Consider the following 71,140-nt stretch of genomic DNA (forward strand, 5'->3'; position numbering starts at 1 on the left):
ATTTTGGAACCTTTAAGAGGTGAGAAAAAGAATGCACAACACAATGGTGTTTTTTTTTTTTTTTTTGACAATGGTTTTTTTTTTTGGCAAAAATACCAATATGAGGTCATTATCAATTTGGTCTATAAATCTTGGTAGTAGTTAATTTAGTCAATATTATTTTAAATTTGCAGTTAATATGATCCTTGCTGTCAACTTATTAACTGCAAGTTGACTATAAATTAAAAATAACATAAATCAAATGCTAGCAAAATGTAGGATTAAATTGACAATGACCCTCTTTCTCAAAAAAGAAAAAGAAAAAAAAGATAATGACCCTAAAATATTTTTTTTTTTGTTGAAAATACTAAGTATTTTTAACACACACACACGGGGAGAGGGGAGAAAGTTTTTAAAATAAATTTACAGTGGTGTATACCTAAAATTGCCTAATGACCCTAAAATATAGATATCAAAGAATTTTACGTTTTTTTTTTAATCATAAAATATAAAATTTTAAGACCTTATTAATGAGTCCTTAGACCTATGGTTTTCAGACTCGGACCGTTCATTGAACCGTAAAAAGAAGAGGTTCAAGATTTTTGAGGTCGAACCGAGGTTAGACCGAGGTCAAATCGTGATGACATCATAATTAATTTAATAATTATTTTAAATATAAATAAAAACATTAAATTAATAAAAATAGAGAAATTAACTAAAATAGTCTAATTTAATATAGAGATCTATCATTCAAATATTTTTTATATCGTAACTTTCACAAGACAAATAAGAAATGTCAAATCCTAAGCAAATATAAATAGAGTATATCTTTATTTATTTACATGTTAATTAGTAAAACTTGTGATAATAGTAATAATAATGATAATAATAACAATTTAATAATTATTATAATATAGTAATAAGAAGGACACTTACCTCAAATAAAATAAAATATTTAAATCATCTAATAATTTAAAAATTAAAATAATAATTTAATAATTTATAATTATAAGTATAAGTATATCTATTTCAAAAAAAAAACTTTAAATATTATAGCAAGTATTTTAATATTTCACACAACTTTTGCTATAACTTTTGTCACAACTCGTTATATGATAAGTTGTAAGTGGTGAAAAAAATTGTGAGTATATGTGGGTTCATATTTTCACCACTCACAACTCTTCACACGACAAATTATGAGAAAAATGGTTTAAAATGTTGTAATATTAGCATAGTTCTAAATATAAATTTGTTGCAATACAATGGCAATCTGGCAATACATGTACATTAAGGGTCCGTTTGGTTCCCGTAAAATATTTTCCGGAAAATAGGTATTTTCCGGAAATGCTATTTTCCGGAAAACGAAAATATTTTTAAGTGTTTGGTTGTATTATGAAAATTGTTGTGGAAAATATTTTCATGTGTTTGGTTTTATTAGGAAAATGCTATTTTCCTACAATTTTTTCACATTTTCTCAGCATCCAAACAAATTTTATTACAAAAAATTTCAACATCACAGCCAATTCAACAACAAATTCCGGCAATAACAACACAACAACAACAACAACAACAACAACAACAACAACAACAACAAATTGATTCTGGCAATAACAACAGCAAATTCCGGCAACAACAACAACAAATTGATTCCGGCAACAACAACAACAACAACAACAATCAAACTTTAAAAAAACAAAACTGAGATGGGTCTGGGTCTGGGTCTCGGCGATGGGTCGACGACGAGATCTGGGTCGACGACGACATCTGGGTCGAAGGTCTGGGTCGTTGAAGGTCTGGGTCGTCGGTCGAAAGTCGAAGGCGATGGATCGAATGTCTGGGTCGAACGCTTTGGGCTTTGGGTTCGTGGGTCGCCGGCTCTGGTTCGAAGATCGGTGGGTCGTGGCGATCGTGAAGATGGGTTCACCGGCAAACTCGCACCGGCGAGCTGGGCTCTCTCTCTTCGATCTGGGCTCTTCGTTTCTTCCTTCTCTCTCTCTCTCTCTCTCTCTCTCTTCGTGCTCTGTTTCTCTTTTTCGAAAAATTGGATTTGAAGTGAAAATGGAAGGGGAATTGATTTTCAGCCTTGACCATTGGTCAACTGAAATTAATTTCCAGAAAATTGATTTTCCGTGCGCAACCAAACACCCGTAAATACTGAAAAGCATTTTCGGAAATGCTTTTCACCCAAAACAAACGCAGCCTAAGTCACGTCACATTGGGCTCAAAGGCCAAAGCTAAAAAGAAGTAAGGAGTCGGTTCATCTTTTATTCAAAAATTAAAAGTTTTCCATATTTCCAATGCTGTCAGTAATCATGTGGAGAGGTTAGGAAACTTCAAAAAAAAAAAAAAAAACAAACAAACAAAGCAAAGAAAGAGAAAGTGAGAAACCACATACGTTTAGCAAAAAAAGGAGAGGGTATTATGTTAGAAATTGAAAGAATATGGACAGTCACCCAATGTGAGTATGTCCCTTTATTTGTCTCAGATTGTAACATCTAGGAGTAATAGTATTAGACCGTTATACTACCCCACTAAGTCCACTATCCCACTATCCCACTCAATATTAATGGAGTGGTGTGTATATAAACACCAAGAATGGTACCCATTGAATAGTGGATGAATTCTGCATTTCTCATAGTGTTTATTGAGTGTTGTGAAGCTCTTAGGTTGTGGGTTATGTTTGCATCACTCTAGTAATGTGTAATACTGTCGGAGAAACGTTTTTGGTTAGTGGGTTACACAAACTGGAATTCAAAACGTGTTTGGATAGCTAGTCTGTGTGGAGGCTGGCTCTGGACAGCGTAGAACAACCTCAAAGTTCCTGGGTGATCGTTGGTTTAGGCCAAGAGAGGTATGCCGGAAAAAACCGATTATTCAAATTCCGCAGCAAAGTCTACTTCTTACATTGGTATCAGAGCGCAATTATAGGTTGTTCTCAATGTCATAGGCATATATGATTAGTTCTTAACACATTTTATGCTTCTAAGATATGTTTTGAATTTCTATGCACCTCACATGGCCTTCAATGGCAAGTTTTGATTCTGAGCATTTCGTGCCTTGAAATTAATATATGTTGTTTATATTACATATATTAATATCTACCTTAAGTTTCATAGCAAATCTCTAAGTGTGCCATGAGATATAGTTTAACAAAATTTAGAACACCGAAACTTTAAGAACAAAACTGCTCTTATATGATTTCTTTTTACAAAATATAATTTCATATTATGAATCTATATGTTATAAGCTTTAAATCGGTATATGGTACGTTAAAAATGGACTTAAAATGAAGAAGATATAAAATTTTGAGTTTCATGTCTGAAGCTCGATTTTTGGCTGAAAGAAATTGAAAGAACAAAGTTGAAGACAACTTGCAGGTCACGTGGGCTAAGAGTGATAGTAAAAAAAAAAAAAATACAACCTCTTTTAGGCATCACGAGTATGCCACTTGCCAAAAGGGCTAGAACCAAAAGAAAAAATAAAATAAAATAAAAGGGTCCCACGTATCACAAGTGTTGGTTGTGATCAGTACATTTAGGATCCTGTGTGATTCTTTTTTTTGTTTTACGCATATTGAGCCTGTTTTATTTGTTTCAGCATTATTTAAAAGACGTAACTGTGTAAGTACGTGACCAACTCAATATAATGGTCAATGATATATTTACAATAATTTATTTGGATTAAAATTGTATTAAATCTATCCAATTATTTCATTGAAACTTATACTATATAAGTCTAATATTTATTTCTCATGAAACGTATAAGGTATAAATGAAATGGAATTTATTTAATTTTGCAAATTATTTAATTCCATTATTATTTCTTAGTGGAATATGGTATTAAATATATATATATATATATATTAACACAACATTAAATATTATATGTAATGCGACAAAGAAATAATTATTTCTTAGTGAAATAATGAAATGTCTATATGAATTGTTCTCATAAGTTTAAATTGTGATAGCTTGTTTGGCTTAATAGTTAATTGATAATATTGGTGAATTATTTTTAATACATATATTTTGTAAATATGTTTAGAATTGAAATATGGAATAGTGGGAGTATGGTTGAGTTGTGTTATCTCTCATACATAATTTTGCACGAATATATTAAAATTAAGCTTAGTAATAAACACTAGTGGCGCAAGAGATGATTAGGAAGCTTAACAAATTTTCGATCTTGCGATGTGTGTTGATTATCTAAGTTTATTTTAGATCGAACGTCAAAATTTTTGAAATGTGTGTGTAATGTCCCATTTATGAAATTTTGTAGTGAAATGGCTTCTAAAGGTATAGTTGCTGATCTCAATAAAGGAGAGAAATTGGATGGTGAAAATTACAATATTTGGCACCGCAAAATCCAGTATGTGCTGAATGAGCAAGAAGTCCTAGAGACTTTAACTCATTCGTTGAGTAAACTCGATGAGGGAAGCACTGAGCAACACTAACGTGATCTTACTGCCTATGAAAGTTGGCGCAAGAAGGATTTGTGTGTGCACTTTACAATGCTGAGCAGCATGCACAACGACTTGATTGGTGAATTTGAGCAGTATACAACTGCACAAGACATGTGGAAAGCTCTAAAGCTAGATATGGAGGGACGTCAGCCACTAGATTGCGTGGCTTAACAATGAAATTTGATTCATATAAGATGCGCTCTAAACATACGATGAAGCAACATCTTAGGGTGATGTCCTCCATGATTCGAGAGCTCAAATCAGCTGGAAACAATCTTACTGATGAACAACAAGTCCAGGCAGTAATTCGTTCACTACCAAGTTCATGGGAGATGATGTGTCAAAACTTGACACATAATGAGAACATCAAAACATTTGATGATGTGGTTCGTCACTTGGAACTTGAAGCTGAGCGCCTTGAAGCAACCAAGCCGATTAGTTCTGTGCACATGGCTGAGACTAGCTCGCGTAAGGCATCTAGGCCTAAACGCAAGCAACCTGATTACGCTCCTGGACAAGAGAGACCAACTGGGCCACTGCCTGCAAAGGCTAAGTTTGTCAAGCGCAATACTAGAGGAAAGCACGCAAAGAAGGACAAGTCTAAGTTGACTTGTTATAATTGTGAAAAGAAAGGACATTTTGCTCGTGATTGCACTGAGCCAAAAAAGGTAACACCTAATCCTACATCTCACCATGTTTTTGTAACTAGTCATGTCCTTGTTGCTAATTCTGCTTCTATGTGGACTGTAGACTCAGCAGCAACAGAACATGTAGCAAGAAATAGAGTGGGATTTGTGGAGTACCGCCAGATTCCTGTTGGCAGTAGAGACATCAAAGTGGGAAACGGAGCTAGCATGGAGGTACTTGGAATTGGTACCTACAAGCTAGAATTGCGAGGTGGTCGCACTCTGTTACTCCATGACGTACTGTATGCTCCAGAGATCCGGAGGAACTTACTTTCCGTAGTTACTTTGTTAAGACTTGGTCTCCGGTTTATTTTTGAGAATAATTATGTTTTATTGCATTTGGGAACAGTTTATTATGGCTGTGGTTTTATTTCAAATGGTTTTTTAATTTTGGATATTGAATATTATAATAATGATAGTTCAGTTTTTTTGACTTCATCTGATAATGCTTCTGATAGTTCAAGTATATGGCATGCTAGGCTAGGTCATATAGGGCTAGAGAGGATGGCTAGGTTAGCTAGAGAAGGCCTTATGGGCAATCTCGCTAAGGTCACTTTGTCCACATGTGAACATTGTCTTGTGGGAAAGTAAAAAAGAAAACCATTTGGAAAAGCCACAAGGGCATCTTTTCCATTGCAACTAATCCACTCTGACATATGTGGTCGAATGAATGTGAGGGCAAGGCATGGAGGTTTCTACTTCATCACATTTATAGATGACTTTACTACGGTCATGTCTATTTGATTTCTCATAAGTCTGAGGCTTTAGATTGCTTTAGACAATACATGATATTGGTTGAGAATCAATTAGACAAGAGCATTAAGGCTCTCAGAACTGATCGTGGGCGTGAGTATCTAGCTGAGCAATTTAAGGAGATCTGTGATGAAAAGGGAATTGCAAGGCAGTTAACGATGCCTTATACACCTCGACAAAATGGTGTGGCGGAAATGAGAAATCGAACACTGCTAGAAATGGTTAGGTCAATGATGGCGTAAGCTAACCTACCGATTTCGTATTGGGGGGATGCACTTTTGACTGCAGCCTATATACTTAACCTAGTGCCCTCCAAATCAGTATCTTCCACACCTTATGAACTATGGACTGGCAAGAAACCTAACTTGAATAACTTGCGGCCATGGGGTTCAATAGGTTATGTTCACAATACTTCTCATAGATATGGGAAGTTGGGGCCTAGGAAAGAAGTGTATCTTTATAAGGTATTCTGAGCATTCCAAAGGCTATGTGTTGATAGGTGAACAACCTGATGGAAGTATAACTGAATTGGAGTCACGTGATGTTGATTTCATTGAAAGTGAAATCCCTAACATAGGTGAGGTTAAAAAGAACTTGACTCTTTATGAAATGATGGATCAAGAGATAGGCACCCCAAATAGACTAGTAGAGAACAAGGAAGAAATTCTTGAAACTCCTAGAGACAGTGGGAGCAACTCACAACCTAGTGGGAGCACACCACTAGAAGTTGATCCACAACAACCTCAGCCTCGTAGAAGCAACCGTGATAATGTTCCTCGTCGTCGTTTTGAGATTGAGGGGGAAGCTTTCATGATTGCTTCACAGGATGATGATGAGCCAAGAACTGTGCAAGAGGCTCTCTCATCTTCTGTTAGTGATGAGTGGATGAAAGCAATGAATGATGAAATTGAGTCTATGAGGACTAATCAGGTCTGGGATCTGGTAGACCTACCGTCAGGGCGAAAAGCAATTAGGAACAAATGGGTTCTCAAAATCAAACGCAAGGCGGATGGGTCTATAGAAAGGTATAAAGCTCGATTAGTGGCAAAAGGATACACTCAAAAGGAGGGTGTTGACTATGAGGAAACTTTTTCTCCGGTTGTGAGGTTTGCCTCTGTTCGACTCATTCTGGCCATTGTTGCAAACTTAAATTTGGAATTATACCAAATGGACGTTAAGACAGCTTTTGTCAATGGAGAACTAGATAAAGAAATCTATATGGATCAACCTATTGGCTTTGTGACCAAAGGTCAAGAGCACAAAGTGTGCAAACTTAAGCGATCCATATATGGTTTAAAGCAGTCATCTAGACAGTGGTATCTGAGATTTCATCTAGCCGTTCTATCAAATGGGTTTACGATGATCGAAGAAGATCACTGTGTCTACGTAAAATGATCCAAGGGAAGTTTCATTATTTTGTCATTGTATGTCGATGACATATTATTGGCCGGTAATGAAATGGAGATGATTATCGCCACAAAAGGGTGGTTGTGCTCTAACTTTGAGATGAAGGACATGGGTGAGGCAGATTATATTCTAGGGGTTAAAATCCTTAGGGATCGCTCAAAGAAACTTTTAGGTTTATCACAACAAACCTACATTAAGAAAGTTCTTGAGCATTTCCAAATGCATAATTGCAAACCCATAGATACTTCAGTTGCAAAAAATGAGAGCTGAAGCCTTGTTATGTGTCCTAAGACTCAAGATGAAAAAGAAAAGATGGTTCGTGTTCCTTATGCTAATGCAGTTGGAAGCTTGATGTATGCAATGATGTGTACTCAGCCCGATATATGTTATGCTGTTGGATTAGTCAGCATATTTCAGTCTAATCCAGGACTTGCTCATTGGAAAGCTGTCAAGAGGATATTAAGGTATCTAAAAGGGACAGCGGACTACGTCCTTTGTTATCAGGGTTCAGATTTGCGTATGATTGGCTATAGTGATGCTGATTGGGGTAGTGACCTAGATGAACACAAATCTACATCTGGATATACTTTCTTGCTAAATAATGGCGCCATCACTTGGAGTAGCAAGAAACAACCCTGTATAGCATTATCAACTATGGAAGCAGAGTATGTAGCATGTTCAACAGCTGTTCAGGAAGCAGTTTGGTTGATGAGGTTCTTTCAGAATCTTGAGGTTGTTAAGGATGCCTCGGATCCCGTTACAGTACATTGTGATAGCATGGCAGCATTTGCCTATGCTAAAGATTCTAAGTATCATGGTAGAACCAAACACATTGATATACGATATCACTACATTCGAGACATGATTGCTCATAATAAAGTGGTTCTAAAACACATTTCTACAAGCCTCATGATTGTTGATCCTCTTACAAAGCCTATAGGAAGGGATGCCTTTCAAGCTCATGTTAGGAGTTTAGGGCTAGGTAGAATATGATGATATGTTGTTTTTAGTTACCATTTATTGTACTCTTTTGGGATATTTTGTTTTAAATACATATGATGTTATTCAGTTAATAATAATATGTATGTATACACACACATACCATATGATGAGTTTTGTGGTATGAAAGGTATGTCGACAAGCTTAGGTCGTCTCACTCACACGAGTGATCACCTCTGGCACTTGAGTAGTGAGCAGAGATGAGACATTGTGTCATTCAATGCTTATGTAGCATATATAGATAGTTGACACAAACAAATGTCGTCTTAGTTGCGACTAAGATGAGGTCTATAATATATTTATCTTGATTAGACCATACATGGATAGCCCATGATCCATGTAGCCTGTGGTTAGCCAGATGCGAGACCTTATTTGATGCCTGAGATGGCAAGCGAATAAAGGACTCGAGTTAGGCGCTTGAGTAGTGACTAGACTAAGATTTGTACGGTGTATTGAGTTAAGATATACGCTCTTACTTAAGAGAACTCCACCGTAGCATGTATTTCATACTACATGTGCTTGCTTGACCAAAAGCGGAGGTGAGAGAATAAATCCCTGCTTCTTCACCGTGTGAGTCCCATGGATCTTTCATTAAGATCCTACTTATGCCCTTGTTACTTTTGATTATGTCTTGAAGCTGAGGTTTTGATGTCTGCTACTTTGGCATGTTACCTATGGCCATGTTGGATTCGGTCTAAAGGGACATTGCTGGGAAAGCGATTGGACCAAAGTTAAAAGACATAAGTGCAAAGGGAAGACTATTTTTGTAACCCATCCTTATATTTGTGCTCACTGTCGACAGGTTATAGCGCTTATGGTAGCGAAATAATCGTGAATACATTTAGATAGTTATGATGGATCAAGCATAAGTCTGAGTATTGAACTCAAGAGGGGTTAGAGATGCTTGATTCGATGTGTTAATGCATGTCTAGGGCATAATGAGACACTTTAGGGATGTTACTATGCTGGTCTTGGTATAAGATTTAGTATAGTGCTCCCAAATATGTTTTTTAAGTGTGCTCGGCGATCGCACAATCTATTTGCCAGTATGAACGCACTGAGAAACACATTGAGAGATGGATAATAAGGTCATGCCCACAGTGGATGAGTGGGAGATGTTAGAAATTGAAAGAATATGGACAGTCACCCAATGTGAGCATGTCCCTCTATTTGCCTCAGATTGTAACATCTAGGAGTAATGGTATTAGACCGTTACACTACCCCACTAAGTCCACTATCCCACTCAATATTAATGAAGTGGTGTGTATATAAACACTAAGAATGGTACCCATTGAACAGTGGACGAATTCTGCATTTCTCATAGTGTTTATTGAGTGTTGTGAGGCTCGTAAGTTGTGGGTTATGTTTGTGTCACTCTAGTAGTGTGCAACACCGTCGGAGAAACGTTTTTGGTTAGTGGGTTACACAAACTGGAATTCAAAACGTGTTTGGATAGCTGGTCTGCGTGGAGGCTGGCTCTGGACAGCGTAGAACAACCTCAAAGTTCCTGGGTGATTGTCGGTTTAGGCCAAGAGAGGTATGCCGGAAAAAATCGATTATTTAAATTCTGCTGCAAAGTCTATTTCTTACATATTAAGTCATTACAGAGTAGTGGAGACTAGACACGCACAGAGAAGAAGAGTGTTCAGCCAAAAAAAGAGAGATATTAAGTCATTACAGAGTAGCAGAGACGGACAAAGAATAAGCTGCTTCGTGGCGCCACCCCTGCTTTGTCGTCGTCTTCTTCCTTTTTTTCTTCTTCTCTGTTTTCTTTCCTTACAAATGAGTTCCAGATCTAAAAAAAATTAAACTATGTGAATCGCAAAAACCGACCACAGTTCATAGAACCGTACGGTTTAGCCACTTTTCTAATCGGGTTGGACCGTACAGTCCGGTCCGGGTCTGAAAACCTTGCTTAGACCTGGGCCAAGAGTCGGCCTAACACTTGGCAAGAGGCAGAATTGAAACCAACATGTAGATTTTGTGTTATTTTTGTGTTCAAAATCTTTGTTTTGGTCCTTTTTCTACCTATTTTTTCTTTTGTTAGTTATCATCTTTAATTCATGATCTGGATTCCTATTGGATTTATTTATAAATCTTATTGGAAAGCGATGAGATGGAAGCATCACCTCAAATTGAAATTTTGCTTAAAATTATATTTATACATACCATTAGAGTGTAAGAAGACTCAGACGCCACCTTTGGGAATCCCCAAATATTTACAAGGCCACAATTGATTATCCAGAGTCTGTTTGGGATCTACTTATTTTGCTGAAACTGAAAACTTTTTGCTCAAAGTACTGTAGATAAAGTTAAAATTTAGCTGAAATAGTACAGTAAAACTCATAAATAGTACCAAAAAGTACAGTGAAGCCCATAAATAGTAGCAAAAATAAGCTGAATAGTAAAATAAACTGGTTTTTTAATTTGGAGCCAAACGTACACCTAATGTGGTTAAGTATAAGTCATCTTGTTTAACGGGTCAAATGGAAAATGGATATTTGTTCCTAATTTACAAATTATGCAATAAAATGCCAATGTTTTGAAATTATTTAACAAAATGCTCTTAAAAAAAAATTCTATTTTAACAAAGTTGAGTAACAGGTGGAACTCAACATTAGCAATGTCGAGTTCCATGCATATTTTGCCACTAAATTTTTTTTCAAAATTTAAGTGAAACTCGAACTTACTAATGTCGAGTTCCACTTAAAAATACACATATAACTCGATTTTGAGATTATTGAGTTTTTCACATAACTCGATTTTGAGATTATCAAGTTTTATAAATAACTTGATTTTGTTAAAATCAAGTTTAAAAAACAGGGGCTTTTTGCTAAATAGTTTCAAAACAAGGTATTTTACCGCATAACTTGTAAATCAGGGATAGATGCCCATTTTCCCTTAGGTCAACTCTACTAAGTAAATCATGTAAGGCAAAAAAATGGAAATGATTGACAAAAGAATCTAGCACTTGCATGTCAAACATAATCACGAAAATTTTCTCTACCTTTTACCAATCTTTAGATAGTGTTGAAACGTCATTGAAATTTTATTTTTCTAGAGTCCATATATCAATGAATCTCACTTCATCTTCCACTATATATGTGTATATTACCTCTGTAATCATAAAAAAGAATGACAGACATAAATGATTGGGGAGAAGAAGGCATGGTTATTGAGGAATCCCCGATTGAACAATATCCTCACAGGTTAGGTCAAAAGTGTTTTGTACTGTCAAATTATTTATTTATTTATTTATTATGAGAAGACTGTAACTTTTATTCATGAAAAAGATAAATACAATACATCTTGAGTTAAATCTGACTCGATCATATTTGGCATTTTATTGATGTATAATTATTCTTTTTAGGGTTTATGTTTAATTTTACAAAAGCAAAGCAAGGAGAAGAGGGAAAAAAAAGAGTAAGTCCTAGGTTAGGAAAAATAAAATCTTTTTTCACATGTGTTTTTTTTAAATTATTTTTGGATAAATTGTTACAAGTGGAGAAGAGGGGATTCAAAATTTGGTTCTCTTTACAAAGGAGAACAATAAATACCACTATGCTATAAGACTTATGGCCTTTTACATATATGTTTTATTTATTTATCGAATTTCACATATGTATTTTTTTTTTAAAGAAAAACATATGTATTTAGGTGTAAAGGGGAAGAGAATAGAAAAGAAATTAAAAGAAATTATTTTACTCTTTTATCCTTGAAAATTATAAATTAATAATTAATATGAGTGTATAAAACTCCAAATATCCAATATGATTTGAATTCCATTCGAACACATTTTCTAATATGCTAATCTGATCCCTCTTTCTCTTCTCTAATTAAATTCAATCTTTTTTTGGTCTTTCTCGATTATACAAGGTTGTTTATATTATTATGAGGTGTGCATACATGGATTATGAAGCAATGTTATGAGGTGATGTAAATGATTATAACGCATTGAGGTGATGTAAACGATTATAACACATTGAATGAATTCTGTTACAACTACCATCTATAGCAAATTTTTTTAATAATTGTTAATTTCTCTTAATTTGTTAATAATTGTTAAATTTGAATTTTTTTACTTTAATGCGGTGACTTTAATATTTCGAGTAGGCAATGACCACCAAAATTATCAAAAAATTAGATGTATAATCTCTTTGATACCTTATGTTGTAAAAGTTCACGTTATTATTTTTTGAATTTTACGTTTAATAGTTTTTTCGTGCGTCGCAGTGGTTAGCAACTATAAGGGAAGTAAAACAACACAATCAAACTTGATAAGGAGGCAAAAAATTAAGGGCATGTTTGGTAACTGTTTTCATGTTCTATTTTCATTTTCTAGTTTTCAAGGGAAAAAGAAAAAAACAATTTTTTTCTGTTTCCAAAATGAAAAACACATTTGGTTAGTTGTTTTGAAAAACACATTTTTCAAAAACAAAATTCAGAAAATTTGTTTGGTAGTTGTTTTCTTTGGTTAATGGGGTTTTATTTAAACTAAAGGTCCAAACAATAATACTATCAATCGGCATCTATTGACAATGAAAGTATGAACATAAGGCACACTCAATTGCTTTTCCTTATAATAATTGAGCTATTTCATGATTGTTAATTGCTTTGATTTCTGCACAAGGGCCACAGTGTAAACTCGGTTAGGTGTAATCTTTATGTGTAACCTGTTTGTACTCTTCATGTAACACTTTTTCAATCAATAATATATATTCTATCTTCGGTCTCAAAGAAAAAAAAAAAAGCATTCTCAACAACAACCAACAACAACAGCAATTACAGACACAAAACAGCAACAACCTTCCGCCACAACTAGACCAACCCTCCAATACTCCAGAAACAGAACCCAAAAGTTTATTCCTTTTCAGCTATCAACAGAGCACCGTATAAGTGTATACCCTGTTCAGCCACTACCAGAACAGGGGGAGAGACTACCATCCATTAATAGACAATAACACAGTCCAGTCAAGCCGAGGTTTGTTGCAGGGGGAGACTACCGTACCTTTGAGTGATTGGGTCCTTAAAATTATGAAATACTTCCCCAAAATTATGAAGCTCTTCAAAAACTTTGAAAGTTGCACAGAACTGCTCAATCACACACAAAATATATATATATATATATATATAGAATTAGAAAAGGAGACTAAGAAAAAAACGAGATAAAGAATGGTATAATCCAATGAAGAACAAAAGGAAATCATGAAGGAGAATCTGGTGAAGACCAATCACTTACCTTACAAGTGGTTCTCTCAATCAAAGTTTTCAATTGTGCCTTTGTGAGGAAGTGGAGGCGCAGAGGTAGACAGAGGAAGTACTGAAGTAGATATAAGGGTTTCTACTTTCTAATACGTGGGATGGAGAGGAAGGCGCTAAAAATTGAGAGACGAAATTGCAAGCGCGGGAAAGAGTGAAAAATATATTAGAAAGAAAAATGTTCTGTTATTCACGTGGTTCGAACCATTGTGCTGGCTCATTAAAGCGTGTAATGCGGAGGACCAGGTTCCGTGTTTTCTAAAGCTTCTGAAAACTTAAAAACTCAAGACCAGTTTTCAATTTCCTTCGCAATATGAAAATTGAAAATAGTTTTTGATTTTTGCCTAAAATAGGTTATCAAACAAGTTTTTTGTCTTAAGAAATAAAAAACTATTTTTGAAAACAAAAAACTGAGGAAAAAACAGTTACCAAACATACTCTAAACTTTTTTAATTAATTAGGAAGTAAATTAATAGATACATCACAATTAACTAGAAAATTAAAAAAAAGAAAAGAAAATATCATCTTACACTTATTTGATTCTGCTATTTTACATAAATATTCAAAATTAATTTAAAATTGTCCACATTTTAAAAAGCAAAAAAAAAAAAAAAAACTCTAACATTTAAAGCATGAAAGTTGATGTAAAAAAACGATTTGTGCGAGTATCATTGTCAGAAAAGGAAAGCTGTTTATTTATTTATAAAAGAGCTATCCCTAGTGTGGCACAACTTAGCTATGCAGTGAGTTATGACTAGTAAATGGATGTCTTCGTATGGGCCCCTTTACATGGCACAACCACAACTCTTTATAGAAAAGAAAAAGAAAAAGAAGAAGAAGAAAGGGATAATTGATCCTTCTAGTCAATCCCCTGCGCCTTCACAGAACCTTCGTAAAAAAGCAGAAGCCGCGTTTTACTGTCTCTCTCTCACTTTAAAACTCCAAATTTTCAATACGATCTGAATTCCATTCGAACACATTTTCTGATGTGCTGATCTGATCCCTTTTTCTCTTCTCTGATTAAATTCAATCTTTTTTTGTTATTTTCCCAATCAAACGCACTGATCATTTTATTTCATTTCAATTAATTCTGAGCTCTCACCGAACCGAGGCTTCTACTTCTACTGCAATAGACTCACTTCTCGAATCCGTGGAGCTACTGTCAAAAAGGTAAACTTCGGTTTTTCCATGCGTTGACTCTCTCTCTCTCTCTCTCTCAAAATTTTTTTTCGTTAATTTTTATTTCTTAATCTTATGCCTTATAGATCTTAATGGCTGAACTGGCCGATGGAGGAGGCTCCTCTTCTTCTTCTTCCACTCACCGATGGAGCTATGACGTCTTTTTGAACTTTAGAGGCGAAGATACCGGCAACGGTTTTATAAGCCATTTATATAAGGCTTTGTGTGATAATGGCATTTACACCTTCATCGACAATGATCTTCCGAAGGGAGAAGAAATTGTCAAAACCATTGAAAGGTCAATGATTTCAGTCGTTGTGTTCTCTGAAAACTATGCGGAGTCCTCCTGGTGCTTGGATGAACTTGTCAAGATTATGCAGTGTAGGACAAATGGCCAATTGGTTCTACCGCTTTTTTATAAAGTTTATCCATTAGAAGTACGTATTCAAAGGGGAAATTTTGGGGCGGCGTTGACTAAACTTGAAGATAAATTCAAGAATAAGGTGCAAAGTTGGAGGACAGCTCTAACATTAGCTGCTAATTTGTCTGGATGGCCTTACTGGAATGGGTTAGTATCTCTTAATTAGTCTCATGCTTTCGTGGTTTTTATAATTTTAATTCATAACCACTAGCTACATAACAAATTACGAAATTATTCTATTTTAATAATATCTTGGTAGTTAGGTTACAAATTGAGGTTAATGATTGGAATAGAAAAATTTTAGAGTTTCTGCCACCTATTCTTTTGAAAGTTTTTCAAAAATTTCTTGATTATTTTGGTCAAGTATGGAAAGGCTAAATCTGATTTCCTAGCAAAAAAAAAGTACTATATTGATGATACTTCTCATATCCTTGAGTAATGTCATTTACTTTAATTAATACTTATTCAAGTGTAGGTTGTATTGCACAAAATTAGACATCTTGAATTTAGTTTATTTACACGTTATTATTTCCAACTAGTCCAACTCATTTATTGTCTATTATGCTCTGTGATTTGCAGTTTTGAATTTAAATTCATCCAACAACTTATTGAAACGATATCAGATATCAAATTAAATGGCACACGGTTATATGTTGCTAGATGCCCTGTTGGAGTAAATTCTGAGCTCTCACCAAACCGAGGCTTCTACTGTAATAGACTCACTCCTCGGATCCGTGAAGCTACTGTCAAAAAGGTAAAGTTCAGTTTTTCCATGTGTTGACTCTCTCTCTCTCTCTCTCTCAAACATTTTTTTATTTTATAATTTTTATTTCTTAATCTTATGTCTCATAGATCTTAATGGCTGACCTGAACGATGGAGGAGGCTCCTCTTCTTCTTCCACTCTCCGATGGAGCTATGACGCCTTTTTGAGCTTTAGAGGTGGATATACCCGCAACAGTTTTACGGGCCATTTATATAAGGCTTTGTGTGATAATGGAATTTACACCTTCATCGACAATGATCTTCCGAAGGGAGAAGAAATTTCAGAGGAGCTTCTCAAAACCATTGAAAGGTCAATGATTTCGGTCGTTGTGTTCTCTGAATACTATGCGGAGTCCCGCTGGTGCTTGGATGAACTTGTCATGATTATGCAGTGTAGGACAAATGGCCAATTGGTTCTACCGCTTTTTTATAAAGTTGATCCATCAGAAGTACGTAATCAAAGGGGAAATTTTGGGGCGGCGTTGACTAAATTTGAAGATAAATTCAAGAATAAGGTGCAAAGTTGGAGGGCAGCTCTAACAGAAGCGGCTAGTTTGGCTGGACCGCATTACAACGGCTATTTAGTATCTCTTAATTAGTCTCATGCTTTCTTGGTTTTTATAATTTTAATAGTTTGTCATAACCACTAGCTACATAACAAATTACGAAATTATTCTATTTTAATAATATCTTGGTAGTTAGGTTACAAATTAAGGTTAATGATTGGACTAGAAATTTTTTTAGAATTTCTGCCACCTATTCTTTTGAAAGTTTTTCCAAAATTTCTTGATAATTTTGGTCAAGTATGGAAAGGCTAAATCTGATTTCCTAGCAAAAAACTGTACTAAATTAATGATACTTCTCATATCCTTGAGTAATATGTCATTTACTTTAATTAATATTAATACTTATTCAAGTGTAGGTTGTATTCCTTCTCCAAAAAACCAAAAAAAAAAAAAAAAATGTGTAGGTTGTATTGCACAAAATTAGACATCTTGAATTTAGTTTATTTACACATTATTATTCCCAACTAGTCCAACTCATTTATTGTCTATTATGCTTTGTGATTTGCAGTGATTCTAAATCTAGATTCATTCAAGATGTTATTGAAGAGATATCATATACCAAATTCAAAGGCACGTGGTTCTATGTTGCTAAATGCCCTATTGGAGTAAATTCTCATGCCAAGGAGATAGAGTTACTTTTAGATATTTAGTCAAATGATGTTCGAATTGTAGCGATTCATGGTCTTGGGGGAATAGGAAAGACTACAATTGCAAAAGCTGTTTATAATAGAATTGTTGACAGTTTTGAAGGAAGCTGCTTTCTAGAGAATGTTAGAGAAAATTCAAGAACAATTGATGGCACAATCCAGCTACAAGAGAAAATTCTTTCTATGATCTTATGGGCCAGTTGTGTGAAGGTGGATAATGTATCCAGGGGAATTAATGTGATAAAGGAAAGTCTTTGCAATAAGAGAGTTCTTTTAATCCTTGATGACGTGGATAATTCAAAACAAATAGAAGATTTACTTGGAGAATGTGATTGGTTTTCTACAGGAAGTAGAGTCATTATAACAACAAGAGATGAACACGTGCTAGCTACTCTTCCTAGGTTGCAAAACTTACATGGTCAAGGAATTAGGCTCACATGAAGCTCTTGAACTCTTTAGTCAACATGCCTTCCATAAAAGCAAACCCCCTCAAGATTATTTAGAACTTGCATACGAAGTTATGGTCTATACCAAAGGCCTTCCACTAGCTCTAACAATCATAGGTTCTGATTTGTGTGGAAGAACAAAAGATGAATGGAAAACTGCAATAAATAAATATGAAAAAATTCCCAAAGCAAATATTCTTGAAATACTTAAAGTGGGTGGGGGTCCATGTAGGATGCATATGTTGTGGGGTTCACAACAAAAGAGGAGATTCCAGAGGTTTATAACTCCGACTCCAAAGACGAAGAAGAAACTGTTGACCAACACATGGCATACATCACCAAAAACCCTACCTCTCCCGCTTTGGATGGCTACGAATCCAATTTTGACTCTGGAAACGGAGCTCCAAACTCTAGAGACGGAGCTCTCGTCCAACCCTTTTGACGGCTCCGGCTCATGATGTAGGGCTTCCAATGGATACCACAAATAGCATACCACAAATGGCCCATACCTTTGTCAATGATGATTCTGACATCAATTTATATCCACCATCAAAGAAGACAAGAACATCTTGATTGAACTTCAAATAAATATACTTCCATCTGAAAAAAAACCTTGATGCCAAGGTATTCCTCCTTTAGTTACATCTCTGGTTGCTTTTGTCACTCTCTTTCTCTAAATTTAATGGCTCATTCATATGATTGTTTCTCAAGTATTTGTTGTGGTTCAAGTAAATAATAATTTATCAAAAAATAAATAAAAAAAACAAAATCAAGCTGCTGGACTTTGTAATTATTATTTATAAAAAAATTATTTATTTTCTTTATTATAATGCAGATGGCGTCTTGTTGCTATTGAAGTAATTGGTAAGCCAAAGATCCCTTTTCACCTTGCAATTTCATTTTAATTTATTATCATATTTGTCTTTTATCGAATTGATTTGTCTGCTTCTGGAACATAATTTCTTCTTATAAGATTTTCTAAACTTCAATTTTACCAAATAATGAGTATGCTATTTGATTGTTTGAAATTAAAATTCAAGTCATGCACACAAGCTGTTTAGTGAAATGCTTATTTAGGATATTGAATCAGTTTGCTTAGATGTTTCAAACCTATGTTACTCATTGAGCCAAATGTTAAGGTTTTATTGTTAATTTCTACAAAAGTATTTTTCATTGATTACTTCTGCTTTTCTTGTGGGTTTTAAATTTTTATATTGTTAATTTTTATATATGTTTCTTTGCTTTTATTGATTTACTGAATAATTTGTAATCTATCTATAATATATATAAAACTGAAGACGTTTGACTTTTAGTTGATCTCATAATAGTGTTACATAAGATTTTGAGTTCTTATAATTTTATACATCATTATTTTAATACATATATATATATATATATATATATATATATATATTTGTGTGTGTGTATGTAATACCTTGGTTTTGTCTAGTACCCAGGTATAATGGTGTGTATAGTTTTACCATAGGCTTGGGTCTGAGGACCATAAAATACCTTGGTTCTGTCTACCACTTCTATTTTTCTGTGAGTATCTAGTTTTCCATAGGTTTGGGTCCGAGGACCATGCAATACCTTGGTTCTGTCTAGTACCCAGGTATAATGGTGTGTATAGTTTTACCATAGGCTTGGGTCCGAGGACCATACAATACCTTGGTTCTGTCTACCACTTCTACTTTTCTGTAAGTAAAGGTTTGTCCTCGGATCGCTTTACTGGAGATGATTCCTCCTTGGGTCGGATTATGATCTTTACACGTGGCGTTGACGTCGCCTCCAGCTCGAGGGCCCATCTTTTTCATTTATGAAGCGCCCTTTGTTTATTCGTGTTCCGCGCTTGACGCTTCGGTGCGCGAAACGCGCCTTCATTAATGTCCTCATAAATTAACACGAGTCCAACGGTCTATGGCCTCCTTGGAAATTGGTAGCTTCATTATTAGCACAGCTGATAATTCTCTTTTCGAACTCTGCATGAATTAATTCTCACCAACCCCCACCCCCTATAAAAGGTGGCAAGATGGTTTCTCCACAACCCATGGACCCTTCAACACAAACAGAAAAAAAAAAAAAAAAAAAAAAAAAGTACACATTCTTCCAACTTCCCAAGCCCTTTTAACAACCCCGCCGGAATTGTGACTGGAACTGGCAAAAGCCGGTATGGCCGCAGCCCCCACTGGGCTTTCGGTGCGGCAGAATCTAGGCGTAACCCCGATGGCGCCCTACAAGATGGCCCGGAGGGATGTTGTTAGAGTACCTAACGTCTTTCCTCGGAGCGCACCCCCGACGAAGAAGACGTGCGAATTCACCTCATGGGCGGTGCTCGAGTGTTGCCGTCTCCAACGGCCAACACTCGTGAGGATTGGAGAGAATCAAGGGAACATCATGGGGAAGGTATCCTGGAGCCCCTGCATCTGCTCCTCTCTTTGTTCCAGCTCCGCCTGGCCAAGAAGGGAGTTGTCGGGGGCCTGGAAACATGATGGCCCTCCCCCTTCTCTGCCTTTTGTCAAGCCTCCCATTCTCTTTATACCAATAAAGGGACGGCTTGACACTTCCCACCGGCTAGTTTTCTCTTAGGGCGGCTCCACCTGGGCCTCTGATTGTAGAAATAGCTGGTAGGATTAACTTGTAAATTTGTTTGTAAAACATGCCTGCCTGAGCCTCTGATTGTAATTTGTACTCTTTCTATTTATGAAATAACAATATCAAGATTTTTTTTTCACTGTCAAATCTTCTATTTTTTTTTTCAACCTACTGTAAAACGAATACTTAGAACACTCGCCTGGTGCGCCGGCCAGCACCCTAATCCTTCCCACAGACGGCGCCAATTGTAGGGACTCAGTTTGGATCGACCCTGAGTTTGGATGGGTTTTCAGCCCAACAAGCCCAAACAATAAATTTATAGAGAGTGGGTTAAAGGTTTAGGCGCTGGCCATCGTTCATCAAGCATGAACTCTCATTTATAAAAGATACTTAGAGTTTCTTTACAACTGGAAGGATGCTCCTCGGCCATGGGCCGAGGAGGCCTTTTGCTTCTCTTTTCCCCCCCCCCCTTTTTTACTTTACTTGTTTTCCTTATATAGTCTTCATCTTCCTATTTCCTTATTCCATCTGTTGATCATTCATTTGCTTTTCTTCTGGCCGTCCGTCCCATCAGAGGCCTTATCAGTACTCGAGTGGTTCACTCTGATCAACGTTGCCCTGCTAAGGGGTTATATCCCCATTAATGCGGCCAGGGGGGTTAGGTGAATGCATTAAATGCAAGGGTGACAGCTTACTTTGGGTCTGGTCTTTCCCGAAAATCACCCTTGTCAGGCCGAGGATGAGGAGGTTCTCGGCGTGGATTGGGAAAAGAAGCTTTCCCCAATTTAGCCTTGAATAGTCAATGTTCCTCGGCATGGGCCTTGGGCCTGCTACCCGATGGGCCGAGGCTATCAGGCTCACGGGCCCCACAAGTCATATCATGTTAAACTTTTCTATGGATTGCATGGGTTAGCAACCAATATTAACTTTATTTGTTCATAAATTTATTGGAAGATAAATGATAATTGGACAGGAATGCATTGAGTTGGTTACGAAGAGAAATGAAAGTTAAATTTGCAATAAACTATGGCCTCAAAAGCCTTTTCTTCTGCAGGACCTACCTTGAGAGTGGGGCTCCCTTCTTCATATTATTCATATTTGAAGAATATTATTCACAATTGATTGGTTGAGGAGTTATTAAGAACATGTTTTTATTTGCTTGTTTCCTTTGTTGTTAATTAAAATAGTTTAATTAGTGAGGATGGGCAAGGCCACAACTTCATTATTGTTCAGATAACAATTGTGCCTAGTGGTAAAGCATCTTTATCCCTTAAGTTTTTGTGCTTGAAAATGATCATTCTATTCTATAGGATCCTCTATTTGCATCTGATAGACCATTCTCTAAAGCTTAAATTAAATTCTCAAAGTAGTTTCGAGTCATGTTGTTGCCATTGGAAAACAAGACAATTTTAGTTACTGATTTGGAAATGCAGATAAACTGATTTGGCCCATGATCAGCCAAGTCTCTATATAGTCAAGAGAGCCTAGCTTCTCCATAGTTAATTCTCAGATGTGGGCTGACAGAACTTGGTGACCTGACTCTCAGATGTGGGCTGACCTGTGGAAGCTTGAACTCCTTTTCGAAGTCTTTACTTTCATTTGGAAACTGCTAAATGATGGTCTTCCAGTGAGAAGGGAGTTAGCAAATAGGAATCTCATCACTGATTCTCCTTGCCCTTTATGTGCTATAGAAGGGGGATGCCTGGATCGTCTATTTATTGCCTATAACTTAGCTTGTGCATGTGTTTAAGATCCCACTCACCATTGGAAGGTAATTGAGTCAAAGTCAAGTCATAATTGCATTGCTACTTGGCTGGAAAGAGTTTATAAGCATAGGACTAGTGCAATCACTTCACTGTATTCTTTGCCAACACTCTATGGGCTATTCGAATACATAGAAACAAAGTAGTGCGTGAAGGAATAAGTGTTAATGCTAGCTTTTGAAGTCCTAAGTCATAGTGCTTACCTCTCTGCAATTTATAGGGATGCAGCAAACACATGGGAAATGGACACTCCTGTTAAACAACCTGATGTGCTCTTCAGCAGGTTACTTGGCAGTATGGCACATGATCGGATGTTGAAGGTATGGATCCTTCTTTCTCTTTACGTGATATGTCTATATGATGGTGTAAAACCTGTAGAGAATTTGGTAAATATAATTATTGTTGGACATTGTCGGATGTTTATTCTTATCTTTAAGATTGATGGACAAACTTATCATATAGAAGAGAGCGGGATAGAACCAATCACAAAGGGGTCCTTTACAATTTTATACTGCCATTCATAAATTTTTTTATCCATAGTCAAATATAATTTCTTCCATGTAGATTTGGAATTTCTATCTAGAACCAAAGTTAAGGGAATCTTGATATTCAATGTTTAGTGATATATAGATTTGTTGGGGAGATAACACCATGGGGAGACTCCAATTTAGTTAATATAACATATAGAGACACACTTAACCCAAAACGCCTAATTCCAATAGGTTTGAACTCAACTATGTTACATTAACCACTCATTCTTCTCATCATTATTCAATGTGAGATTTCACTCACACGTGTATACCAATAATCTCCCCCTCACTTATGAGTCTTTACTTCTCTGTGGGCCATGAACAAGTTCTAATCTCTCTACCTTGCCTTATGGGTTTTTTTTTTCATCAACATATCATCCATGGGCCTCTTGTACACCATCTATGAGAACCACGCGTCAACACTACATGCTCATCCAAGGGAACCCCGCACGTTCATGTTCATGGGAACCTTGGACTACACCATTATTTAGTACCTTCAGCAACACTCATTTGTTAGGCCTTTTTCCATGATCTTTTGTGTGGGCCCTTTAGGCTTACCTTGTCCCAACTAGGTAGGGACCTTAAATCACCTTGTCACCTTCGTTGCAAACCACCGTGAACTCAGATGCCACTTGTTGGGAAGATAACACCTTGGGGAAACTCCAATTGAGTAATTAATATAAGAGCATTTGTATCAACTTGTGCAAAAATTTCTATTTATTTTAGCATAAGAATCTACTTATTTATTTATTTATTTACTTTATACAACTACTTTTCAAAATACCCCACATCAGTCTATTTTACACTATATTTTATTAAAATATTATTTATCAATTATTTATTATTTTTCCAAATCATATCGCTCTCTCTTTACCATTCTATAAACCACAAATCACAGCAAACTGCCCACCAAACCCAAGTAAATCACCTAGCTTTTGAAGCAAATTACTCACCTTTGAATGAATATTGGCAATAGAGTTTAGCTAAACCGTACCACTGACTAGTGGGGTTGGTGTGATTTTTTCTTTCTTTCATATTATCAAGCAAAATGGTTATTATTGATGAAAAAAATCCAATTCTCCCTTGAATGAAGCTTATTTTTACCTTCATGCACTTCATTGTCCCTTCCTGTTCTTCTTGATCATTACTTGGTTGGATATTCTTTAATAAAGAGTTTTTACGTTATTTTAAAAAAAAAAAAAAAATCCTACTTTGNTGTGTTTTTTTTTTTTTTGAATTTTTATTATAAGGTAAATATAAACCATCTATTAAAATTTTATTACATTATATTTTCAATAAATGGTAGTTCCATACACAAACACAATCATAATAAATAAATGTCAATTAATAATTATCAAATTTCATATTTAAACAAAAAATACAAAAGTTTTAAGAGCTATATCATGTTAAACTTTTCTGTGCATTGTATGGGTTAGCAACTATATTTACTTTATTTGTTCATAAATTTATTGAAGATAAATGAAATGGACAGGAATGCATTGAGTTGGTTACGAAGAGAAATGAAATTAAATTTGCAATAAACTATGGCCTCAAAAGCCTTTTCTTCTGCAGGACCTACCTTAGGAGTGGGGCTCCCTTCTTCATATATTCATATTGAAGAATATTATTCACATTGATTGGTTGAGGAGTTATTAAGAACATGTTTTTATTTGCTTGTTTCCTTTGTTGTTAATTAATATTTTAATTAGTGAGGATGGGCAAGGCCACAACTCATATTGTTTGATAACATGTCCTAGTGGTAAAGCATCTTTATCCCTTAAGTTTTGTGCTTGAAAATGATCCTTCTATTCTATGGATCCTCTTTTGCATCTATAGACCATTCTCTTAAGCTTAAATTAAATTCTCAAAGTAATTTCGAGTCATGTTGTTGCCATTGGAAAACAAGACAATTTTAGTACTGATTTGGAATGAGATAAACTGATTTGGCCCATGATCAGCCAAGTCTCTATAAGTCAAGAGAGCCTAGCTTCTCCATTGTTAATTCTCAAGATGGGAGCAGAACTTGGTGACCTGACTCTCAGATGTGGGCTGACCTGTGAAGCTTGAACTCCTTTTCGAAGTCTTTACTTTCCTTTGGAAACTGCTAAATGATGGTCTTCCAGTGAGAAGGGAGTAGCAAATAGGAATCTCATCACTGATCTTCCTTGCCCTTTATGTGCTATAGAAGGGGATGCCTGGATTGTCTATTTATTCCTATAACTTAGCTTGTGCATGTGTTTAAGATCCCACTCACCATTGGAAGGTAATTGAGTCAAAGTCAAGTCATAATTGTGTTGCTACTTGGCTGGAAAGAGTTTATAAGCATAGACCAGGCAATCACTTCACTGTATTCTTTGCCAACCTCTTTGGGCTATTGAGATACATAGAAACAAAGGAGTGCTGAAGGAATAAGTGTTAATGCTAGCTTTTGGAGTCCTAATCATAGTGCTTACCTCTCTGCATTTATAGGATGCAGCAACATGGAAATGGACACTCCTGTAAACAACCTGATGTGCTCTTCACAGGTTACTTGGCAGTATGGACATGATTGGATGTTGAAGGTATGGATCCCTCTTTCTCTTTTCGTGATATGTCTATAGATGGTGTAAAACTTTAGAGAATTTGGTAAATATAATTATTGTTGGATTGTTGGATGTTTATTCTTATCTTTAGATTGATGGACAAACTTATCATATAGAAGAGAGGGATAGAACCAATCACAAAGGGGTCCTTTACAATTTTATATGCCATTCATAAATTTTTTTATCCATATCAAATAAATTTCTTCCATGTAGATTTGGAATTTCTATCTGAACCAAAGTTAAGGGAATCTTGATATTCAATGTTTAGTGATTTATAGATTTGTTGGGGAGATAACACCTGTGGGAGACTCCAATTTAGGTAATATAACATATAGAGACACACTTAACCCAAAAGCCTAATTCAATAGTTTGAACCAATATGTTAATTAACACTCATTCTTCTCATCATTATTCAATGTGAGATTTCACTCACAGTGTATACCAAAATCTTCCTCACATTGAGTCTTTACCTCTCTGTGGGCCATGAACAAGTCTAATCTCTCTTCCTTGCCTTATGGGTTTTTTCATCAACATCATCCATGGGCCTCTGTACACCATTATGAGAACCAGGTCAACCTACATTCTCATCAGGGAACCCGCACCGTCATGTCATGGGAACCTTGGATCACCCATTATTAGTACCTTTAGCAACACTCATTTGTTAGGCCTTTTTCCTGATCTTTTGTGTGGGGCCTTTAGGCTTACTTGTCCCCTAGGTAGGGACCTTAAATCACTTTGCACCTTTGCTCAAACCACGTGAACTCAGATGCCACTTGTTGGGAAGATAACACCTTGGGGAAACTCCAATTGAATATTAATATAAGAGCATTTGTATCACTGTGCAAAAATTTCTATTATTTTAGCATGAGAACTTCTATTTATTTATTTCTTTATACAACTCACTTTTCAAAACACCACATCAGTCTATTTTACACTATATTTTATTAAAATATTATTTATCAATTATTTATTATTTTTCAAATCATATCGCTCTCTCTTTACCATTCTATAAACCACAAATCACAGCAAACTGCCCACCAAACCCAAGTAAATCACCCAGCTTTTGAAGAAATTACCCACCTTTGAATGAATATTGGCAATAGGGTTTAGCTAAACCGTACCACTGACTAGTGGGGTTGGTGTGATTTTTCTTTCTTTCATATTATCAAGCAAAAATGATGAAAAAATCCATTACTCTCCTTGAATGAAGCTTATTTTACCTTCATGCACTTCATTGTTCTTCCTGTTCTTCTTGATCATTACTTGGTTGGATATTCTTTAATAAAGAGTTTTTACGTTATTTTATAAAAAAAAAAAAAAAAAAAAAAAATCCTACTTTGAACAAACCACACATTTGAGATGCTACGTCTACAACAATTTTACAACATTTTTACAACAAATCATAGGTGGTTAGTTATTATTGGTTCAAATTTGAAACTAATAGTAAGATTACTTTTTTGCCCCAACAATAATAACCAGTAACAACCTGCCACTTAGGATTTGTTGTAAAATTGTTGTAAAAATGTTGTAGACATAGCATTTTGATTATTTGCTACACATTTATAGATTAGTGGGCAAAAATATGTGAATTTGGCACCATTGACGTCAGTGCTCTAACATGTAGATATACATTTAACCCAAAAGGCTTATTGGGTTTGAGCTGAATTATGTTATATTAACTATTCATTCTTCTTATCAGTACTCAATGTGGGACTTATACTGACAAGATTACCATCAAAATATATAGAATTTGTAACCAAACACACGGTTCATAATTAGGATTTCTGCTTATTGTGTTTTTCATTGCATTTGAACAACTCTTAACTTTTTCTCATTGCTTGTTTAGATGATGGACAATGTAATCGATCCTTGTAAATGAACAATTTTATCAACATTTTCTTCATATAATCATGCTAAATTGTATTATCAAATGCTGTTACTATGGATCATTTATCACTTTTTGATCCGTTGCGCATTAACTATTTGAGGGAATACCGAATATCACTTATCAATAATTTAATGTGATCAAGATGGTTCTGTCTAATGGGAGGGAATCTATGTGGGTATCTGTTTTTCATGTTTCAATATTTCAGGTACCAAGAGAAAAGGTGCAATTAAAGGAACCAATTTAAGCAGTTCAAAAAGTTTCTTTGTTAGTTGATTTGTAGATGGATAATGGTGTATATCTTTTAGTTTCATGTCAATTCTAATACAAAAATTTTCACTTCAGATTTCTTTGGTAATCCTATCTGTGACCTTCATTTGGCATCGTGGTGATAAGAGTAATGTTTTACCATGCCATGTACATGGTGGTGTTGGTTGATCTTTTTTAAGAGGATTATGATGTATTTAATTTTGGTGTATCATGTTTTTCTTTTCCCTTGTTTATATGCATGGGAAAAAGATTATAAAGTATTTTAGTTGTTTTGTAATATGTTCTCTCTCTCTCTCTCTGGTTTTAGTCTTGTTTCCCTAGGAGGACTTGGTGAGGATCATAAAGCATTTATTTAGTGCTGATGTTGCAGATAGTAATGGCTGACCAGATCTTTATAATTAGTTTCTTAGATATTCTGTATCATTTAGAGTGATGTTTGGCAAACCAAAAAGATGCTTCGGTCCAGTTTTGAATCAATTTTGAATGGATGTGAACTTGAATGCTAAAAACCTACCTTGGTGTTTGATAGGCATAATTCAGGACTTTTCCCATGATCTGATTGGGGATAAAAAGATTGGTTGAACTTCCTAATCACTTCTTATCATTTAGGTTTCTTCAAATTCAAAGGTCATAGACGGATGAAATGCCTTTTATTTATCTTCAAATTTGTCAGTAGCTGACAACTTTGGTTGCTCAAGACATGAAAATTATCACAAGATCTCCCTCTCTTTGGGCACGCCCATTTAATCCGATCAAATCTTCCAAAAGTGTTAGGGTAGAAAATGTAGAATGTTATTTGAGAGTTTGGCATGGGCTAGAAAGGCAAAGATGAGTACCTCATTATGTTCTCTCTTCCTTTCTCAAATTTGGTGAGCATCTGGAAGAACCAATGAAATACAAACTCTGTTGATGTAGAATTTTGATGATTAAGATTTCATCATGTTTGTGTTTTCACTGGAAGAACCAATGAATTAATAGTCATGATATATAAACCGAAAACTATTGACTGATCTCTTTCTTGCACGTTAATCAGCAAAATACTTTGTGAGGGTTTGGATAGCATGGTTAGTTGCGTTGCGTTTCTGCCTGCGTCTTCTCTTTTTTTTATTTTGCCAGCTTTTGTTGACTTTGGCTGCGTTTGGTTCGCGTAAATCGTTTTCCGGAAAATAACCATTTTCCGGAAATGCTATTTTCCGGAAAAGGAAAATGCAATAAGGTTGTTTGGCTGTCTCGGAAATCATTTTACGGAAATTAAATTCTGGTGTTTGGTTCGGTTAAATATTTTACGGAAAATGCTTGTTGTTTTACGGAAAATCAATTTTTATGTTTGGTTGAGGTAAACATTTTACGGAAAATGAAATCCATTTTTTTTACATCGCAATTTCCTTAACAATGTAACCCCCACAAGGAGGACAGATGCAACTGAGGCAAGAATTGCGGCTTTGGTTTTTTTCTTCATCTAACAAAATCAAAAACACTGTGGTCTAAGATGTATGTAAATAAAAACAACTACAAACAAAAAACATCCAAACCAAATTTATAACGAGTACGAAATCACATTGCATTCTATTTACAATGAATGTTTACACCATCACAAAACCAGCACATTGATAACTGCACATTGATATCATCACAATACCATCATGTCTCGCATTATTAGTCATCATAATACAATTTAAACATACACATATTCTACCGATCAAAAATAATAAAACCAAATGCTGAAAAATTTCATACAATTTGTCATGTCTCACGCTTGAAAGTATACATAACTCAATAGGCAAAATAATAACATTTGCTATATCAAAGTATACATATCAAGCTCCAAAACTGTATACACAAAACCCAACTAGCCAAATTTTACACAAACCCAACTAGTCAAATTCTATAAAAAAAAAAAAAAAAAACAAAAAGAACTTGGAAATACAGTGTCCACAAGCTTCTGTGACTACTTCTAAAGCAACCCCTGGAAAATGCATGCAAATTGCTCACAATAAAATTATAGGAACAACAATGCAATGTGCAAAATAGTATAACATATGCAAGTGTAAACATTATGTAAAATTATAAATACAAATATTTAGTTACATAATGTATACTGTGAGCAATTTATCAAGGTCACATGGTACATGGTATACTGTGAGCAATGTACCATTGTACATAAATTGTACATTGCTCACAGTGTACATTGCTCACAGTATACAAATATATATATGTACAAATATTTACATAATGTTACAAATAACTACAAATACAAATAACTAAATATTTATAAAAATATTTATTTATAAATATATATATATATATATATAAATATTTATGTCAATATATAAAATATATAAATATTTATTTATAAATAAATATGCATATATTTATGTATTTATTTCTATTACCAATCTGTGAGTCTGAGCATATTGTAGGTATTTCATGTATTTGATGTTGATAGTGTAGTGAATTTGTGTAAAATTGTAAATATATATAAATACAATTTTACACAAATTCATAGTTCAAATTGATAAGTTAATAGTTCAAATTTTGGTGTAATACATATATATATAAATAAATATATAAATATATATTTGGTGTAATATATATATATATAAATATATATATTTATATAAATTGATAGTTCAAATTGATAAGTTAATAAATTGATAAGTTAATAAATATATAAAATATATATATATATATATATATAATCCAACAAAATTTGGTGTAATACAGTCCGATCCACTCAAACACTCAAACAGTCCAAAGCTTTAGACAAAAAAAAAAAAAAAAAAAAACCCATCGGACTCACCGTTAAGTGTGGTGGTCGAACGGCGCTGAAATCGGCGAGGTGGTGGAACGGCGTTGAGTGGATCGGACTCGCCGGTGACTGCTGGTGGTGGAACGGCGTCGAAATGGTGCTGGGACTGCGTCGAACGGCGTCGAACGGCGTCGAAATGGATCTGCGTTCTTCGCTCGCACAATGTCGCCGGCGGATCGGACTGGGTTTGGGACTGGATCGGACTGCGGATCGGACTGGGTTTGGGACTGGGTTGTGGGATTTGGATCGGACTGCGGATCGGACTGGGTTTGGGACTGGATCGGTCAGTTTTTCTGGGTTTAAACTTCTGGGTTTCTCGATTTTTTTGGTGGATCGGTCAGTGTTTCTGGGTTAAACTTCTATTTTTTGGTTGATCGGATGCGTGGGTTTCTCTTTTTGTCTGGGTTTTTGGCTCTTGCTGAGTGTGTTTTTTGTGTTCTCACTTGTTCTCTCTCAGGCTCTCTTCTTTTCTGTGTTCGCGTGCGAGACCCGGAAATGGTTTGAAGGTAAAATAAAAGCGTAAAACCATTTCCGGGTNGGCTGCGTTTGGTTCGCGTAAATCGTTTTCCGGAAAATAACCATTTTCCGGAAATGCTATTTTCCGGAAAAGGAAAATGCAATAAGGTTGTTTGGCTGTCTCGGAAATCATTTTACGGAAATTAAATTCTGGTGTTTGGTTCGGTTAAATATTTTACGGAAAATGCTTGTTGTTTTACGGAAAATCAATTTTTATGTTTGGTTGAGGTAAACATTTTACGGAAAATGAAATCCATTTTTTTCCGGAAAATCAGTTTTCATGTTTGGTTTGTGAATTAATTTTACGGAAAATATAAAATGCCTTGAAATTGAGACTCCTGCATTTGTAGACAAACCTGTAATAATTCATCCACTTCAACATACACATTCATTGCATATACATAACTGTAACAGTGCAAAAATAATCATCCGCTTCAACATCAAAAATAATCATTTAAATATGCCGATAATATTAATATAAAAAGTCACATTCATCGTTCACCATTGTCATTACACCTCCATGGTGTACAAAAACGATACCTACTCGTGGTATCTGAATAGTACAAATACATAATTTCGGCAACTGTATTGTCCCAATAATACAAAGTACTATATATATAATACAATGGTAGGTTAATACTAGTTCTACAACAAAAGCGAATTCATAAAGCTACCATCACAGTTTACAAAAAACAGGCAAGTCAAAGTTGTGAGAAAAAAAAACTATCCAGCCACATCTTTCGCAGCCTAGCATTCTTGGCCAGAAATCCCCGTGCTACCTTCTCATTTTCACACAGATGGTCAAACGCAGTTGCAAGCATTTCTTCACTATACCCATCTGCCATCATAGCCATAACCTCATTATAAAGAGATGTGTAATCTACCGGGCCCCGATTGATTTCTTTAAGAGCCGTAGCTATATCCTTCAACTGATCAGACAGATCAGTCAACACGCTATCATCAACAGTAGAATGTGCACGACCTCTTTTACGGGACTTGGAAATTCCCGACCCAGTTGTGGAGGACTCAACTACATTCTTACCTTTTTCGACCACATCTTCCTCCACATTATCAGCAACAAATTCAGCACTGTCGCCATTATCTGGCTCATTTTCATAATCTATATAGGACTTTGAAAAGCCACCAGTGGCTGTGTCCTTGCCCACAACAAGAGCTAACTCATCATACATCTCTATTTTCTTGTTTAGAAAATCTGCATGCTTTCGATGCGCCTGTAAGGGAGAAAGGAACGTATAATAACAGTGCAATAATTACTTCCCTCATAAATTCAATATTCAACGCATTAATGATGTCAGTAAACAAAAAAATCTGTTATTACATGAAACATAAAGTGGGTGTCCATCCTTGTCAAATTAAACATAAAATCATGGTGCGGAATAGATGCGGCATAACATCTAGCTATGGTAGTGTGACATTACTCTAAAGTTTACTTCATAAATCATGATAAAGTTTACTTCACACCAGTATATAATTTACTAAAACTTCATCTAACCTCTAACATTTATTCATAGATGTCTTCTTTGAAACTATGAATATCTTTTTAAATAAATTCTTTGCCTTCAATTTCCAAACTAAAATATCAATTTATGGACAAAAACATATATTATCATTTATATTAAGAAAATATAATTGTAAGGCATACCATGACTTCTTCTTGGTACGTCTTTGCGTCGCATGTTATCATTTTGAGATTATCATCCCAACCGAAGCCACTCTTCTTTCGAAGTTTCTCAATAGTGGACCACATGGTCCTTAGAGTACGCATCCGATTGTCTACGTAGGAGGGGTGGCACTCAACCCCAAATTGGGCACTTATCTCCTTCGCTACAAGAGCGAAGGAGCCTGCCCTAAAGGTGCTAGAGGGCTTGTTGCCCTTTGCAGCCTCCTGTGCAAGTATCCTCAGCATCATTTCATGCATAGGCGGCAGCCACCTAAATTGCTTGCTGGTGCTCATTTTTTCTTTGCCCTTTGACATTACTACATATGAAAATTGTATAGTCAGAGTAGCATTTATTAATTGAGCTCGGAATATGAACAACGAATCAAACACACATACAACCACGCTTATAAAATGTGTACAATAGAATGAAATATGCTAACACGGAAAATAACAATGTAATACCATCAAGTAACAATGTAATGCTGAAAATACAAGTTCATTACGCCACTAGAAGTCTATAGTAAATACATTGTCTTTACGAAAAATAAAAACACATATTACAATTTTAAAAATGTAAATAAAGTACTACTCTCCACTCCTCATATAATCAGACCACATAACTTGGCATATCTCATCTCTCTTAGCATTCCACATTCTACTGTCTTCAACGGACTCCCGACGTGATTGTGTTTCTTGTTGGGGTCACTGGCGAGGTGGTGGAACGGCGTTGAGTGGATCGGACTCGCCGGTGACTGCTGGTGGTGGAACGGCGTCGAAATGGTGCTGGGACTGCGTCGAACGGCGTCGAACGGCGTCGAAATGGATCTGCGTTCTTCGCTCGCACAATGTCGCCGGCGGATCGGACTGGGTTTGGGACTGGATCGGACTGCGGATCGGACTGGGTTTGGGACTGGGTTGTGGGATTTGGATCGGACTGCGGATCGGACTGGGTTTGGGACTGGATCGGTCAGTTTTTCTGGGTTTAAACTTCTGGGTTTCTCGATTTTTTTGGTGGATCGGTCAGTGTTTCTGGGTTAAACTTCTATTTTTTGGTTGATCGGATGCGTGGGTTTCTCTTTTTGTCTGGGTTTTTGGCTCTTGCTGAGTGTGTTTTTTGTGTTCTCACTTGTTCTCTCTCAGGCTCTCTTCTTTTCTGTGTTCGCGTGCGAGACCCGGAAATGGTTTGAAGGTAAAATAAAAGCGTAAAACCATTTCCGGGTCAAGGGTGAAAATTCGGTCAAAGTGTATGCATATTTTCCGGAAAATGAGTTTTTCGTTGCCAGCCAAACGCATGGGTCAGGTGGTAAATGATTTCCTGAAATCATTTACCACCAAAACAAACGCAGCCTTTGTGGAAAAAAATTACTGTTCATGCACAGTGTGCACTGTTCATGCACTATTTACTCATTAAAAAATATTAAAAATGTTCTCACAGTACTATTTACATATTTAAAAATTATTTTGTTACAGTATTTTCAGCAACAATCAATTTTCAGCAACTTTCAGCAACAATAAGTTGTATCCAAACGGACCCTTTATATTGTTTCTTGGAATTATTCTCCTTAATAATTTACACTAACTAAAATGTCTTAAATTCTTACAAGCATATACCCGCAGCAAATACTATGGGAATCATTCCTCAGGTAATTAATACAACATTGGTCCGTTTGGATACAACTTATTGTTGCTGAAAGTTGCTGAAAATTAATTGTTGCTGAAAATACTATAACAAAATAATTTTTAAATATATAAATAATACTGTAGGATCCATTTTTAATATTTTTTAATGGGTAAATAGTGCATGAACAGTGTGCACTGTTTATGCACAGTAATTTTTGTCCCACAAAGTCAACAAAAGCTGGCAAAGAAAAAAAAAAAAAAAAATGCAGGAAGAAACACAACGCAACTAACCACGCTATCCAAATCCTCACCATATCTCAATTAGACAAATATGGTCACCAAATAATAATTCCTGACAATGCCAGAAACATTTTCATTATAGAATTTTAGTTCAAGATTAAGGGAAAAAAAATCATTTCTATGAACCTTATTTAGTTATTTATTTTCATAGGTAAGAATAAAAAAGGAACCAAATTTAGAGTGATATTGTTAGTCACCTTAAGTCCAATGGTGAATAAAAAGGACATGCATATGAAAATTTTTTATTATGACGAAGGAAAATAATTTTACTTACAGAAAGCACACAAATTCTTCATACTAAACACTTGGCAGGTAATACAGCTTCCAAAATTTTCTTCACTACAATACTCTAAAGGGCCTGTATGTCAGCTGGCTCATGCCATGTTTACTAAAAGAAAAATACACCATTGTGTCGTACCAGTGCACATATTAACATAGATGCAATAATTAATCATGTATATTATTATGTATAGGGTTCTTCACATGTTTTAATTCTTGGATCTTGATTGTTCATTTTAATCTTAGATCTATGATCAGTTGCCATTGAGTCTTAGATCTATAATTATTTCATGCATAAGAGGTCTCTCTTGTTTTCTGAATAAAAAATTAGATCAAAAGTTTCTTTTGTAAAATTCATTCTATCTTTTTCATCAAAAACCAGTTCTGTATTTTTCCATAAAAAATTCATTATTTTCCATAATTAAAACCAAATATGTATCTTTTCTATAAAAAATCATTGTTTGACATAATAAAACCATATCTGTATTTCCCTATTAAAAAATCATGGTTTTACATAATAAAAATCAGATCCGCATTTTATCATAAAAAATTCATTGTTTCCACGTCATAAATTTTGGATTTGAATATTTTTCATAAGAGTAATGTTATAGCCACAAACTATTTTACAATATTTTTACAAATTATTGATATGGCAAATTCTTATTAGTTCTAATATGAGTCCACCACTAACATCACATATGTTTATTAATGATTATTTGAAAATTACTAAAGCTACATCAGCAATTTGTAAAAATATTGTAAAATAATTTGTATTTGTAGCATTACTCTTTTCATACAAACCCATAATCTTTCATAATAAACATCATATTTGAGTATTTTTGTCAAAAGCATCATTTTTTTTTTCTTTTTTGCATAAAAAATTAGATTTGAACTTTTTCATTAAAAAAAAAAGTCATCTTTTAATTCATAACAAAATAAATCAAACATTTAAAAAAAAAATAAAATATATATTCTTTGCATAGAAATATGTAGACCTAAGATTCTTAAATAGAATTTAATCATTGATATAGGAAAACTAACAATTTCATATTGTATCTCATAGTTTGTTGCATGTCATTGGTTGTGGTACATAATGGTCATTCATAGTCTAGAAGATTGGACTTTGTCCGGGCAAAGTGGGTGCCTAACACCTCCCCACTCAGTAACCTATCCCTTAAACCTTAGGTTTTTGGTTCAAGCTTCATGTTTTGTCGTTTTTTGGTAGATTGTATTTAGGACCAAAGTTTTGTCTCTTTTTACTTAAATTGTAACTAGGACCAAAGCGATGTAAATTGTCTAACAATTGTAAATTTGATACATTCAATAAAATTCAGATTAAATTCATTTTTCTTATTTTTTGTAAATATAAATAAATGGTGACTCCACACAATTAAAACCCAAAGAGGTACCAAGTACACTATTTTGAAAGCTCTAGTTTTGGTCTCTCATAGTGGCGACTCTGCTGGGGATGTTAAGGGCTAAACTTCATGTCAAACTTAGTGTCCATTTGAGAACAGCTTATTTAGCTAAAATTGAAAACTTTTTGCTGAAAGTACTGTAGATAAAGGTAAAAGTTAGTTGAATAGTACAGTGGGACTCATGAATAGTACTAAAAAGTGCAGTGAGACCCGTGAATGGTAGTAAAAATAAGCTGAAATTGCAAATAAGTTGAAAATTTTTAGCTTGTCCCAAACGGACACTTAGGATGACCAATTATGTACCCTTGTGTGTCTTGTATGATATTGTATGTTATAGTTTTGAAATGACATGATTGTTTGTTTACAGTTTTCCTTAACTGTCATTGTGCATGCCATGAAATTACAACAATTATGCATGAACCCATTTCAAAAATTTGATAGTAATAATGATGGATCACCAGTCTTCCTTAGATTCGGGTACCCAATAGTGCAAACTCATGAACTCATAGCCCAAATTCACCTGTTCATTTCTTGTTGACTACAAACAACAAATAATGTAGTCTGGACCAACGCAATGTTCATTACGTTACAAGTTGAGAGTTGTAACGTCCTAACTATGGGAAACATTGAAACAACAAACCCAACCTACAATGTAATGACTATATAACCTATCCTTAGGTCGGTCCAAATAAATGTTGGATTGCATTTTTTGCGTTAATGTTTTTATTGCTCAAATGATTGAAATGGATGGGAAAGTAGCTTTGATTGATTAAAACCAACCTACCTTTTCATAGGGGAGAATCTGTCCAAGATTAGGGGGAAGATTAGAAAGAGAACCTAAAAGTGAAAGCCAAGCAAGTTCAAGCTCAAGACCCATCATAGTTTTACAAACCCTACACGTAGAAGCTACTCCACAGTTCTAGCACGATAATTCGGTGTTTAACTCTTAAAAAAGCCCAATTGAAGTAAGATTAGAAGATTCCATCACCATGACAAAAGGGAATGAACATTAGAACACAGAAGAGCCAATGAGCACTCAAAAGCTTCTAAACACGAGGTTGGCTTAGCCAATCAGGTTTAGCTGAGCGAGGATATGAACCCCATGGTCCAACAATTCCAAAGCATGACAAATGACCGAGAAGAAGAAAAAACTAACCGAACTCCATCAATAACAGAACAAGAGAAGAGGATCAATTACAAACTAAGCAAAATGGAGGAATTGATAAAGAAGTAGTCCAGAAGGTTAGATGATCTCATAGACTACCATTTACTCTCCTTGTTTCCAGATGTAAGACTACCTCCTAAGTTCAAGATGCCAACTCTAGACAAGTTTGTTGGTACTGGTTGTCCCAAGTTGCATCTCAAAATGTACATAAGAGCCATGCAACCCTTAGAGGCCACTGAAGAAATGCTAGTTCAAATGTTTCAAACTTTGGCAGGAGCTGCCCTTAGATGGCTCCTCAATATGAAAGATACCAGAAATCGAAATGGGGAAGACATATGTAGAGAGTTTCATAAGCAATGCAAGTATAATATAGAGGTGAACATAGCACAAAGAAATCTTGAAACCACTAAGCAAGACCCCAAGGAATCGTTCTCAACTTTTATAACTAAATGGAAGTCTAAGGCTACCCAAATGATTACTAAGCCCAATGAGAAAGAACAGTTAACTATGGTTGTAAAAAATCTTTTGCCAATATGTCATAAATATTTGTTTGCACAATATTTTCCAAACTTCAAAGCCCTTACAACAGCGTGTATACAAATTGAAGACACAATTAACAATGGGACAATAAAAAATGAGGAAGCCTTAAGGCTAAGAAGAATTTTGGATCCTTAAACTCCAAGATCGCTAAAGTGTCCCGCATATATAAGGCCAACCCTTATTAACTCATTGCCCCAATTCAGGCATCAAAATGCCCATTGCAAAAGGCCCAGAAGATAGTTCCATGAGTTATATATGCCACTAAGCAAGTTTTTGATAAGTTGAAAGCAAAAGGGTTGACAAAGACCCTTGAACCAAAGCTGGTCCCTAACCTGCTACTGACAAGATTTTATGTGAATAAGAGATGCTCATACCATCAAGGCCCAAGTCATGAATCATGACACCAATGTGTGTTTTAACCTTAGACATACAATACAAGACTTGATAGACAATATGGTGATTACGCCTCCCAAAGGCCAAATGTGGCTAACAACCCATCACTCAATCACAACATGAGTCGATGACCCCAAATCAATTTTTTGCTTTTGTTAGAAATACTGAATGTAATCGTATTGTATTTCATGTATAAAAGAATGTACATAGATGCCTTTATATATGAGGCATATGTGTGCAGTAGAAGTAAATATGTGTGCTATACAAGTAACCTAACTGGGCCTAAAGCCCACAACACTATATATGTTAACAGCCCCCCTCAAACTCAAGGTGGATGTGAGACCAACTTGAGGTTGTCAACCAAAGTACGAAGGCGTCCCTTAGGATGTGACTTGGTGAAGATATCCGCAAGTTGATCTTTAGAGGAGACTGAGATCAGCTTGAGAGCACCATGGACAAGATGAAAACGGATAAAATGACAATCGATCTCAATGTGTTTAGTCTGTTCATGGAAGACATCATTATGAGCAATATGAATAGCACTCTGGTTGTCACAATAAAGAAGAGTAGCAGAGGATGTAGACACACCTAAGTCTTTGAGAAGCCATCGTAGCCAAAGGAGCTCAGATGTGGTATCAGCAAGGGCACGATATTCTGCTTCAATACTGGAGCGGGCCACATGAGTTTGTTTCTTGCTTCGCCAAGAAATCAGAGAAGAACCACGAAGAAAGCAATAACCAGTGGTGGACCTGCGATCAGTGGGGTCTCCTGCCCAATCAGCATCAGAAAATGCACGAAGAGTAAGAGGAGACTGAGCAGAGTAGAAAAGACCATAGAAGAGAGTGCCCTTTAAGTATCGAAGAATGCGCAGAACAACAGCATAGTGAGTCGATCGTGGAGCAGACAGATACTGGCTCACTTGGTGAACAGCATAGGAAATGTCTGGATGAGTGACAGTGAGATAAACCAAGCTGCCAACCAAGCATCTGTAAAGAGAGGGATTAGACAATGGTTCCCCCCTGAGGGAGTCAGATGCGCATCAAGCTCAACTGGAGTGTCCACAGTCTTGCTATCAGTGAGTCCAGCGCGAGACAAGAGTTCAGAGGCATACTTGGCTTGAGTAATATAAAGTCCATCTGTAGAATGAGTGATTTCAAGACCCAAGAAGTAGCTGAGATATCTAAGATCTCTCATCTCAAACTGCTGACTGAGAAAAGCCTTGAGTTCTTGAATGCCACTGAGGTCATCACCAGTTATGATCATATCATCCACATATAAGAGGAGTAAAATAGTGCCTTTGTCAGTGCGACGAAGAAATAAGGCAGAATCATAGTGACTGGCCATGTAACCCAAGTGAGAGATGGTAGAGCTGAATTTGGCAAACCAAGCTCGTGGAGCTTGTTTAAGGCCATAAAGTGCACGTCGAAGGTGGCAAACCTTATTTGAGTCAACAGAGAGACCAGAAGGAAGTTGCATATACACTTCTTCACTTAAATCCCCATTAAGAAATGCATTTTTGACATCCATCTAAAAAAGGTCCCATTTACTGGCAGCAGCAACAGCTAAGAGGGCACGAACAGATGAGATACGGGCAACTGGAGCAAAAGTTTCTTCATAATCAATCCCATACTCTTGTGTAAAACCTTTTGCAACAAGACGAGCTTTGTAGCGCTCAATGGACCCATCAGAGCAAGTCTTAATCTTGTAGATCCACTTACAACCAACCATAGATTTCCCAGGAGGAAATGTCACCAAATCCCAAGTATGGTTTTTAGATAATGCATCAAGTTCCTCTTTCATTGCAATCTACCAAAAAGGGTCAGTGGAAGCCTCACGATAGGTGTGAGGCTCGTGTAGTGTAGCAAGAGCAGTGTAACAATGATAGTCAAGTAAATGTGCAGGAATAAATCTTACCCGAGTTGAGTGACGAGGTGGAATGTCTTGTGCAAGATCTTCAGGCGGAGCAGGAGCAGGAGACCCAAGCTCAGGATTGGGGTTGGGTAGCTCGTCTTCAACCTGTTCATCTTCCACCTGTTCATTAAAGGGTGAACTAGGAAAGGGATCAGTGATATCTGGTGGTTGGATAGAGAAGTCTACAGTAACAGAATCAGGAGCAACTATAGGAGGATCAGGGGCAGCATAGGATGACGTGGCGCTGACGTCAGCAGGTGACTGGATGCTGACGTAAGCTAGGGCTGACGTGGCACTGATGTCGTCACGCGTGACGTCAGCTTGAACTGAGGACGGCGCGTGTGGCGCGTGGGGCGCGTGGGGCTCAGTTTCAGAAGCTTCTGGCGGCGCGTGAGGGCGCGTGGGCACTCCGATGGCTGCGAGGCTTTCACCAACAGGTAGATCATTCCAAGACAGTCTCAGTGATACCTCCAGAAACAAGATCGGAGCAATATTCGAGGCGGGATGACACGTGCAGTGATCTTGTGCGGTGTTGGACTTCTCAACGATGGCGGCTGCAGGTTCGGAATTCGAAGACAACGTTTGGAAGACGTCGGGGGTTCAACGGCGAGAGGTTGCGGCGACTGTTGTGATGGCGGAAGCGATGTTGAGAGTGCAGTAACACCAATAAAGATAAGACTGCTAAGAAAAGGTCAGAGCAGTGGCTCTGATACCATGTTAGAAATACTGAATGTAATTGTATTGTATTTCATGTATAAAAGAATGTACATAGATGCCTTTATATATGAGGCATATGTGTGCAGTACAAGTAAATATGTGTGCTATACAAGTAACCTAATTGGGCCTAAAGCTCACAACACTATATATGTTAACAGCTTTTAGAGGAAGAAGAGAAGAAAGATCTGGCTAAGTTGAACCACAACATTCAGGAGTGGCTTATGCTAAAAAGCTTTTGTTCACATCATTTCTGGTATTGGGTTAGGGATTGGCCTTGGTTCAAGAGGTTTGAGCAACCCTTTTACCTTTAACTTGTTAGAGACTTGGCATAGTGGCATGTATAGCTCATGAAATTGTCTTCTAGACTTTGGCAATTGATCTTGAAACGATTGAACAAGGAAAATGAGCTAATACAAATCAGTCTTGTATATGTGGGATACTTCAACAATTTTGGATTTTGACGATCCAAAATTGTTCTTGGCCCTAGGCGCCTCTTCATTTATTGTACCATTATTACTGCATCTTCGATCTAATTCCCCGCTGCAATGAGAGCCTTAAAGCTAGAGAAGTACCATGCAAACAATTACTTGTGATATACAGGCAATAGGTTCTTCACCACCATAGTTAACTGTCCCTTCTCACTAGGCCGATTGATCATTTGTGCGGCCTTGGCTTTCCATTTGGTCATTAAAGCTGAAAAAGACTCTTTGGGATCTTGTTTGGTAGTCTCAAGGTCTCTACAAGTGATATCTACCTCTGTGTTGTACTTGTATTATTTATGAAACTCCCTACAAATGTCTTCCCAAGTTCGAGTGCACGTCTTCCAAAATCAAAAACCACCTAAAGGGCTGCCCTAGTCAGGATGTTTTGGACCATCTAAGCCAAGTAGCCAACATTTCCTCTGTAGCTCCTAAAGGTTGCATGGCCCTCATGTCCATCTTGAGGTGGGATTTTGGACATCTTGTTCCATCAAATTTGTTTAAGGCTGGTATCTTGAATTTAGGCGGCAGCCTTACATTTGGAAATAGAGAAAGTAACTATTAATCTATAGCTTCATTGAACCTTCTAGACTTCTTAATCATCTCTTCCATCTTTCCCTTCTTTTCCATCATCTTCTTTTCATGTTCTGTCATAAGTGCGGGTTGATTAAACTTTTCTTCCTCATGGCCATGTTTTAAGCTCTGGAACTATTGGACTATAGCATTCATGTCCTCCCTTCGTTGAATTTGGCTCGCCACCATAGTATTCAGCAACTCTTGTACATTCATGGTCTCTTTAGCATTATGGTTCTCATTTTCCTCAGCCATTATAATAGAATTTTTTTTGAAGTATGAGGGGTAGACGGATGTAGGCTTCCTTGAGAGTTATATACCGGATTGTTGTGTTGGAATTGTGGAGTTGCCTTTGCTTGAATTGGTTGTAATACTGCAATCAACCTTGAGCTTGAACTAGCTTGAGATGAACTTTCACTTTTGGGGTGTATTTCAAGTCGACCTTCTGATTTTGACCATCTTCCCTTATTAGGAAAATACGTGTGGTTTTTGGCCAATCATTACTTGTACCTTTCTATTTAATGATTGAGCAATTGAAACCAAACACACACAATATGCAAATGAAATTTTAGCATGGACTGGCCTATGGACATGTTCTATTGGTCATTACATTTATAGGGTGGGTTGTTGTTTTGAGGTTTCTCACGGATGTTACACCTCCCAACTTGTAACATAATGAATGTTGCGTTGGTCCAAATGTCATGGTCTATCTTTTGTAATCAATAAGAAATGATCAAGTGATTTTGCGTGATGGGTTGGTGAGTTCATCGTTGGGTACCTAAATCTAATGAAGACTACCAGATTTTGAAAGAGTTTGCACGGACAATTGTTGTAAAGTTTATATCATGACATACAATGACATTTAGGAAAAGCTATAAACAAACAAACATGATATTTAAAGCTTTAACAAACAAAGATATGGATTGGCCATCCTTAGCCTAATATGAAGTTTAATCCTCCACATCCTAAGTGGAGTTGCCATTGTGAGAGGCCGGAAAACTAGATGCTCTCAAAAAGACTAGTAGAATCTCTTTTGGGGTTAATTATTTTGTGGAGTTACCAATTATTTTTTATTATTAAAAAAAAAAAAAAACTGTAAAATGAATAACTTTGTATCACATTGATAATTTTTACAATCGATAGTAGTTTATAAGGGTTTGGTCCTAATTACATTCTTAAGAAAGCACAAGGCTTTGGTCTTAAATACATCCTATCAAAAAAATAAAAAATAAAAAAAGATTAAACATTGATCTTTGAACCAATATTTTAGGCTCGGTGACTATGTTACAAAATGGAAAGATATTAAGCATCCACTTTGCCCGAAAAATCCAGTCTTTTAGACTTTGAATGGCCATTCACATATCCACATACAAGACACAACACAAAAAATACATGTTGATATTGGATCTAGAGTTATTCTTTCAACTAAAATTCATAGATCTATTTTAAAAGTAAAGTTTTAAAAGATTTAGAGATTAATTAGATAGAAAAGTAGATCTAAGGGATTGAAAATTAGATCTATGATTTATGCATGAAAAATATATATCTTTATAGATAGAAAAATATCAGATATGTTTTTATTATATAAAAAGTATTTTTTTTTTAATAAGAAAATACTAGATCTAGTTTCATACTATGCAAAGAAAGCATTTTTATTAATAAAATAGTAAACCTGGAATTATTTTGTGGAAGAAGATATTTTTATGAAGAAAATATCAGATCTAATTTTTTTTTTATAACAAATAAATGATTTTTATAAGATGAAAAAATCAGATATGTTTTTTGCTTAAGGAAGTGAAGAATTTAATACATGAAAATATCAGATTTGGTTTTTGTTTAAGAAAGAAATGATTTTTTATAAGAAAAAAAATATCAGATTTTATTTTTGTTTAAGAAAATGAAAATTTTAATAGATGGAAAGAAGTTTTTTAATACATAAAATATTAGGTCTAAATGTATAATCAAAAAAGCATTTTAGATATGAAAAATACTAGATCTAGATATATTGTATATGGAAAAACATTTTTAACATGGAAAATAGTAGATCTATAAATTATTAAAAGAGTAACCCTAAATCTAAGATCACATTTTACACATATTGATTCTAAAGCATAGGAGACAATAGATCTAATAATTCCTCATGTGAACAATTCAAATCTAACAATTAAAACATGTGAGAAATTCAAATCTAGCATAGAAATTTAGATATAGCAATTAAAAGCATGTGAGAAATTCAGGTCTAGCAATTAAAAGCATGTTATATACCTGCATATAGTGACGAAAGCAAAGGGGATTCTCTTAGAAATGTGAGAGATCTTGAAAATAAAATCAACTGCTAGATTAATGAAATCAGTAATGAAGTTATGTTCTCTCTAATTTCTTAGAGAAATGTACCAATAAATGAGAAAAACTTGAGGAGAGTCTACAAAAATCTAATGTAGTGAAGATCAGAATTCGTGTAGAGTTTCAAGAATCTCTCAAAAAATAGGGGAATAATGGGTGCCTTTACTAATGGGTGTGTAAGTTTTGTAAACAGTACCCCATTTTATGACACATCGGCATGTTAGTTCTTTTTCATGAATGCAGGATACGTGGTATTTAACCTCTCTAAAAGAAGCTTTATCTTCACTACCATGAGCTTAGGAGTACACAGAGTCTATTAAAAAGAGACAAAAGAGTTGCCACCAAGTTATGGGTCCAGGAACCGAAACATGACTCTATGATGGTTTTTCTACTAGACTAGGTTCGGAGTTAGGATACAAGATAGGAAGAGGTTTAGCACTCCAAGCCTTCCTCACCGTAACTGACCTTCATATGTCATTGTGTAATTGGATGGAGTATGAGCTATCCTAAAGCCTAGGTAGCGATCTACATGTCTTGTGAGACAAGGAAAAGTGAGTAAAACATGTGATCATGCAAGCGCATAGAGAGATAGGTACGGATAAAGGCAAACAACTAATGGCATCAAGCTCAACATCAACATATGTATAGAGCATCATATCAAAAACATCTAAGTGTGTGTATGTGTATACCCAATCATGCATGTGTACAAGACACATTCATGTGGATACCAACCAAGATTGGAAACTTTGTTCGGGATGAGTGATTAAGTATTATGAGAAAATATTATTAATTGAAGTGAAAAGTTTCATTAACTTGAGTATCTTCCTTTATTAGACTTAGGTGGTCTTGATTCATCACGAATGATCTTGCATAGTTGAAGGATCAACCTGAATCTTGATTAATTGAGAAAGGATTAATATATGTGTGTGTGTTTCTCCAATAAAAAAGAAAAAAGAAAAAAGAAAAAAGAGAAAGGATTGATTTTTGACTTTTATGTTACCCTTTAAGTTCAAATTAATTACCTTAATTATCTTGAAACTACTTAAGATGCTTTTCTTATGTTTGACTAGTCAACTAATTTCCAAAAGGGATACTAATTGACTATTGGCTTTATTGAGTTTGAGAAAAATAATTAGCATTTGTGAGTTAGAAATCTTCCTTAAATATCTCTAATTCTTTTAAGGGAAATGCTAATGAATGCCCTTAGAGCACTGGTTAATAATCTATTTAAAGAAAATTTTTATGAGAAATGAAAAAAAAAAAAAAAGTAATTAATATTTTAGCAGCTTTTTCATTTCTCATAAAAGTGGTATCAAAACTTTTTTAAAATAAATTATTAACGAGTGCTCTTAGGGCACTCGTTAGCAAAACCCTTCTTTTAATTACCTTGTGGGGTTCAAATCGAAATTAAAGAGTGGATGAGAGAGGAAGGAGAAGGTGCTTTAGGGTTTTAGATTCTTATAGAAGAAAGAAAAGGAGAGATCTTTTAATTGTTTTGGGTTTTCTTACATATAATGCAAAATTAAACAAGAAAAGACTATACACACACACACACACACACACACACACATATATATATATATATATATATTTAAAACAAATAAAGCAGTTAAAGAAAGATAATAAAACATAAATTTAAAACTGATAAAGTAATAAAAAAAAAAAAAAAAAAAAAAAAGGGAAAGAAATCTGGTTAAGCAAAGGTTACAGCAAAGGATACCTCACCCAAAGTCTAAACTTTTTTTTTTTTTGAGAGAGTTTAAAACCTACGATGTCCACTCCTAATAATTACTCTTTATCATCAGACCAAAACACCAATAAGTTTTTGGTGTAAGCGGAAATTGAACCTAGATCTCTTATTCAACCATCAAAAACTTTATCAATTGAGCTAACTGGAACCCACCGCCCGAAGTCTAAACTAACAATCACACTTTGAGGGCATGATAAATTTTAGATAAACTCCACTGTGTTGATTTCTTATCATGTTATATAATTGTAGGGTGAGAGGATTGTGAATCATCCAAATTTGTGAAATAAGTAGACTAAATCAGTTTTTCTTATTTCTATTACTTCTACAGTTCTACTACTACCAAAAATTACAAAAGTCAATGTTCTACGATAAGCAAGCCATATTTGTGTGGTCCATAATTGCTGAAAATAATATACGAATTGGTGGTCATAGAGGCACTGCTATTTTCTATCTTCTATGTAAAAATTTTACAATAAAATTATAAAATATAAAATTGTGTAACAGTTTATGTGCAACAAGTTTAACCATACAATAAAATAAATATCTAACGTATATAAAACACAGCACAACGTAATAAGCAGACTAAATATAACTTATAATATAAATTTATTCTGATTCGAAAGAGGGAGAACACTCAAGCACTCACCAATTGATCAATCAGTCTGTGTAGAGGCTGGGAGCCACTGGTGGTCGCTGGAGCCTGCCCTTATGTGGATCTCCTCCATTTGATGTGGTGAATCTGGCGAGGCGTGCACCATGCAGAGGCTAGGCGGCGTGGTTTTTCTGAGGTTTAAGTAGTAACCGGTAAGGGATTATATAGGTATTTTGGAAAATTTATTTTTTTTGAGAAATCAGAAACCAAGGAACATGGGCCAGATTTTATTTTATTTTATTTTTTTTGGGTTTGTTTGTACTAATACAAATTATTATGGGTAAGGTAATGTGTTTGAAATACAAATTAAATAGCTATAGAAGCTGTGTTTAGAGAGCTGATCATTGAAGGTGATAACGCCGGTGTCATGCAAAGCTTGCATTTCCCACAACCTCATAGATCAAGACTCGGGTATTTTTTATTTGAAATACAATAAGTCACATGGCTGATCTTAGACATGGTTCTTTCTCATGCAACTCCATGCACAGGTAACATGGTAGCACATTCTCTGGCTAGTTTGTGGTAGAAGAGTTGGTGTGTGTAGTTAACATTCCCATTTTAATAAGTTTAAAGTAGTTTTAAAATGGAGGAATATTTGGCACAAAATTAAAGCAGATTCAAATCTAGTTAGTATTATGACTGTGAGATGCATGGTTTAATTTAGAATTATATGTAAATAAATCAAAATTATATTAATACTTAAGGTTCACATGATTAAAAAAAAAGCTATTGATTTTAGGTTGTATAAAACACACTCATATATATATAGTGAGCCACTTTATACAAATATTAAATTTCTTGTTAATATAATTTTAATATAAGAAGAATTTTTAATTTCTTGCCATTTTGTGGTAAAGTTTTCTGTAGAGTAAACTATTGATAATAGAATTTTAAGATACAATAAACTTTTTTAATAATTAATAAGAATGTATTACTTGTAGAATTTTAGTTAAATTAGAATTTTAAATTTTTTGAAATTTAAGAAAGAGTTCTATTTAGAGTAAATTATTGGTAATGGTGTTTAATTTCGGAAAACTATATGTTTGTCACAAAGCCAAGATAATTGCTCACCAATTTTTAAGATCCAAGTTTTATTATATTGTAGCTGATTGCAAGTCTTTCTAGGTATCAAAGTAATATCTAAGAATAGTATCAGCATGTACACTCTAACTTACTTCTCCCAAAAAAAAAAAAAAAAAATCTAACATCCTATCTAATTTAAATTTAACCTATAACTATGAGTAACTATTATAAAAAGAGTTTAATTGCATGCTTTAAACTTCAAAGCAATCACCGCATCATTATAAACTAACCAAAATGATAAGCATTTTATATAAAGTAGTGCTGAATAGAAGCCCCAATTCAATAATAAAGAAAGAACAAGGTTAACAGGAGAGAGACTTACATGGAAATTAGACTGGTGTATAAAAAGTTTCTCTGGAAAGTAAATAGGAGGTCGTTGAATTTCACTTCGTGAAGAAAAATTGAGAATTTTATAGATTTGGAGGAATTTCCATTAGATGAAGAAGTTTGAATTATAATCAAGTTAATTAGAATTTCTAATTAACTTTAGAATTGTAGGAGAAAGAGAATGTGAGACGACAATATGAAAGAACTCGTGAGATGAAGAATTATTTGGTCTTGGTTTGAAACTAACGAAGAGGCCTTCACAAAAATATGAGCAGCTGTCTTCTACATGATGCTTATATATGATGTTATAGAGGGTTACTAACTTAGAATAATAAAATAAAATAAAAAAATACAAAGTTTAAAGCTATCCGGATACTCCTGACTCTCTTTTTTTTTTTTTTTTTTTTTTTTTTTAAAGAGAAAATCCGGATACTCCAATTGATGGAAGAGTTTTATTCCTAAAACCAAGTCTATGTTTCAGAATAATAGGAATATAAATTTATTCCTAAAACAAGACTTTGTTTTATACGGCTAGCTAGGATTTTTTTGGGAATGATATACCATTTCTTTGGAGCATCGAGATAAATTCGGGAAATGCAATCTACAAAACTAACTTTGAGTTGTGGGTTCTAGTTAGCTCAACTGGTAAAGTCTCTAATAGTTGTATAAGAGACCTAAGGTTCAATTTCCGCCTACACTAAAAACTGATTGGTGTCTTAGTCTGATGATAAAGAGCTATCATTAAGAGCGGACGTCATAAGTTGAAAATCTCTCCAAAAAAAAAAAAAAACTAACTTTGAGTTTGATATTAAAAGGTGCAAAAGTCCAACGTGAGCATGAGACCGAATTACAAGTCCACAAGTCCTAGCTAGCCGTATGTAGTGTTATAAGCTCACTAGTCCAATGTGAGAGGAGATGTCACCAACCAAAACAGAGGCACAGGGCAGCATTGTCTGGGTTTGAGTTCTACAAAAGAGACTATGGGAGCCAAGAATCATTGGAATTATGCGACTGATTTCTCACAATCACTGACTAAAAAAGCCGAGAATGCCATCAACAATGTCAGGCGATTATTTTATTGGTGTTGTCGGAGAGATGCTGGAGGCAATATCTTGGGCTTCAGAAGTGGTTGCCGCGAATGAGCCCCAATCAGTCAACAGTGGTGGAGGCAAAATTATTTATCTAAAATGAACTATGGCAAGTAATCTGATCAAGTCATCCATAAAATCCTAGAAACAATTTAAACCAGAAGAAAAAAGAAAAATATTGAAGTGGAAAGTTGAGTTCTCATAGTCAGGAAGGCAAAAGTCAGCCCATCTTATAAAAACTTGCTTTTTTCTTTTTTTATCTGCTGTAAAAACTTGCTATTAATATATTACATGAGAGCTTTGATATCAATCAAAGTGTTGGGATAACAAAACAACCCCCTTCATTTTATCCTATTGTGTGAATTAAGGTGGGGGAGGGCTCTATTTTCCTATTTTATATACTTAATCCTACAAACTCTCAGCTAATAACAGTAACACTATACTTAAGGCCATCAATAATTCAGTTGTTTTGACAGACTTCTTGCAAACTGTCTTTTACATTGCCGCATACGCTTCAGTCTTTTTTCAACTAGCTCTTCATCTAATTGCCACTCCGGATCTTCATTGCTTGATGGTGAAATATTCTCTTTAACATTAATGATTTCAATTGAGTCAACCTCTTGATCAGACAAGGAAATAATGTTCCGTTGAATGGAAGGAGAATTTTTTCTTTCATCTTGATTGTACATATCATTTACCTCTAGAGAATCCTCAACAACACAAGCCATGAGTTCCTCATTTGAGGTTGAAGAAGATTGAGGTTTATCTGTTTTCTTCAGATGGCTCACTCCCTCAGTTTCTGGAAGCAAATACTGGGGTCCAGCCATGAGCATTCCAGAAAGTGAGTTCCCTTCATCAGGTTTTCCAAGATGCTTAGAGAATCCCTGCTTCCAAGAAGTCTCCAACTCTTTAAAATCTTTGCCAAAACATGATGTTGAGGGTAATTCAGAAGCAAATACAGCCTGTCGCTGACAATCTTCTGCATCTAACAGTGACTCAGCAATTTGCTCACAGATTTCTTCACCTTCCTGCTTTCAAGCAAAGCATAATACAAGTAATTTAGATGATCTGACAGAACTCTAATAAACCTGAAAATAATTCCATTAATAACTAAGACCCTGTTACCAAGCATTTCAGATCTCTTTAGTAATGTTGGTACAATTTTCATGGTCAAAGAATACACAACTTGATGAATCTAAAAATTGGTTTAAGGGGCCCCGCACACTGGCTCATTGAATGGTATGTTAAGACCTTCATGGATTTTAGAATGAAAAGTATCACATGATCAGAGCAGTGTAGAATCAGCTGAAATTTTGGAGTGGCACATATTGCAATACTACTACATAACACCAACATTTGGCCAAAGTCCAATAAAAGTACTCCATTTGAATATGTAAGCATGCCGTGTGTGTGTGTAAGTAGTCTTGTCACGTTTCCTACCTTTTCATTACAACCATACATTCTAAAGCCAGCAAGACCAAGTGGTTTATTTGAGGACATAAGAAGAAGTTGCTTCTTGTCAGTACATGATTTTTTTTATTACCTCTATTGGTGACATGATGCTCCTCCCACGATGATCTGCAGTCTTCTTATAATTTCCATCAGAAAATGACCTGCCAGTAGTTCCTGGCTCAAAAACCTCCCTCGAAACAAATCCTAATTCTTTAAAGTTCTGTACTCTTGGAGGGGAAACAGCATTAGATATTTCAAACCTCTGCTTATCATTAGAACCAAAGAATTCTCCATTACATGAATTTGCTGAAATGCATGTCCCCTCAAGAAATTCTACTCCAATTTCTAGAAGGTTTGTGTTAGTTTCTTGGGAGTGACAAGGATTTTTGTCATTACAATCAGCTAGCGGAGCTTTCTTTGAATGATCTTCAAGGATTTCATAAATTAACTTCCTGATACAAGCACGTTTTAAAGAAGCCTCTTCTGGTGGAAACCACTTGCCATTAAGCTGGAAAAATATACACTGTTTGTGACCTTGCTTAAAACTTAAAAAAAATTCTATATTTTTAATAAGTAATATAATGCTTTATTAAGAATGAAATGAAAATGATCCCTCATATACACACAGAGTGTACTAAGGATGCAAGTATGCAACAAAGCAAAAAAATATAAAAACAGAAATCAACAAACATTTATTTGGTTATGATGCAAAGTAAAGCTTCCTAAATGTATATTTATAGAATCGCTTTCTGCTAGTCCATATTCTTTTTTTGCTTTTTTGTAATTCTTTTGGCTAATTTATGCCCCTTTTTTTGGCATAAAGTAGTCCATTTTCAATAAATTTATTCTGAAGTATAAATAAAATAAAATAAAAAATGAAATCATCATCAAAAACTTCCTTGTCACAATGAAAAAAAAAAGCTTTTAAATAATGTGATACCTTTACAGCAGGATATGAAAATCATGGATTCATACCGCCTTTTTTTTTTGGCTGGTGGGCGAGAAAAGAGAGATAATAACATCAAAATGCTTAGTTATGCAGGAAGTGCAAGGAAAATTTTTTATTATTATATAATCTTATTTGATTTTGGAGTCCATTGTATTTTTATTGGTCAACTGTATTTTGGGATTAGTATTAATAGGGCTATTAGTATTTTAATTTAATTTCCTAGAGTCAACAGTATTTTTGAAATTCAATAATTGGTATCTCCCAAGTCATAGAATTAGGTTCCCTAATCTATGAGAATTAGGATTCTTAATTGCTTAGAATTGGATTTAGTAGTCTACATAAGCAAAGCATTATACTCTAAAAGGGGCTTATTTTGAAGATAAAATTTCTACTGAAATCATCCCAATGGTGTACTCCAAGAGATTTTCTCTCACTTGGGCTAACTCTAGGCAATCCTAGGTGTTTGACTCCTAGGTTCCTACTATTATATTATTATACAAATTTTCTTGTTACATCATTTTGGTTTTACCTACATCAGTGAGCTTCCTAAGTCCTTAGCAATGTAATTCTCTTCAAGAAAATAAGTTAATTTTGTTAAAAATGAGTTTTACTTCAGATGGCACCTCATTTCTCCTTACAACATAGGATAAGGGTTGTAATAGAGTTAACTCACGGGTGCATGTATGTCCATTATTTCTAAGGTGTCTTCAGGGGTTCTAGGGGTAATTATCCTTAAGAAAAATATGGTGTGCAAAGGTGCGTGGAAGATCTCATTCTTTGTTGAGCAGCGGCGTTGGATAAAATCCTAATGGTGGTACCACAATATAATGATTATTGTTCATTCTTTCTATGGTGTCTATAGTTTGTTAAGGTGCCTCTGATTGCTTGGGTAGTTTGGATAAAATCTTAACAGTCGATTATCTTTGAACGCAACATAATGATTATAGGTTGATGTTGCATGTGCAAGAATAGTGGAAATGATCACCTTTTTTTTTTTGTAAGTGGCAAGAAATATATGGTCCCTTATATTTTCACTATTTGGATTGTCTTGGGCTATGCCAAAGACTCTGGTTCAACTGTTAAGTTGTTGGCAAGGGTTTATGATGGAAGCTACAAAGCTTGAACATCTCCTGGAGCTTGGTGTAACTTAAACGGTTGCTATATTTATCAAAGGTATGCAACTATGTGGGTAGACCTGAGGACTCCTTTTAGAATAGTCAGCACTATTTGGTTTTTTGGTTGTGTCAATTGAGATTTTTGTATCCTTTAGAGTGGTACACAAAATTTAGCACTCCTGCTACTTTAATGAGCCTTGCCTTTCACTTCTAGATTATATTCACATATGAAAGTTGTATGGTGAAATTTCACACTCAAAATTGTGTTAACCTTTTTAAAATTTTGTTCTGTTTGTTTGTTGAGAAGCAAGGGTGAATGTAGGATCCTGTCATGAGCATAGGATGAGTGTTTACATGAATAACATATTTCATGATAAAATGCATGTTTAGAAGAGTGTGTTGTGTATATATATATATATATATATCTATATATATAATGGGTAAAACTTATATACTTTAGGTGCAGTATATTAGGTTTCCCGTTCTCCAATTAAATTCGGACACTTTTTGAATTTAATTATTTTTGAAAAAGATGACGTTATTCTTATTTTATTGGTTAATGCAGCCAAGTATTTGAATTCAATTGGAAAATTTAATGTACTACAACTAAGATATTCTATCTAAGTTTACCTATGTACTACAGATATAAAAATAACAACACATCTTTGCACTACTATTTATGCTTCAAAGACCTCTTTTGCCTCTTTCAGGCCACCAACAAAAATGTAATGGAGGATCTTAGGACTCAGGGAAAGCAATGAGGGAAGGATACACTGTCATAGCTTGTAATAGTTGATTATAGATTTATAGTCTTTCTTTGTGTGTGCTTTCATGGTTCAGATTTTCAGATGGCTGTAATCTACCTGTTTCCCTCAGCCTCTTGCACTGAATTCATCACACCCAACCAAATGGTGTGATTCTTGCTCTATTTTTTGGCCCTAAATTGTTCCTGCTTATGCTGGAAGGAAGCTATTGATATGGACTTCATGGTTGAACTGTTCTTTCTAGGAATGCAACTTTCTGAACATTCAAAATGTGAGGACGCGTATGGAGAAGATGTCATGTATAGCTGGTTAATTATTCAGTATGCAAGTTTGCCATTCCCTTCTTATGTTGCTAGTGAATTTCTCACTTAAGGTTACAAGATTATAAGTTCATACTTATGTGTGCCAATGTACGGAGATCCTATCGTTAGCTTGCCTTTTCCCTTTTGTAGGATTCTTGTTTAGTAATGTTATTGTAGTTTACACATGCGTACATAAGTATTTCTTAAAAGAAATAATTTATTTATAATATAAAAATATTATGAAACATAGATGCTTTTCTATAATAAAAATATAAGGGGAAAACTTAGACATAGTACTTTATATATTTTTCTTAGGTACCCTTCTAAATTACAGCTACATGTCTAATTTTATAACTCAGCTGACTAGGCATTGACTCCTTTTCTTTCCTTGCTAGCAAACCTATTAGCTTCAGATTTCTTAAGGGGTTTTGATTTTGATATTACATTACGGTGTAATGTTACATTCTTGTAACTTAGATTCATGTAATCATATTACAACAATATAAGATTAAGGTGTTTGGTTCATTGAATTACATTCTCATAATAATCCAAAAAAGTAGTCTCATCACCAAGAAAATGCCAAATTTACCCCTAAACCACAAATATCCTTGGAAGACCCAAAATGACCAAAATACCCTTATGACGTTCAAAATCACACAAATACTTCTAAAATGACTAGAATACCCTTATGACTCTTAAAATGAATATATAGGAATATATTGTATTATATATATATATATATATAATATAATGTACTCAATTTAATTCATAAATTTTGCAATTTTGTTAAATTTAAGATTGAATTGATTTTTTTTTTTTTTTTTTAAAGTAAGAATGGAATATATATATACACACTAGGGCTGTCAATGCTCGACCCAATCTGCGAACATGACACGAACCCGACATGAGTTTTTTTGGTTTAGGGTTAGGCCTTAATAGGTTTGGGTCATAAACAGGTCAACCCAAAAGCAACACGATAAAAAACGTACCATAAGCGAGTCAACCTGCGTAACTTGTAATAGACACGTTTGACACGCTAATTTATTTGTATCAACTCAAAATGACTCACTTAACACAACCCATTTAATTTGTATAACAAATAAATATTTATTTCATTTTAGATTTGTCAAATACCTTTTACATCCAACAAATATTTTAAATTTAAAAAGAAAAGTGAGTAATTACAAAAACTTATAAGGGATATAATTGGAAATCGAAACTTTACAAACCCTAGATCTCTAAACCCTAAAAACCCTAAATCTCTAAACCTTCTTATAAATATCTTTTTTTTTTTTTTTTTTTTAATATATTTTTAAATTTTAGCCGTACTACTTACTCCACTATCTTATAGTTTCATGCTCAATTCTCAAATTCAAAGTCTCAAACTAGTTATTGCGCTCTCTCTCTCTCTCTCTCTCTCTCTCTCTCTCTCTCATGTGTTTATTTTTTCTATGCAATGTTTTTGTTCTATAAACTTTGAACCCATATGTTGTTATTAATATATGAGATATATTAATTGTTGATTAAGGCCACGGTTGTAGCTTTTGTCTTGTGCTGTGTTTTGTGTGTGTGTGTGTTTTTATATTAGTGTTGGACACGTCTATATATCTTGAAAATGGGTTTATTGAGATAGTTTATAAACTAGATCTAATGGGTATTGCTTTTAAATATTACAAGAATGTGGGTTGAAGTCTTGAAGTATATGCATTGCTTTTAGGATGTAAAAAAAATTATTTCTTGATGGATATATATTTAATATTATGTAGGTTGAAATGGGTTGTGTTACATTCATGTCAACCAAACACAATTCGTTTATTAAGTGTGTCAAATGGGTTAGGTTAAGTCAACCCGCCTTATTAACAGGTCGGGTTAGGGTTAAAAGAGCATGACACGATTATTAAATGGGTCGGGTTAGGGTTGAGTCATTTAGTCGAATACCCCTACCTTGACTCGACACGAACCTGACGCGCTAACTTGAATTGACACTCCTAATACACACACTAAAATTACCTACAATATTAAATAATAGCAACACACAATCTTGCTTTTTCATAATCCATCATTCAAAATTATTAGAAATAATGCTTTTGCTTTTGGCATAAACCCACTAACATCAAACTTGCGTCTCTTAATCCCACTAACATTATATCTTGACCATGATAGAACAGACAAGAATATAAACTAAACGCCCCCTTAGACTTCTCAAGCAAAATCTCAAGAATGAGATGGCTATTAGTCTTCTCACAATCTCAAGGGACGCATTACCTAATTTCACGTTTCTTTTTTCTTGTATAGTAGATCCCTATAATGCATTGTTAATTGCAATATGTAGGCTCCTAAGAGAGGACACTAATTTCGAATCTAATACTTGTAATACTTGAGATTTGAGTGAGTGAGCTAAGATAGAGTAAGTGAGTTCGTGCATCAAGAAGGAATTGTTTGTCTGGTAGGGGAAAAAAACCAAATTGATTTCTCATAGCTTTTGTTTTCTTTCAAAGCCAGATCTTGACATTGATACTTGGGATTGGGCTTCTGGAGTGGATTTTGGCAGCTAAGCGGTGGTTGGGTTTGGGTATGAGTATAGGTTTGTGGTGGTTTGGTGTGGGTATGTGTACAGGTTGGCTTCTGGCGTTAACATCAACACTCAACATCAAACCCCGTTTTTTTTTTTCCCCTTCATTTTCTGGTATTTAGAATGAAATTTGGTTACTGTTAAATACTTAAACTGTAGTGATTGTGTGAGAAATCCGAGAGATCTAATGTTATCAGTTTTCTCGCAAGCCATGAAAAAGAGGAAGAAAGAAATAAAAAGAAAGTGAGAGTAATTTTGATTTTTTTTAAAAATTCATTTTAAACGTATTCTATTTATTATATAAAAAAAAAAAACTCTAATTTGACAAATTTTAATTATTGTTTTGATTAAATTTCCTACTCTTATGGGTATTAATTTTTTGTAATATCAAGTAGTGTTATTGAAATCCATATTAATATTTTCTAATTGAATGCTACTACTATTTATATTAAATATCAATATCTTTTTATTTATAAATTTTAATATTATTTTTATTTATAAAATTTTAATATTTTTTGATAATATATTTTTTAGAGAACAAATATTTTTTGATAATATGATAGATACAATATGGGAGGAGGACTTGAATTCTGGACATTTTCCATTGAAAATGTTAGGAGAAAAAAAAAAAAAAAAGAGTTATATGGCTCTTTGCTAATCTTGAATTTTTATGTAATTTGTATCATTAGGGCCCGTTTGGTAATATTGTTCTAGTAACGTTGTTTGTATTTTTTGGAAATACGTGTGGGTGAAAAAGTGTATGGAAATACATGTAATATTGTTTAAAAACTGAAAACTGTTGTTTAAGTACATGTACCAAACGGGCCCAGATTTGTGTGTGCGCACGCGCGCGCGCTCAAACCAAGGATCTTGCTTTCAAGTACTATGAAAAAAAATGAGAGGAAGCATAGAACTTAGACTGGAGAAATCAACTTTAAAGCTTGTAATTGGGTATTTGTTACGTTCAAAGAAATGGCGTATGATTTTAGTTGTTTGTAATGATTTCAAGAACTATAATGTGTTGCCTGATAGTTCCACTTGTTCAAAATTGGTTAGTAGTTGCATTAGAGCTAGAAAATTCAAAATGTTGAGACTTTGCTAGAAGTTTTCAAATCTAATGGTAAAGTCAGTGTATTGGCCTTTGGTTCTGCAATAAGAGGCTACAACAAGCTTCATATGTATAGAAGCCCCATTGTAGCATTTGGGAAAATGAGATCTACGGGAGTTGTTCCGGATTCTGAATGTTCTTGCCATATCAGGGAAGCTTATATGAGACTTGGTGATTCTGAAAAAGTGGTTGAATTTTTTTAGTGAATTAGAAAGTAGTCAACTAGATTTTTATTCATCACAATTTTGCACTCGTAGATATGGGACTCTAATTGAGTCCCTAGGAAAATCAGGAAGAGCTTTGAAGCTCTTGAATACTTAAAAGAAATGACAAGGAAAGGAATTTCCAAGAATTCTTCGGTTTACTCTTCTTTGATTTGTTCTTTTGCAAGCTTGCGAGAAGTAAAGGTGGCCGAAGATCTTTTTGAAGAAGGGAAAAGCAAACAAATGTTGAGAGATCTGGGGCTGTACTTAAAACTAGTGTTGATGTATGTGGAAGAAGGACTAATGGAGAAGACACTTGAAATTGTTAGGGCAATGAAAATTTCAAAGTTAAGAATTTCTGATTGTATATTCTGTGCAATTGTCAATGGTTTCTCAAAGAAAAGAGGATTTCTAGCTGCAGTTAAGGTATACAAAGAGCTAATTTCTCAGGGATGTGAACCAGGACAAGTTACATACTCCTCGGTTATAAATGCATATTGTCATCTTGGGCTCTATTCGAAAGTTGTAATGTTATTTTCAGAGATGGAACAAAATGGGTTTGATTGGTGTGTTGTGGCTTATTATAGAATGATTGTAATGTATGACAAAACGGGAAGGCCTAAAAATGCAATGAGGCTTTTGGCCAAGATGAAAGAAAGAGGGTGTGAACCAAATGTTTGGATTTACAATTCTTTGATGGAAATGCATGGAACGGCCAAAAATTTAAGGCAGGTTGAGAAGCTGTGGAAGGAGATGAAGCGAAGAAAGGTTGCACCAGATAAGGTTAGTTACACTAGTGTTATTAGTGCTTACAGTAAAGCCAAGGAGTTTGAGACGTGCCTGAGATATTACAATGAGTTTAGGATCAATGGGGGTGAAATTGACAAGGTCATGGCTGGAATTATGGTTGGAGTTTTTTCAAGTAGTCAGATCGATGAGTTGGTGAAGCTTTTACGGGATATGAAATCTGGAGGAACACGATTAGATGGGAGGCTTTATCGATCATCAATGAATGCATTGAGGGATTCTGGGTTGCAAGTGGAAGCCAAATGGTTGCAGGAGTATTTGCCAAAATGTACTTGGATTGAAGCACATTTAAAATATATATATATATATATATGTAAGGATAATGGTTCAAAATTATATATTAGGTCTTAGGCCTTGTTCGAGGACGTCGGCATGTCCGAGGAGGGACAATTAGTTATGAGAGATTTCAGTTTAGAGTCTTATGAATAAGAAAGGAGTAGAAGGCGGTCCGAGGAGGAATTCCTCCTCGGCCATGACAAATATAGCTCAGATACGCATTCCAATGATGAAAATTACCTCCATAGAAGTTCCAATGTTAGAAGTGTGCTTCATAAACACACGAAAAGGAAAGGAACACGAGAATATCAAGGAAAAGCTGCTACCTCTGCATTAAATGCACTGTAACTACTTTTTTTGCCGCATTTATGTGGAGAAGACCCCTAAACAGTGCTTCCTTGGCTACCGCAACTCACAAAGAGTCAGAAGGGGTGTCTGATGGAACGAGCACTTGAGTAGTGGCTTACACGATTGACAAATGGAGGGCCAACGGGAAAGAGGTATATAATGTAAAAGACCCTTGAAGGAAGGGGAAGGGGAAAAATAAAGGAAGGATATTGCAGCAATCAAAGTTGCACTTGTAATCATTTTAATTGATTTATAATAAGATTTGCCTCCTCGGATTGTGAATTCATTTCGTCCTGTGTGTATGGTTCTTGCTTGATCATCTATAGAGTTCATACTAGTTGTTGTTAAGCTCATTATGACCTAGTTCTTTGACCCACTCTCTACAAATTTATTGTACTGGGCTTATCAAGCCAACATCCCTTACATTTTGGGCTGGGGCTTCAGAACATTTCCCTACAATTGACACCGTTTGTGGGGAGAACTTGTGCGATAGTGAGTGCAGCGATTAACTATGGTAGGTTCAGGTCCACTCCATGCATAATCTATGGAATCCCAGCAGGGTGACCCCTTTGTCAACCTTGAGCAGAGAGATGATCGCGAAGGAAGTGTGTATACCACACATATTGATAGGAGTCAACCTTGAGGTGGAAGCCATATCTCCCATGCGAAGAGTAACAAAGGCATGCAACTGGAGATCGACCGGTTGAAGAGGGAGTTGCGCCATGCACGGCGAAGGCGAAGGCGAACCCCCTCTAACTTAGACGTTTCTTCTAGTGATGAAAGGGACATCAGCTACAGGCGAAGGTTTCGCACCCTGCCTAGCGAGTTTTTCTCAAAAGATGAAGAGCACCACCACAAGCGTAGGCATAAGAGTCTGTCATGCAAAAGCTTGGGAAATGACGCTATGAGTAAGGTGTTAAACCAGATTTTCAAGTCAACCTTCATGAACAAGATTGATAGCGCAAAACTACCTCGACGGTTCAATCAGCCAACATTCACCATCTACAACGGTTGAACAGATCCTGTGGAGCATGTGAGTCATTTCAACTAGAGAATGGCCGTCCATTTCAAGAACGAGGCCTTAATGTGCAAGGTGTTCCCCTCTAGTATAGGACTCGTGGCCATAAGGTGGTTCGATGGCCTAAGGGCAGGTTTCATAGACTCCTTCAGAAGGCTCACCCAAGCATTGGCTCTCACTTCATCACTTTAGCAAAGTCCTTTGGCCCTTAGACTCCTTACTGTTTTTATCCATGCGAGAAGGGGAGACCTTAAAAACGTACTTGGACAGATACTAGAAAATGTACAATAAGATAAATGGTGACTTTGATGACGTCGCCATCATTACTTTCAAGAGTGGCCTTCCAACCGATCACGGTTTAAGGAAGTCCTTGACAGAAAAACCTATCACTAGCGTGTGCCAACTCATGGAACGGATTGACAAGTATAAGAAGGTTGAAGAAGACTAACAGCTGGGGAAAGGTAAGGTGAAGATTATCCCTCAGGAGATGAGGGATTTCAAGTCATATAGGTATAATAACAATCGGCCTAGAAGGGACTGCGTTGAGCATCTAGGACTTACTAACGCTCAGGCGGTCAACGTAGTGTTCTGAGAGCCGGTGCATCAAGTTCTAGAGAAGATTAAGAATGAGTTATTCTTTAAATGACCAAACAAAATTGTAGGAGATCCTATGAGGCACAATCAGAGCCTCTATTGCCAATATCACAAAGACTAGGGACATACTATAGAAGACTGTAGGAACCTGTGGAACCATTTGGACTAGTTGGTTCGGGAAGGAAAGTTGAAGCACCTCTTACATCATTCCAGTGGCCAGGGGAGCCAGACCGGCCAGGAACCATGGAGAGATGCTCCTTTGAGACCTCTATTATGCACGATAAACGTCATCTTTGCTGCACCAGGGAGGACTGGGTCCTGTCATTCTAGAGTAATGTCTGTGGCTTAGCTGACCCCCGAGGACCCCAACCTAGAGTCGAAGAGGGCTAGAGCAAACACCCAACCAATACTGGGTTTTTCGGAAGAGGATAAGATCAGAACCATACAACCCCATGATAAAGCTTTGGTAGTCACGCTCAGGATTGGGGGGGTTATGATGTGAAGAAGGTGATGGTGGACTAAGGCAGTGGTGCCGAGATAATGTACCCTGACCCGTATAAGGGGTTGAGCTTGAGACTAGAGGACCTTACACCCTACAACTCGCCCCTAGTAAGTTTTGATGGGAATGTCGTCATCCCGAAGGGCCAAATTAGGCTACTAGTGCAAACTGGTTCAAAAGTAGTGGAGGTGTACTTCGTCGTGGTAGACATCTATTCACCCTACATAGCCATTGTGGCCAGACCTTGGCTTCATACCCTAGGAGCCGTTTCTTCTACTCTACACCAGAAGGTGAAATATTCATCCGAGAGCCAGGTTAAGGAGATCTTGAGAGACCAATCTGTGGCCAGACAATTCCTAGTGGTTGCCATCCAACACCAGCCTAAGGTCAAGTCCTCAGCCTATGCCGAAGAGGGCTTATATCAATTAAAGGCTCCGACATTGCTTGTCGATAGGTCGGACGAGGAGGCGAAATGTGAAGGTTTGGTAAAGGTTGTTATTGGTGACAATCCAGAGAAATTCTTTCAGATCGGAGCTTAGCTACCTCTTTTAGAGAAGGAAGATCTAATAGAATTCCTCAGAAAAAACGTTAATGTCTTCGCATGGAGTGCTTACGAAGCCCCGGGGGTGGATCCGAGTTTCATTTGTTATCATTTAAACGTTAATCCCTCTGTCACTCCCAAGAAGCAATCTCCTCGGCGCTTGTCCAAGGACCACTCTAATGCTGTCAGAGATGAGGTGAAGAAACTAAGCAGGCAGGGGCTATCAAGGAGGTATTTTACCCTGAGTGGTTGGCCAACATCGTGATAATGAAGAAAAAGAGTGAGAAATGGCGAGTTTGTGTGGACTTCATGGATCTGAATAGGGCTTGCCCAAATGATCCTTTTCCTATGCCTAAGATAGACTAGCTAGTGGATGCAACCGTAGGCCATCCTCGGATAAGCTTCCTAGACGTCTTTTAAGGATACTACCAAATACCACCAGCCTTGAATGATCAGGAGAAGACAGCTTTCGTCATTTCTACCGGAAATTACCACTACAAAGTGATGGTGTTCGGTTTGAAGAATGTAAGGTCTACCTATCAAAGGATGATGACTAGGATGTTTGAACCGCAGTTGGGTAAGAGCATCGAGGTCTATATAGACGACGTGGTGGTAAAAAGTAAGGTAGTGTCTAAGCACTTAGGGGACCTCGGGAATATCTTCAAAACCCTGACCAGATTAAAGTGATCAATAGCTTATAACCACTTCGGAATCTTAAAGAAGTCTAGAAACTGACTGGAATGATTATTGCCCTGAACCGGTTTATCTCTCGATTGGCGAATAGGTGTAGACTCTACGTCCTATTGATGAATGAATGGAAGGGGTTTGAATAGACTGAGGAGTGTGCCTTAGCCTTCCAACAACTTAAGGATTATCTCTCTCTGCCTTCTATCATGTCCAACCCTCGCTTATATTGTTATGGTCCTTCATGCTGTAAGCTTGGTCCCGATATGAGTTGATGGCGGCACACAAAAGCTAGTTTATTATGTGAGCAGGTCACTGCATAAGGCCGAGATTCGTTATTTACCGCTGGAAAAGGCTATTTCGGTAGTGGTACACGCCACACGCAAGTGTAAAATCAGTTGGCTTGATCTCCCAACAAGGTCCCTTATTCTAGAAAGTGTACATTGATGGTACTGCAAATCAGAAGGGTTCTAGAATGGGGTTAGTACTAGTATCCCCGAACGGATCACCATCGAGAAATCATTAACATTGGGATTCTCGGCCACCAATAACAAAGCTAAATATGAGGCTCTGCTAATGGGAATGACCATGGTTCGAAAAATGGGCGGAAAGGTCGTAGATATGTTTTTAGACTCTAGATTGGTTATCGGCTAAGTGAAATGAGAATTCAAATCGAGGGACGAAAGAATGCAGGGGTACTTGAGTCATGTTAGGCACATATAATCAGAATTCGAATCTTTTAGCCTGTTGCACATCCCCAAGAGCGAAAACACACACGTCGATTCTCTAGCCACGCTCGCAAACTCCTCGGAACGGAGCTTACCTCGGGTCATCCTTGTAGAAGACCTATGCAAGCCCACAGAGATGAACAGAGAGGTAGTTCATGTCCACCAAGTTAGGGTAGAGCCTAGTTAGATGGACCTTATAGCACTTTTCTTAAAAGAAGACACCCTGCCCGAGGAGAAATCAGAAGCAGACAAAGTATGTAGAAAGGCTTTTCAGTTCTAGCTGTCCGAGGACCAGAAGTTATATAAACGCTCATTTTCTAGGCCATACCTGTTATGCATACACCCCGAGGCAACAGAATTACTCTTTAAGGAGTTACATGAGGGGATTTACAGTAGCCACACATGAGGCAAATTTTTGGCACACAGAGCCATTACTTAAGGCTATTGGTGGCTAAATATGCTAAGGGAAGCACAAGACTATGTAAAGAAGTGCGACCAATGCCAAAAATTCGCACCTAACATACACCAATCGGGGGAAGCCCTAAATCCATTGTCCAGCCCTTGGCTATTCGCTCAATAGGGCTTAAACATAATGAGTCATTTCCCCAAGGCAGTAGGGAACAAGAGATACCTGCTGGTCAGCACGGACTACTTTACTAAGTGGGTTGAAGCCAAGCCTTTAGCAAACATTAAAGACGTGGATGCCAAGAAGTTTGTATGGAAGAACATCGTCACACGATTCGAAGTCCCTCGTACCCTCATCTCGGATAGCGACCTTCAGTTTGATAGCAAATCTTTCAAGAAATGTTGCTGTGACTTGGGAATTACAATTAGATATTCTACCCCCACCTATCCCTAAGGAAATGGACAAGCCGAGGCTATTAACAAAGTTATTGTAAGTGGACTTAAGAAAAGGTTGGACGATGCAAAGGGAAAATGGGTGTAAGAACTGTCGCACGTCCTGTAGACATATCGAACCACACCTCGTAGGTCGATATGGGGACTCCTTTCTCAATGACATATGGAGCCGAAGCCGTTATCCCTTTAGAGATTGGCTTCCTGACACTAAGGACAAGTATTTTTGATCCAAGTAATAACGACAGATTGTTGGAAAAAATCCTAGACCTGATTGAGGAGAGGAGAGAAAATGCAATGGTCCAATTGACATACTACCAACACAACCGTAAGCGAGATTATGATGCCAATGTAAAGCTGAGACCATTAGTGCATGGTGACTTGGTGTTAAGAAAGGTTCTAGGTACTGCGGAGACCATAACATGGGGAAAGCTAGGGTCCAATTGGGAAGACCATATCGCATCACCTTGGTGGCTAGTATCATAGCATATTTTCTGAAAGACTTAGATAAGCATGTAATATCACGCCTGTGGAATGTAAACAACCTGAAAATGTATTATTATTAATGAAAGTCTCTTTTGTCAATATGTTCATTTATCAAAGGCAGTATACTTCCCATTATTCGATCTTTTATAAGTGTTTAAACTGAACCATAGTCATGCCTGAAGTCCTCGGACCAGATGCTATAGGGAAATTAACACATAATGACATTTTTTTTATAAGTGTTTAAACCAAACCATGGTTATGCCTGAAGTCCTCGGATTAGATGCTATGGGCAAATTAACACACAATGACATCTTTTATAAGTATTTAAACCGAACAATATTCATGCCTGAAGTCCTCAAACCAGATGCTATGGGGAAATTAACACACAATGACATCTTTTATAAGTGTTTAAACAGAACCATGGTCATGCCTGAAGTTCTCGGACCAGATGCTATGGGAAAATTAATACACAATGACATCTTTTATAAGTGTTTAAATCGAACCATGGTCATGCCTAAAGTCTTCGGACCAGATGCTATGGGGAAATTAACACACAATGACATCTTTTATAAATGTTTAAACCGAACCATAGTCATGCCTAAAGTCCTCGGACCAGATGCTATGGGGAAATTAACACACAATGACATATTTTATAAGTGTTTAAATCGAACCATGGTCATGCCTGAAGTCCTCGAACCAAATGCTATGGGGAAATTAACATTTTATGACATCTTTTATTAGTGTTTAAACAGAACCTTAACTATGTATGCCTCTTCGAACCACACACTTGGGGGAATTAACACTTTATGATATCTATCTGTTTCTCACTAAGTGTCAAAATAGTTCCAGGGTTATACTCCACTTCTCGAATTAATTGCTTTCAGTAAGTTGAAGTCCTTGATTATTTATCCAAGTGATAAGCAAGATGAAGGTTGTTTCTCCCAAAGGTATATGTTTATTTCATTGCAAAAGATTCGATTCTCAATACAAATGTGTGTGTCCGACCTCTTTATTACTAGTACTTAATCAGATTGCTTAGATTGTTGTCACCATACTATCGTTAAAATTTTGTTAAGAGTAGTATTAATAAGCTTCAAAGCACACAACAATAAAGATACAATAGATAAAAAGAAAACCACTTTTCATTAAACAAAAAAAGGGAATACATTGTCTAAGGACAAAACGCCATTACAAAAAGTTATACCAAAAAAAAAAAAAAATACAAAAGAAAATCCTATGTCCGAGACGCTAGGCCTTAGCTTAGGGAAGGTCTTTCTTAGGATTAGTAGCCTCGGAGTAGACATCACCAGCTTTGAACTTGGCCTCCGCATCCTTGGCCTGAGAGACCACTTCCCTGATTGAGAGGTCATCCTCGGATGGCTTAGCCTTTGTCGGAGATTGAGCCTCCTTACCCACTCCAGCCCCTTTAGAAACTTCAAGCTTAGGAAGGGGAGCTTGGATGGAAGGGAGTTACTCGGGAGGAAGGTCCAACTCCAGAAGTTCTTGAATATCCATCGAGAAGAAGATATTCTCGACCCTCTTCAGCTCAGAGTCTACAGGGACTCCCGCCCAGTCCATGGCTACTCCCCATAACTCGGTGCAGTAGTCCCTACACATTACAGCCACCTTCTCGGCCAGCCGGGTCTCCGTGTCATGCACCCTATGCTCATAGAATGCCGTCATCGTGGCCTCAGCGGATTCCCTGGCCACTCAAGCTGCGTCTTTGGCTTTCTGCAGCTCCGCCTTCAAATCCAAAACGTTTTGCTTTTCAATGACCAGGTTAATCTCAGTTACATGCAATTTTTGGCGCTGATCTTCAGCCTGTCTCTCTGTGGTCTTTAAACCTGCCAAGGCACTTAGGTGAGACTTGTTCGCCTCCTTCAGCTTCTTGGATAGCTAAGTGTGCTCCTCCTTCAGAGCTCCCAGTGCCTTCTCCACCTCAAGATGGGAGTAGGCCTCGGCCTTGACCTCATCATTAGCATTCCTGACCCACTCCTCAGCTACATAAATCTGCTGGGTAATCTGAATCAAAGTAAAAAAGGGATCATAAAGAATGTACACATATATGAATAAATGTGCAGCCTAGTTTTTAATGAAAAAGAATGCAAGTTGACTTACCATTGCTAGGTCTCTCTTCAATGACATGAAGAGATCAGGTTGCCTAATGCGCCTAAGGCCCTTCATGTCTCTGGGGAGGAGAAGGGGCTGCTTTAAGGCCTCGGTGAAGATGCCCATTTGAGACTTCCAGATCATGGTATCCCAAGAAATGAGAGCACCCTCCACCTTTAGCCCTTCAGCCCATGAGCGCTGCCCTCTGCGCACTTCGGCTTCATCCCTACTCTCCATCGACTTGGCCCTCTTATCCTTAGGGTCCTTGGTTTTCTTTTGCTGCTTGGTACCCTTTGGAGGTACTAGCTCCCCTTCCTCCAAGTCCTCTACCGGTCTATTCTTCCTTAAGTCCTGGTTGGCCTTCAATCTGAGATCAGAGGGGGGTAGAGAGGGAGGAGAAGGAAGATTGGAAGGAACCTGTGTTTTGGGGACATCTTTTGAAAATTTTCCCTTGTTCCTAATGACCATTAAGCCCTTTAAACTGGTCCTTTGCCTTAGGTCCATGTCTTCTTCTTCAACTTCTGAGCTGGTATCGATCCAAGTAACTATCAACCTCGGAGAATGTGTAGTAGAAAGTCGGTCAAAATCAGCTTCAGAGTCCGAGAGTTCTACTAGCCTTGTTGGCACTTCACCTTCCTCATTGAAGCGGAATTGGTCAATCTTAGCCTTGAAGGATGAGTGTGTAGAAGCTATCTCCTTTTTTAGAGCGGCTACCTCTTGAAGGGCATGTTGAATGGGTAGCTGAACGGGCGAAAGATCTCTTCGAGCCAAAAACCCTAGTTTCAAGATGTCTATTTGAGCCAATCTAGAACTTCTAGCCCTTATCGCCTCGCCTACGTCCTGAAATATCCGAGACAGAGGCTCGTAATCCAAAATTAAGTGAGCAACTCGTAGCTATCTGTCCTCACTTATAAATATCTCCTACCGTAGTAGGTAGTTGAGGGTCGAGACGTTGGTCAAACTGATTATCAAAGCAATGTGGCTTTTATTTGCAAAAACATCCGAGCAGGAAATCTCAGTCAGACTAATAAAGATTATCATCAAGAGAAGATGAAGTGTTAAAAGTGAAAGGGTGAAACTCCTTGTTCAAAAGAATTGATCCTAATGTACCCCACCTGACTCTCCTGCCCGAGTTGGGCAGGGAAGACCGTCGTACCACGCCCCGGAGGCGACTAGATAGTCATCCTTCAAGCCCTTGTTGGACTTAGGAAGACAGGATATCAACCTAATGACATCGGATCGGGATTTGAGGTAATATCCCGTGCTAGCAAGGGAATGACACTCGTACATATAAACGACGTTGTGCCATGTGAGCCCTAAGTTCATCTGATCGTTCAAAGCATCTATACACCTTAGGACTCTAAACAGGTTGGGAGCGTACTGATAAGGACACAACCTGTGGTTGAGCAGGTAATCTCTGGTTATCCTACCCATGGTAAGAGTCATTCCTCTTTCTATGAAAGCTATCATTAGAATGACAACTTCACACACCTTTCTATTAATAAGTATTCGGTCTGGGGGACAGTATTGTAGGCCCACTCCTTGTGGGATATGGTACTTGGCCCTAAAACCCTCCATACTAGCTGGAGAATCCACTAAGTGCTTAAATCTACCCATCTATGCGAATGTGGATGACAAGGAGAAAGTTTTCTAATAAGGAAGAAGGTTAAGGAGCTTGGCTGAGGAGAAAAAGAAAGTTTGAAGAGATAGATACTTATGAGAACAAGTGTACTAAACCCTGAACCTTTAGGAAAAATCTTTTGGAAATTTCTTAAGAAAAGTATTTAGGGAAATTTAGTTTCTAGAAGAGCTTTGTGAGTTTGAGCGCTCGGGATCTCTAGAGAGCTTGAAGACTTGTAAAATGAGGGGAATGAGTTGTCCGGATGCTTTATATTAAGGGTGAGATTAAGTAGGAGTCGTCTTACTCAAAACCCAAGGAAAAATGTCAGCCATTGGATTTGCGCCTTATCGTTAGATGTGGGGAACATAACGCTGCCTGGAGCAATTAATGACGCCTTGCAAACCACGAAGCATCAGTAGCAATTATGAGGCACATAAAACGGCACTCTCGCACGTGTGAACCAGAAAGATAAATGGTTTTGTCTCTTAAAAATCAAAACCCCGCCTTTTCTCCTCGGATGAGAGGAAAAAACTGGAGTTTTAAGGGCCTAAAGTGGGGATAAGGTCATAAAATTATATATTGGGTCTTAGGCCTTGTCCAAGGACGTTGGCATGTCCGAGGAGGGACAATTAGTTATGAAAGATTTCAGTTTAGAGTCTCATGAATAAGAAAGGAGTAGAAGGTGGTTCGAGGAGGAATTCCTCCTTGGCCATGACAAATATAGCTCAGATACGCATTCCAACGACGAAAATGACCTCCATAGAAGCTCCAGTGTTAGAAGCATGCCTCATAACCACATGAGAAGGAAAGGCACATAAGAATATCTAAGGAAAAGCTGCTGCTTTCGCATTAAATGCACTGCAGTTACTTTTCTGGCCACATTTATGTGGAGAAGACCCTTGAACAGTGCTTCCTTGGCTACCGCAACTCATAGAGAGCCAGAAGAGGTATCTGATGAGATGGGCACTCGAGTAATGGTTTTGATGATTGACAAATGGAGGGCCAAGATTACCGAGAAGGAGGTATATAATGTAAGAGACCCCTGAAGGAAAGGGGAGGGGAAAAAAAAAGGAAGAATACTGTAGTAATCAAAGTTACACTTGTAATCAGTTTTATTGATTTATAATAAGATTTGCTTCCTCGAATCATGAATTCATTCCGTCCTGTGTGTATGGTTCTTGCTTGATCATCCCCCGAGTCCATACTAGTCGTTGTTAAGCTCATTATGGCCTAGTTCTTTGACCTACTTTCTACAAATTTATTGTACTGGGCTCACCAGGCCAACATCCCTTACATTTTGAGCTTGGGCCGTAGAACGTGTCTCTACTATATATATATATATATATTGATTGCTTCTCTTATAAATAGTGTATATCAAATAAAAATTTTTGTTGTATGATATTGCATTTTACCATTGGAACCAGATGAATTCTACAAAACATTTTTTTTTGCTGAATAGAATTCTACAAAACATTATTTTACTTAGTTTTGCGGTAGTTGATGATTTGTTCTACAATATGATCATATTGCCCCAATTTCTTGGTATTTGGTAATTGGCACGTGGAATATGTGCTTGATAAAAAAACTGAAAAGCACATGAGAGCGCATATAGTGATACATCAGTTTATAGCAAATATTTTATAAAATCATAATACCCACATATTTTACACACATTAACGACATGATGTAAAAGATAGCTGAAATACGATCTTTTACCCTTTCCTTGAATGGTAATAATAACAACTCAGGTTTTGTATTAGGAGATCAAACGATAAGCAAAAATCCCCTAGCCTACGGCAGAAAAATCATTAGGATCTTTAAGTGTAACGATGAAATTGGGGTTTTGGTGTGTGGTCATATGAAGAGTAGGTGCTCAATATAGACAATTTATCAAATAGAAGATTGGTTTACGAAAATGAAAATTTCAGGCTATTAGGAGATTAATTGTTAACAATGATTTGTCATATTTACAACATTTTTTTTTAGTGAAAAAATCTTGAGTTCCAATTGGATTATGTTTCTATTGGATGAATATTTTGGAACCTTAGAGGTGAGAAAAAGAATGCACAGCACAATGGTTTTTTTTTTTTTTTTTTTTTGCAAAAATACCAATATGAGGTCATTATCAATTTGGTCCATAAATCTTGATAGCAATTAATTTAGTCAATATTATTTTAAACTTGCAGTTAATATGATCCTTATTGTCAACTGTTAACTGCAAGTTGACTGTAAATTGAAAATAACATAAATCAAATGCTAGCAAAATGTAGGATTAAATTGACAATGACCCTCTTTCTATAAATAAAAAAAAAAAAAAATGATAATGACTCTAAAATATAGATATCAAAGAATTTTACCTTTTTTTTTAATACTTATTTTAATCATAAAATATAAAATTTTAAGACCTTATTAATGAGTCCTTGGACCTAGGCCAAGAGTCGGCCTAACACTTGGAAAGATGCAGAATTGAAACCAACATGTAGATTTTGTGTCCCTCAAAAAAAAAAAAAAAAAAAACTGTAGATTGTGTTCAAAATCTTTGTTTTGGTCCTTTTTCTACCTATTTTTTCTTTTGTTAGTCATCATCTTTAATTAAGGATCCGGATTCTTATTGGATTTATTTATAAATCTTATCGGAAAGTGATGAGATGGAAGCATCACCTCAAATTGAAATTTTGCTTAAAATTATATTTATACATACCATTAGAGTGTAAGAAGACTCACACGCCACCTTTGGGAATCCCCAAATATGTACAAGGTCATAGTTGATTATCTAGGGTCTGTTTAGGATCTGCTTATTTTGCTGAAACTGAAAACTTTTTACTGAAAGTACTGTAAATAAATGTAAAAGTTAGCTGAAATAGTACAGTGAGACCCATGAATAATACCAAAAAGTACAGTGAAGCCCATAAATAGTAGCAAAAATAAGTTAAATAGTAAAATAAGCTGGTTTTTTAATTTGGAGCCAAACATATACATAATGTGGTTAAGTATAAGTCAGCTTGTTTAACAGGTCAACTGGAAAATGGATATTTGTTCCTAATTTACAAATTATGCAATAAAATGCCACTGTTTTGAAATTATTTAGCAAAATGCCCTTATTTTTTAAACTCTATTTTACCAAAATTGAGTAACAGGTGGAACTCAACATTAGCAATATCAAGTTTTATGCATATTTTGTTACTTAAATTTTTTTGAAAATTTAAGTGAAACTTGACATTAGTTGTCAAGTTCCACTTAAAAATATAAATATAAATATATATATATATATATATA

General features: G+C 36.0%; 3 protein-coding genes, 1 long non-coding RNA gene and 1 pseudogene across 6 annotated transcripts; 3 read left to right on the forward strand and 2 right to left on the reverse strand.

Annotated features, from left to right (window-relative positions):
* Window positions 1-14,301: 14,301 nt before the first annotated feature.
* On the forward strand, window positions 14,302-17,448 carry LOC136061013 (disease resistance protein RPV1-like). Of its 3 annotated transcripts, XM_065770420.1 has the most exons (5): window positions 14,304-14,715; window positions 14,811-15,292; window positions 15,725-15,899; window positions 15,998-16,423; window positions 16,983-17,448. In XM_065770420.1, the coding sequence occupies exons 2-5, from the start codon at window positions 14,817-14,819 to the stop codon at window positions 16,983-16,985; spliced, it is 1,080 nt and encodes a 359-aa protein (XP_065626492.1). In that variant the 5' UTR covers window positions 14,304-14,715; window positions 14,811-14,816; the 3' UTR covers window positions 16,986-17,448. The 3 variants fall into 3 exon arrangements, with proteins under 3 accessions (XP_065626493.1, XP_065626492.1, XP_065626491.1); XM_065770421.1 differs by having other exon boundaries at window positions 14,302-14,715; window positions 15,806-15,899; window positions 15,998-17,448; XM_065770419.1 differs by having other exon boundaries at window positions 14,305-14,715; window positions 15,998-17,448.
* Window positions 17,449-21,826: 4,378 nt separating this feature from the next.
* LOC136066312 (uncharacterized) lies at window positions 21,827-27,563 on the forward strand. Its single transcript, XR_010627751.1, has 3 exons — window positions 21,827-21,930; window positions 22,143-22,242; window positions 27,128-27,563. It is a non-coding gene; the product is annotated as an uncharacterized LOC136066312 (long non-coding RNA).
* Window positions 27,564-31,215: 3,652 nt separating this feature from the next.
* Window positions 31,216-32,543, reverse strand: LOC136066338 (uncharacterized). Its single transcript, XM_065770475.1, has 2 exons — window positions 32,178-32,543; window positions 31,216-31,746 (listed from the first exon to the last, which is right to left on the reverse strand). The coding sequence occupies exons 1-2, from the start codon at window positions 32,508-32,510 to the stop codon at window positions 31,216-31,218; spliced, it is 864 nt and encodes a 287-aa protein (XP_065626547.1). The 5' UTR covers window positions 32,511-32,543.
* A 16,498-nt stretch (window positions 32,544-49,041) lies between these two features.
* Window positions 49,042-51,181, reverse strand: LOC136066313 (uncharacterized). The gene is made up of 2 exons (XM_065770422.1): window positions 50,377-51,181; window positions 49,042-49,861 (listed from the first exon to the last, which is right to left on the reverse strand). Exons 1-2 carry the CDS (start codon window positions 50,389-50,391, stop codon window positions 49,286-49,288), a joined length of 591 nt encoding a protein of 196 aa, XP_065626494.1. The 5' UTR covers window positions 50,392-51,181; the 3' UTR covers window positions 49,042-49,285.
* A 2,145-nt stretch (window positions 51,182-53,326) lies between these two features.
* On the forward strand, window positions 53,327-60,485 carry LOC112000256 (pentatricopeptide repeat-containing protein At5g13770, chloroplastic-like; annotated as a pseudogene).
* Window positions 60,486-71,140: the final 10,655 nt, after the last annotated feature.

Source organism: Quercus suber, unplaced genomic scaffold, assembly GCF_002906115.3.
Source record: "Quercus suber isolate HL8 unplaced genomic scaffold, Cork oak 2.0 scaffold_31, whole genome shotgun sequence".
Classification (NCBI taxonomy): domain Eukaryota; kingdom Viridiplantae; phylum Streptophyta; class Magnoliopsida; order Fagales; family Fagaceae; genus Quercus; species Quercus suber.

What these genes read in the sequence shown, in the direction of transcription:
- LOC136061013 (XM_065770419.1), top strand. Translation starts at nt 14,817, where the DNA reads ATGGCTGAACTGGCCGATGGAGGAGGCTCCTCTTCTTCTTCTTCCACT. An exon ending in GGATGGCCTTACTGGAATGG is followed by an intron (nt 15,293 to 15,724) that starts GTTAGTATCTCT and finishes TGTGATTTGCAG; the next exon opens with TTTTGAATTTAAATTCATCC. An exon ending in GTGAAGCTACTGTCAAAAAG is followed by an intron (nt 15,900 to 15,997) that starts GTAAAGTTCAGT and finishes TATGTCTCATAG; the next exon opens with ATCTTAATGGCTGACCTGAA.
- LOC136066338 (XM_065770475.1), bottom strand. Translation starts at nt 32,510, where the DNA reads ATGTCAAAGGGCAAAGAAAAAATGAGCACCAGCAAGCAATTTAGGTGG. An exon ending in CGTACCAAGAAGAAGTCATG is followed by an intron (nt 31,747 to 32,177) that starts GTATGCCTTACA and finishes TCTCCCTTACAG; the next exon opens with GCGCATCGAAAGCATGCAGA.